Source organism: Camellia sinensis, chromosome 15, assembly GCF_055761805.1.
Source record: "Camellia sinensis isolate YWXY chromosome 15, ASM5576180v1, whole genome shotgun sequence".
Taxonomy (NCBI): domain Eukaryota; kingdom Viridiplantae; phylum Streptophyta; class Magnoliopsida; order Ericales; family Theaceae; genus Camellia; species Camellia sinensis.
This window is the reverse complement of record NC_138975.1, coordinates 100,110,841-100,182,929: the sequence shown is the minus strand read 5'-3', so window position 1 is coordinate 100,182,929 and position 72,089 is coordinate 100,110,841. Positions and strand designations below refer to the sequence as shown.

General features: G+C 32.6%; 5 protein-coding genes across 7 annotated transcripts in view; 4 read left to right on the top strand and 1 right to left on the bottom strand.

The window, feature by feature from the left end:
• LOC114315551 (succinate dehydrogenase subunit 7B, mitochondrial) overlaps window positions 1-2,460 on the top strand; it is a 16,813-nt gene extending 14,353 nt beyond the window's left edge. Inside the window, exons 3-4 of the mRNA XM_028262151.2 lie at window positions 678-780; window positions 2,055-2,460. Of these exons, the coding sequence (XP_028117952.2) occupies window positions 678-780; window positions 2,055-2,128 (177 nt within the window). The 3' untranslated portion in view covers window positions 2,129-2,460. The remainder of the gene's footprint in view (window positions 1-677; window positions 781-2,054) is intronic.
• Window positions 2,461-16,563: 14,103 nt separating this feature from the next.
• On the top strand, window positions 16,564-23,410 carry LOC114315550 (LIM domain-containing protein WLIM1). The gene is made up of 5 exons (XM_028262150.2): window positions 16,564-17,602; window positions 21,206-21,302; window positions 21,440-21,480; window positions 21,612-21,701; window positions 22,962-23,410. Exons 1-5 carry the CDS (start codon window positions 17,465-17,467, stop codon window positions 23,169-23,171), a joined length of 576 nt encoding a protein of 191 aa, XP_028117951.1. The 5' UTR covers window positions 16,564-17,464; the 3' UTR covers window positions 23,172-23,410.
• Window positions 23,411-38,469: 15,059 nt separating this feature from the next.
• LOC114315548 (pentatricopeptide repeat-containing protein At3g62890) lies at window positions 38,470-41,369 on the top strand. 3 transcript variants are annotated; one of them, XR_014357007.1, is made up of 2 exons: window positions 38,470-40,877; window positions 41,227-41,369. XR_014357007.1 is itself a non-coding variant. In XM_082909694.1 (1 exon), exon 1 carries the CDS (start codon window positions 38,536-38,538, stop codon window positions 40,495-40,497), a length of 1,962 nt encoding a protein of 653 aa, XP_082765820.1. In that variant the 5' UTR covers window positions 38,470-38,535; the 3' UTR covers window positions 40,498-41,052. The 3 variants fall into 3 exon arrangements, 1 of the variants encoding a protein (XP_082765820.1); XR_014357008.1 differs by having other exon boundaries at window positions 40,551-40,877; window positions 41,144-41,369; XM_082909694.1 differs by lacking the exon at window positions 41,227-41,369 and having other exon boundaries at window positions 38,470-41,052.
• Window positions 41,370-42,719: 1,350 nt separating this feature from the next.
• On the bottom strand, window positions 42,720-44,135 carry LOC114315549 (uncharacterized). The gene is made up of 3 exons (XM_028262148.2): window positions 43,579-44,135; window positions 43,354-43,481; window positions 42,720-43,061 (listed from the first exon to the last, which is right to left on the bottom strand). Exons 1-3 carry the CDS (start codon window positions 43,838-43,840, stop codon window positions 42,948-42,950), a joined length of 504 nt encoding a protein of 167 aa, XP_028117949.2. The 5' UTR covers window positions 43,841-44,135; the 3' UTR covers window positions 42,720-42,947.
• A 27,029-nt stretch (window positions 44,136-71,164) lies between these two features.
• The window catches only part of LOC145813156 (uncharacterized), a 1,287-nt gene continuing 362 nt past the window's right edge, over window positions 71,165-72,089 (top strand). Inside the window, exons 1-2 of the mRNA XM_082908429.1 lie at window positions 71,165-71,847; window positions 71,953-72,049. Of these exons, the coding sequence (XP_082764555.1) occupies window positions 71,165-71,847; window positions 71,953-72,049 (780 nt within the window). The remainder of the gene's footprint in view (window positions 71,848-71,952; window positions 72,050-72,089) is intronic.

The following is a 72,089-nucleotide window of genomic DNA, read 5'->3' as shown; positions in this document are numbered from 1 at the left end:
TGATTAGGTTATTCCATCCTCTTGTGAGCATTTACTTCGCATTGACCGTAGAGGCTTTGAATCAAATGGCAAGGCTCGGGCTCTTTTCAGATGTGTGATTAGTGCAGTTCTTTGGGTCTCACAGATTGAAAGGAACACTATAGTTTTTGAAGGGCAGAAAGATCTTGAAAGCATTTGGGAAATGATTTGTTTTTTGGCCTCTCCTTGGGTGTCCACGGCTCCTTTCAGAGGGCTTCCTCTTTTTTTTTTTAAAAAAAAATAAAAAAATTTTAGGGATTGGAGAGCCTTGTGTTGATTGTGAAATTGTTTTTTCATCTTTTTTTCTTTTCTTTCCCCTTTTTATTTTTTTTTTTATTTTTATAGTTCTCTATTCTTTTTTCCTTTTAATGTATATATATATATATATATTTGTGTGGATCAAAAAAGAAAAAATTTATAGCAGTTGCTTCCCAAGCTATATGTATTAGTATCTGTTTTCAAATATAGAATTTTAAATGATTCCTGATTTTGCATTTTGCTTTTGGTTTATATATCACAATATGATGGATTAATGTTTGACTTTTGGAGAAATCATTGTCATTTAAACCTTTGAATTTATGTGCGAATTTTGTTCTTATTACTCTGATTTCACAAAGTTTTCTAGTGGATCATCTCGAACTTATCTCATTACCTTGCAGCTATTGGCAGATGATCCATCATTAAAGCAGTTCAAATCACATAAGAAAAGTGTGTGGCGACTCAAAAGAGTTGGAGATGTTCTCACAATTGTTGTTGTAGCTGGTAAGCTAATGTAATTTCTGTAAGTTGGATTCACTGGTTTTATTAGTTTTTTCATGTACGACTGTTCTAAGAAAACTAAAAGAAATAATTGTATCCAGATGCCAGGATTCAGGAAATAAAACTTTTAAGCGTTTTTGCTTTGGTAAAGCTGAAGAATAACAAAAATTTCTTTTGACCAGTCGTAGCTTTGATAGTTTGATGATTTGTTACTTAAGACTTGGTTAAATTAGTTAATTTTACAAATTTTCCATATTGATTTGCTGATTACTCAGAAAGGAAATATTACAATTTTTTTTTTTCTAGTTAAATATTTAAAAATATGATTTAGAACTTTTTTGTTGTCGTCACTGGTCAGCCTTCTTGTCTTCATTTCCTTTCCTTTCTAATTCTTGATCAACTCCCTAGTCCTGAGATTTGATATATGTTCTTTGGGTGGGACTGAAATTGATATCAATTCAAAAAATCAGAACCTTGTTATCAAGAGCTGTATAACAAAATACGGTGCACTTATAGAGTGTAGGTGCACATTTAGGTGTTAAATTCATCTAATCTCTAATTCTGACGATGCTGGTGTATTATTGAATTGTTAGAAGTAGTTGACTTCTCTTATGTATGCCCTAGGGCAATAGAATATCTACATCATTGCAGAATATCTATATGACACAACAAATTTCTATACATACACTTATGGTTTCTAATGGTTTGAGGGATATTTCTTCTCTCTCAGGCACGTTTGGCAGTCGGCATGTTGTGTCTGATAGTAGAGGGTTTAGACACTTGTACCATAGGCCCATTTAATTTAAAGTTTTTTAGTTCTCGAATAGCTTGAAAACTTTGAGCTTTAACCAGCATGAGTAAGCATAATCAATAGCAAAACAAACTTGATACCATACAAGTAGAAATTTTCCAAAATTTACAGAATAACTCATTTTATCCACATCTTTCTTCGGTTTTGGAGAGGGACAATAAGAGTACAGTTCGTGCCCGTGAAACCTGTATTTCCAATCAATTCCATGTGATTAAATCATAATCATATCATTTTTTTCCTTACTGTCCCCTGCAACCGTGGCACTGCTAACTTTGTGATTGATTAAAATTGCTTGTTTCTCCTTTACTCTCTAAAGGATCTGGCTTGTATATTTAATTGCAAATTAATATGACTAGTTAAATTGACAAGAAGTATCCATGTTTCCTGCATCACAATGATAGGTTGCAGTCTTGCTTTGCTTTTCTTGAAAGTTCATTGAGCTTTTCTTATGCTTTTTTCGCTTCAGGATGTTGCTATGAGATTTATGTCAAAGCAGTAATGCGGGAAGAAGCTCAGAAACAAGCGAGTGGGAGTGCATGATGAAGTGTGTTTCTGTGGCATTTCTGTGATTATGTTGGCAATGACATTAGTCCTTTTTATGCTTTTGTTTCGGAATAACTCTAGAGGCACCGCATATTTCACATCCTATTCACAAACATTGCGGGTCCAACACACATGCATGAGTGGGACAGCCAATGTTTGTGACTGGGGTGTGAGAAATGGAGTGAAAAATGCAGTGTCCGTAGCGTCACTGTTTGTTTTGCCTTTGTAGTGTTAAACAAATAATCAGGGCAAAAGTCCCATTTTCAAGTTGTACCGAAAACTTAATGGATTTTCATTTCTATAATAGCTGTTATGTAGGTGTTGTATCATATGCTTTTGATGATTTTTTTTTTTTTTTTTTTTTTTTTTTTTTTTTAAATGGTGGACATTCAAAAGGAAACCCATCATATCATACCTACATTTTTTTATTTTTTATTTTTTTATGACTGGTGCTCCAAAGCAAAAAGGACAACAAATATTTATTTCCTACTATTGTTTTCAAGATGCTTCTGTTTTTCAAAAGTATAGATAATGTGGGTACCATTGGCATAGGTCTCTTTTCTCTAAGAAATCAGGCATTTTGATTGCTTGATTACATTATGAGAGACTTGTACTGATCCTAGGTGAAGTGAATGTAGTGGTTTTTTTACTAGTTTAAAGTTGATTAAAGTAGCCCAAATTGGTGATTGGATGAAACTCTCTAGCATGTGAACTAAAGGACAGGTCAGATCCACTTTAGACATTTTCAATTGATGTTGTTGACAATATCACCCATCTTTTTTGAAAAATGTTCTAATTAACAAATTTTATCGATAAAAATGTTAAGAGTGTACACAATTTAAGTAAAATGTGCATAGAAAATGCATTGTGTAGTTGAAATTTATCTCAAGTGTGATGAGACTTATTTAAAATAAATCTCACGTATACAATGTATTTTTTGTGCGTATTTTGTGTTCTAATTTTGTGCACATGATATTGTTATTTTATAATTTTTTTGGCTTATATAATAATAAAAGAACTTTAGAATATGAAATAAGTCTAATGGTATAGGTGCCATATCAATTATTATGAAAAGTTTGATGTATTAAGTAATAAACAAAGGGTTTTGCTAATGACAATTTTAAGGGTTATCAATAAAAAGTGTTAAATGCCAAAATATTTATAATTTCATTACATTCTTCACATATCTCAAAATGATTTTATATATTTCAATACTAACAATAATTTTAAGGGATGTTTTTAGCATTTTTCATAACGAAGGGTGAGAGTTTAGAATCTAAAACAAGATCACTTCAAGAATGTGATTAGTGTCATATCAATAAATAAGATATATATATAACCAAGTGAATGGGAACATGAATACAATGATAAAGAGAGTATTTGTGTGAGTCCACATAGAGCTTGGTGATTCCCGGCGAAGCTCCGACCAAGCTCCGGCGACTTTTCGGCGATCTTTTTTCTACTTCCAAAATGAAGATCTACACTCTTGGAGTATGGATCTACAGTTTTCAAGTGTAGATCTAGACTTTTTATGTTCGAAATAGGAGTTTTGAATGTTTTCTCCTATGATTTCGGCATAGATTTTTGGTTTTTCGACACACACAATGGTTACTTCCTCTCTAAACCCTTCTCCCATACCATTGTGGGTGTTCTTCCTTCTTCGGCGACAGTGGCGATGGTGTTGGGCAGCAGCGATGGGGATGTTGTCGACAGGGACGGTGGACTTTCAAGCAGATTTTGCTTCCTAAACCACATCTTTGAGCAGATTGAAAGTTTTCCCTGGCACGTAACTATTTTTTTGGCAGATTTGTTTTTTCTTGTTGTTTTTTTTCTTTTATTGTTTGGTTGGGATGACCCTTTGGGGTCTTATTTCTGTCCTATTTTTGTTTTATAAATATATTGTTTCCCATGTTTTAAAAAAAAAAAAAAAGACAAAGAGGTGTGCCCCCACATAAAACAAAAATTTTAAAAATGAAGTTGGATATGTTATTGGGGCCAACTGAATGTTTAATTTTTGGCATGGTGCCATTTTGTAATGTATAGAATATTAACAATCAAAGTCTACCCAAAATGGGACCATGACAATGGAAGGTGGAGAGATTTCAGTTCAACTTTCAGATGAAAAGTTGATGAATGAGTCGTGAAAGCTACAAATGGATTTACAAAAGATAAGACTATACTTTAATTTTGAATTTTGTAAAGATTTATGTTTGTTAAATTAGCACATGCAAAGTTGCTATATTATATTTCAAAATCGTACAAGCAATTGAAATTTCTAAAATTATTGTGATTATTGTCATCGTCAGAACAAATTATTTAGAAAATAATGTTCGTATTTAATTTGAAAAGACAATAATCAATGTAAAATCTTATAATTTAATGGCAACTAAATTCTTGTGTCTTTCTTGTTGTGTCATGATATTTGATTGGTACAAAATATTTCCACAATTAAGTGGTACAATCCATTAATTTTCCTGCAATCTTAGTACATTTGGTTGCAAAAATAATTTTTTTTTGGACCACCTTGCCTTCAACTTACCTCTAATCAAATTAGAAATTTGAACTCAATAAATGTGAGGAAATTAATGAATGCTTTTTAAAATCTTTTTATTTTAGCCAATATTATTAATTTAAGGAAGCTATTGTTTTAGCTTTTATGAGAAATAAATTTCAATTCAATATGAGCAATCAAAATTTTAATTGGTCTCACTGATCAAGAGACATTGGTACAGTGAAAAACCACCAAATCTTAAGATATTAGCCAAACTCAACACTTTAGAGTCATTGAAATCCCTTTTCTTGTCCCTTTTTCATGACTAAAAAAATACAAGCCTCATTAACAACCATGACAGACGATGATGAATTATGAAATATCTCGCAATTTAATTTGACATTCTAAAGTCTAAATAACTATTAGTCTTATAAATTAGGATTCAATTTGTCTCAAGTTCATAGTGAGCTGAATGTAGTATTTGGACTCGTGATATCGACCACGAGTCGCACCTCAATTATTTGAATCCTCATAACGTGTTGATCATTTATGAAAAAATTCAGATTGATATAAATGGATATTCAAGAGAAAAATGAAAGCAGATGGTTCAATTGACAAGTATAAAGCAAGACTTGTAGTTAAACGTTACAGATAAAAGGAAGGTCTGGATTATTTTGACACATATTCCCCTGTGACAAGAATAACATCCATTCGCATGCTTATTGCTATAGCAGCGTTGTTTAATTTAGAAATACATCAAATGGATGTTAAGACAGCTTTCTTAAACGGTAATCTAAATGAAGAGATCTATATGGAACAACCCGAAGGGTTTGTAGTATCAGGACAAGAAAAAAAAAGTATGTCGACTTGTAAAATCCCTTTATGGATTAAAACAAGCACCTAAGCAATGGCATGAAAAATTTGATCATGCAATGCTTACTAATGGGTTTAAGATAAACGAATGTGACAAATGTGTCTATGTTAAAAACACTGACCAAGGATATATCATAGTTTGTCTTTATGTGGATGACATGCTTATCATTGGAAGCAGTCAAAACATGATCAAATCAACTAAGCAAATGCTTAACAAAAGATTTGATATGAAAGATATGGGGGTCGCAGATGTTATATTAGGAATGAAAATTACTAAAACATCTGACGGATATGCATTATCTCAATCTCATTATATTGAGAAAATTCTTGATAAATTTATCAAGGATGATTTGAATTTAGCTAGAACACCTGTAGACATCAGTCTTTATTTATCGAAAAATAAAGGTGATGCAGTGTCTCAGTTAAAATACTCCCAAATCATTGGAAGCCTAATGTACCTAATGAATTGTACTCGTCCTGATATAGTTTATGCTATCAGTAAATTGAGTAGGTACACTAGTAACCCTGGAGAAGACCATTGGAAAGCGATCATTCGGGTTCTTAGATATCTAAGATTTACTCGTGATCATGATTTGAACTTTACTCGATATCCAGTAGTACTCGAAGGTTATTGTGATGCCAATTGGATATCGGATACTAAAGATTTAAAATCCACTAGTGGATATGTCTTTACTCTAGGAGGCGCTGCTGTTTCTTGGAAGTCCACGAAACAAACTTGCATCGCACGATTCACAATGGAATCCGATTTCATTGCTTTAGACAAAGCAGGTGAAGAAGCAGAATGGCTTCGTCACTTATTAGAAGACATTCCAATGTGGCCAAAACCTGTGCCAGCTATTTGCATTCATTGTGATAGTCAATCTGCAATAGGCAGGGCACAGAATCACATGTATAACGGTAAATCACGACATATTCGTCGTCGACATAATACCGTAAGGCAATTGTTGTCAAACGGAATAATCTCAATAGAGTATATAAAATCTAAAGAGAATATTGCGGATCCGTTAACAAAAGGTTTGACAAAAGAGCTAGTGTATAGTTCATCGAAGGGGATGGGATTAAAGCCTATTACATAAGAGTCGTCATAATGGTAACCCTACTTATATGACTGGAGATCCCAAGAACAAAGTTCAAAGGGACAACTAAGTTATGTATGGCTCGCCAGAAATCACCAAGGGATTAACATTTCTACCCATTCCTATGGTGAGAGTGATATCTGCAAACATATGTTGTCTGCAGGGGTATAAGGATAAGCTTTGCTTTTAATGATTACTTATATCTTGATTAAAGTATAAAATCAAGACAAGTATAAGGAGATACTCACAATAAGAATCACCTATATGAGTGTTGAACTGGGGCCGGTTCTATGAGAATGAAAAAGGCTACATTCTCTAGAAATACTTATAAAAACCAGGTGCGTTCAAGGCCAAAATGAACACAACAGTGAGAACCACGATGTGTTAGAAGATATTTTGTGTGAAATCTATTGTCTTGGCTTACACAAACGGCTGAACAATTCAAGGCATCGCGTCCATTGGTTAGCCAGTAAGTCCGATAGGTTATCACTAGGGAAGGTTCAAGGCCGAAAACTACCTATCCTGATGCAAGATATTTTCGACTTATACTCTTTCGTTAAGTCTGCATATTGTTGCATTTCCGTTGTCATCAAATTCCATTCATGTGGGGGATTGTTGGAAATGGTGGAAAAAATTCTGGGTAAAACCAGAATTTTTCCTCAAGTTTGGTCTATTTTTTAGGTGGGCCCCGAGTATCGATTTACTCGGGTCAAAGTGGTAACGCGTTCTATGCCGCGTTGTGATTCACGTGGTATATTTGGTTGCTCAAAACCATTACCGAGTGAATGGAAAATTGAAGCCAAAGTGTGCTCCATGGAAATGGAGTTTTGGTAGAAATTCCTTAAGGTTGTAAATTGGCTTGTCCCACATTGATTTGGTGGGAAGTTTTGAAAGGGTTTATAAGGCTTGGGTTTGATACTTGGGGTGTGCCCCAAAGGGTACCCAAGTGTTTTAGAGGGAGAGGTTATGGACAAAATGGGCTAGACCCATTGGACCCAAAAATCACCACACACGCGCGCCGCCGTCTGTCCGGTTGGTTTAATTTTATTTTTTATTAAAATAAAATCCAGAATTCAAATTAAACTGGTTTGGATTTGTTGTTCATCCAAACAGGGCCCTTCCTGTTTTCAAACATAATTAAACTGTTTTGGATTTATTGCTCATCCAAACAGAGCCCTTCCCGTTTTCAAACAGAATTAAACTGTTTTGGATTTATTGCTCATCCAAACAGAGCCCTTCCCGTTTCTATCTGTTTGAATAAACAGATTCAAATCTGTTTAAATTTGAATCTAACAGGTTTCATACCTGTTCAATTCAAATCCAAAAGCCACCTTTACATCTATAAATAGACTAGCCTCCCATTTGGATTTTACTAAAATTTTTCATACTCCATCCTCTGCAAATTATATTCTTCATCTTACTGCATTTATTTCCGAAAGAAAGAGTATAAACACTTAGTGTGTTCGTAAGGCAAACAATTTGTAGTGCTGCTATTGTTTGTGGTAAGATCATTTCATCCTGGGAGATAGACGTCCAAATTCTGAAAGCACCGTGGAGAGGACGAATCTGTCTTAAGGACACAGTGTTAAACACTGGACTTGATCAGAAAAGTTATTCAAATAAATTAACCAAGTAAGTTGTTTAATTTTATTCTGTTTTTTATTATGTTTATTTATTCAGATTTTATTTTTGTTTTTGTAACAAAATAAAATCTGTGGTTTTATTTATTTATTATTATTTCGAGTTTGATTTTTGTAATCAAACAAATTCTCTCCTTTTATCTATTTCTTTTATTCTTGTTGTTGTTTTGTACACAACAGAATTTAATCTTTTTAAATACAGTGAAGATTGTCCTACAATATTTGGACTCGTGATATCGACCACGAGTCCCACCTCAATTATTTGAATCCTCATAACGTGTTGATCATTTATGAAAAAATTCAGATTGATTCGAAAACTCTGCCCATATTAGTTTATGACATTTATTTATAATAAAATGAACGACAAATATTATTTGAAAACTAAATTATTTATTTTTTGTGATCTAAATATTATTTGTATTTTTTTTTTTACAAATAAATGTCATAAACTACCGTGACTATAATTAGCAGGTCAGCTTAAGTTTTTTCATGAATAATTTATACATTATGATTTAAAAAGTAAACGATTCAAATTATTAAAATAAGATAAATTCCAATAATTTGAATTTCCTTAATTATAAATAAGAAAACGGTGTATAAATTGATTTATAATATGTTATGTATAATGACAAAACAAAACAAAGAAAAACTTGTTTAAGACGTGACCAAGGAAAAAGTAATGGACGTTGTTTTTTTCAAATAAAAGAAAAAAATTTGAAAAAGTCATGATTCAGATATGTATTGAGGATGAACCTGTCCCAATCTCGAAATAATAATGAGAAATTCAAAATCATTACTTAAACCTAATTAATTACAAGGAGAGAATATTTTACCCAAAGAACAACATAAACACAAATGTCATTCACTCTCTCTACCTCGCGTTTGGTTCACGACCCCATGCCACAAAACCAGACTGTTTTAAAGCATTTTTTTAATGGTTCAACAATTAAATAAGTAGTTATTGGGACACTCAGACCATAAATAGGTCGAATTTGGATCCTCGGCCGCCCTTTTGGGCGGCAGTTCCCAGCAACCCCCCCAAAATGACGTCGTTTTGGGGGGTTTTTTCGTTTTTTTTTTTTTTTCGCAGAACCAGAGCAGAGCAGAGGGGAGGGGAGGGGAGCTCACCGGAGGGGAGGGGTCCGGATTCGCCGTCGCAGGTCGTCGAGCTCGCCGTCGCAGGTCGTCGAGCTCGCCAGGCGTCCGATCGTCGCCCGATCTGCCGTCGCCTCCGCGTCCGGCCCGCCTCCGCCTCCTCCTCCTCCTCCCCCGGTGATTTAGGCCCCCTCCAGTCCGGTGCTCCCTCTTCTTCTCCCTTCCTCTCTCTCCTTCCCCTCCCCTCCCCTCCCCTCCCTCTGGTTCTGTCAAAAAAACGAAGAAGAAGAAAGAAAAAAAAAAATCAAAAAAACCTCCAAAACGACGTCGTTTTGGGGGGCTGATGGAACGGCCGCCGGAAAGGGCGGCCGAGAATCCGGACTCAAATAGGTCAACATGCTACATCATGACAACGGAAGTCGACAAGTTCTAACTAAGATGATAGTTGCGGTCGTCCGGACGGACGATTAGGTGCACAATTTCTGTATTCGGCCTTCTATGCACTTAGACTTTTTGTAGGTAGATAGGGGTGATAAATTGCCTAAATAATCAATAGTTTAAGTTAGGTTAAAAACTTTAATGAGTTTTAAATTCTGTTTAAGCTTTGATTTATTAAATTTTCGGATCGGTCTCTAACAAACTTCTGTTGAATTGAGTTCAAATATTTTGGTATTTTATAGTTTTAGACTTATTAAATTGAATTGAATGAGAAATTGATTGTTTAAACTTTGTTTAAAAACTTTAATGAATTCGAAATTATATTCAAGATTGACTTGTTCATCTAACCAAACCAAACTCGAACAAAATTTTAATGAGGTGAACAACAGTCAAACTTGAACTGTTTGGTTCCTTTAGCATTCCTAGTCTTACAATACTATTTTCAAAGTATAAATTTTAGTCTTATGATGACACTTACTCTCAGCCACTTTCCATGCATATGAAGTGTTGAGTATAAAATCATGAAGAACCCTAAAAGACAAGAAGTATACACTCCATGCATGTAAAAATTTTGTGGAAAATCAAGCTTAAAAATGATGAAATATACATACATGTTCATATTTAATCTATTCTTACCATATTCAAGTTGATTCTTATGCCTCTTAACAATTACATGAAATTTACTCTAATTACTTCATGAATTTAACATCTAGATAAGTTATTTACAAAAATTATGATTGTAATTCTTACATAGAGCTTGAATTTGAGGATTTGCCAGCTTAATTATTTCAATTCACCTCCTAATCTTCACAATTCTTTCACACACACACTCTCTCTCTCTATCTCTCTCTCTCTCTAGTTTTTCAAGCCAAAGTTATTAAAATGAACTCATATCCGTGTTTATAACACACACGCACATATATAGATTAGATTAATTAAGTATGCCTGCTTAGGACTAATTAAACAAGCTTAAGGTTAATCAATCCTATTTTATTTTAATTGATTAATCCTAATTAATTTAATCTGAATCAAATTCTAATTAAACTTACTATATAGTTGTAAATATTCCAATTAACCTATTGAACTTGTCTATTTTGATTTCTAAACCCGTTTAGACGTTCAATTTCTATTCAAGGTAAATATTATAACAGATATTCCATGAGCAAACAGATATGCACAAAATTAAACACATAATCATGTAATTTTTCTCAATAACATAATATATAAAAAAATATGCATGTTGAGATCGTTACAATTTTAATGCACTCATTTATGTATTTAAAAAGGTTGTAAAGTCTCACTTTTATCTTAATGTTGTGTTTGGTTGGGGGATTTGGGGAGGGATTTGGAAAGGAAAAGGGAAAAGGTGTGTGAAACTAGGTGAAATATAGGCATGTTTTATTCACATTTCACCTACATTTTCCATTTCTCTTTTCAAATCTCTCCCCAAACCCTTCAACCAAACACACTATTAAGGAACCATTGATTCATCGATAAATCAAGACGACATAAATTATAATAATTTATATCTAATAAGAGTATTTTCATCATTTTTGTAATAAGTTATTTCTCTTGAAATAATTTTTTCAACCTCTCTAGATAAAAATAATTTCATATATGTGAAATAAAAATACAACAGAATAAATTATTGCTAATCACGAGATTGAACTGAACACAAAATAATTTCGCTCTAATTTTTTCAATTTTAAGTTGTTAAAATCAAATGTCTGAGTTTTTGAATTTTTTGTTCATATTTTTCTGTCTTTTAGTAATTTTTTTACTTTTCAGATTCATTTAATCTAGATATACAAAAAAAAAAAAAATTATATTTGTGAGCCAATATAAAATAAATAAATAAATACAAAAAAATGTAAAAAAAATAGTAATTTTTTTATATATTTTTTTGCATTCAGTGATTTTCTTAATTTTTTTATAAATAATATTGTAATTTTTAAGCGTATTTAGATTAAGTGAATCTAAAAATTAAAATAATTTACTTGAAATATTAAAAAAAATTAAAGAAAAATAAAAATAAAATAACTTAAAAACTATTTTTGAAAAAAGAAAATTATATTGACCTCTCTTTTAAGGTTTAGAAAAAAATAGTAAGTTCACGAGTTTGGAACAATAATAATGAATTTTTTTAAGATATTAATTCATGTAACACTTGGTCTATTTTCATAGGAAACTCGCTAATTGTATAAATTAAACATTGATATTATAATTTTTTTATATTGAAATATATATTTTATCTTATATATTTCTTCATACCATTTATATCAATTTTGATTTCTTTAATATTATTATTAAAAAATTTGATATATTTATGTCAAAATTATAAAATTTATACCTCCCTCCATCACAAAATGTTAGTCTCTTATTTCATTTTTCATTGTCCCAAAATATTAGTCTATTTTCAAAAATTAAGAAATAAAACAATATAAATTTATTATTTTGTCATTCTTTTAAATTCATTAACAATACAAAAAGTATAATTATGACAATTGATATTATCAAAAAACTACTATCGAAGAGTAATTTTAAAAAATTAATATTTTTAAGGGCAAATTACATATACCTCCCTTGAGGTTTGGCTAAATTACAAATACCCCCTGAGGTTTTGAAAATTACATCCCGCCCCCTGAGGTTTGTATTTTTATAACAATTTGCCCCCTGAGGTTTAAATTTCATAACAAATTACCCCCTAATTTGTTATGCAAATATAGCATTCAGGGAGGAATTTGTAATTTCTCAAACCTCAGGGGGTATTTGTAATTTAGCCAAACCTCGAGGGGGTATATGTAATTTGCCCTATTTTTGAAATGTAATAATTATACTATAAAAAAAATTAAAATTTTCAGAAAAAACTAGGATAAATTATAAATACCCATCTTGAGGTTTGTTTAAAATACAAATTATCTCCTATGATTTGAAAAATTACAAATACCCCCTTATTATAATTTTTTATTTAACAGAATTAATTAAAAAAATGAAATTCATAATTGCTCTCCTAAATAATAATAAAAGGGAAAATTGGTCTAGGTTCCCTCTCCCACTTTTCGTAATGGAAGAGATCCACAAAATTATTTTTTGATGTCTAAGGTCCCTAAACATACATCAGAGAAATTTCAGTCCTTTATACTATCTTCATCATCTGACCCACCGCCACCCCCAACAACCCGACTCTCAATCCTCCTCATCTTCCAACACTTCCCAAAGCTTTACCCAGTGGAGATTCCCGGCCTCATTCTCCTCCTCTCCTTCCCTCTCATCGCAATCACATACATTTTCGTCTCCGAAGCCCTCGCGATCCAGGCGCTCATCTTCATCTCCTACGTCGGACTGAAGATCCGCGACATCGAGCTCGTCTCTCGCGCGGTGCTGCCGAGGTTCTTCGCGGCGGACGTGAGGGCCGAAAGCTCATGTGCAAAACCAACTTGAGCAGTCCGATGCTGAGAGGAAACGGGCATCTGTTCATGAAAGAATGAGGGTACCTGTTACTTACGACGATCTGATTGGAGAGGATGATCCAAAAGACAAATCAACCTGATCTGGGAAGAACTGCATGTTTCTGTGGTTCGAACAGTTTTGTGAAATTTTGGTTCTTCAATTTAAATTCCTTTCTGGCATTCTCTTTCTTAGCTACCAAGGTAATAGAAGACATATTTTGCCTATTCTCCAAGAAAGGAGGTGTTTGTGTTTGGAACTTTGGATTAGTGAAAGGATTTGAGGAAAGAGAAGAAAAATGAATGGAAAAGTGAATGAAGTAGAATTTTTTTTTTCTTCACTTTTTCTATCAACAAATCCCTACATAAATCTATTCTCCAAACAAAGCATGAAGGGTAGGGGGAAGAAAATAAATGAAATGAAAAATCAGAAAGAAAAGGAGAAACTGCTTTTTGTTAGTTAGTACATATATGGTTGGTTCTTATTTAAGAATCCCATTGAATTGAATTGAGGTTTTTTGTTAGTTATTTATCTTCTTGATGTATACAAAGTTGCCCATGATGTTAAAGTAGAGAAATTTGCCTCCATCTCTGGTATCCCAATCACAGAAATTGGAATTTCTCTGGTTTGGGTTGGAGAGGGAGAATTTATCTGGGTTAAGTGAATTTCTCTGGATTGGAGATGAGAATTTCTCTGGTTTGTGAAGTCAAAGAAATTTCCTAGATAATTGTACAATCACCAAGTTCTGTTCATAAAAATACAACTTTACTGTAAATAGAGAGAATTTCTCTGGTTTCAATCTAGAGAATTTCTCTGGTTTGTCTGGCTTGAAGAAAATTTCTCTGGTTTTGGACCAGAGAAATTTGTGGGTTTGTGGGTTTGTTAGACATGGGTTTAATTGTAGTTAATAGAGCCAGAGAAATTTGCGATGTGAAAGAAATTTCCTGGATAGCCATGCAAATTTCCTTTCCACAATTTTCTCTAGATTTATTTGGTACTCAGAGAAATTTCAATTTTCTCTGGAGAGAATTTATCTGGAATTGAAATTTCTCTGGATTTCAATTTTCTCTGGAGAGAATTTCTCTGGGACTGAAATTTCTCTGGATCTTGTTAAGGGACCTTAGACATCATAAAAATATTTGATTCCCTTTATACTATAAAATCATAATATCGGGGACCTTAAAAAAAATACCCCATAATAAAATTACTTAAATTATTAATTGAAACATATTTTTAACATTATTAAAAACTGTTAATTGACTTGATGATTTATTAATAAAAGAGACGATTTATTATGAAATTAGAAATCTCAAGAAGTGAAATGTAATTTTTAAAACTATATGGAGCGATTTATATTTTAATCAAACTTTAATAAATATATTTATAATTTACTCAAAAAACTATTATTTTGGAAGGAAAGAAATATATGTGTATTCGAATCTCATATATAAAAAAAGCAAAATGAGTTGGAGAGTGAAATGACGCGTTGCAAGAGAGTGTGGGGGGTATAACGCCCGCAGTTTGTAAAAACAGTCATATGTCCAAATCGAAGCACGAAAATAACATGCCACTCATGGTGTTGTTAGTACTACTTTCTGCTCCAAAAACACTTTTAAATTCTCTTAGCGCGAAACGCGTCCATTTAGAGCAAGATTCCCTCCTTGACTTTTTTTACTGGACTCCTACTTGATAGGTTATTGGGTTTATTTTTTAGTTTAATTTTGATAATTTGAACAGTTTACATTTTAAAATTTGTCATGTATATCATACTTGTAGAAAATTAAATTGATTGAATATCAGAAAAATTAAAAATCGTTTATTAAAAAAATTTAATAAACAGTTTTATTGTTTAATAAAATTTTTAATTCACGTAGTTTTTGATATCCGATCGACTTAATTTTCTACATGTATGATATACATGACAAATTTTAAAATATGAACGGTTTAAATTATTAAAATTTGACTCAAAAATTGACCCAATAATCCATCAAGTAAGAAATTAGGTAAGAGTGTCAAGAAAGAGATCCTTGCTCCTCCTTTAAGGGTATTCTAGTACTTTAACGAATTCCAATACAAATCTACTTGTACATTATTAAAAATTTTAGTATACAACACCATTATGATTTAGATATCTACGTTTGAATAAAGCATAGTAAATGTTTTAAATATAAATTTATAAACGAAAAGCAGATGTTGATAGGAGTATTTTCAGAAATAAATTAAAAATTAATTTTAATTTTTTAATTTTTTTTAAAAAAAATATGTAAAAAAATAAATAAGTAACATGACTTACAAAGATTAAAAAGTTAAAAAATTAACTTTTAATGGAGGTTTCAAAATAGGCCATACATAGTTAAATGGAATGTACATCTTAACAATAATATATTTTTGTTCATAAATTTATGTTTGAATATTTGATTATTATTTAAAAATTTATATTCAAGCGATACAAATAATATATATTGAGATTTTTTATGGTGGGTAAATGTAAATTTTTATTCGCTGTAAATGCATCCAATTTTTTTTTTCTTTTTCTTTTAAAAAAAAAAAAACACATTCGACTCCATAGATTAAAAAAATATTTTTTATTCCTAAGACAACCTTAAGTGGCGTCCCAACTTACTATTCATTGGATAAAACAATGGGACTTACCTTAGGTTAGGTTTGGAGAACAACTTGACAAATGTCAAGTGATGAACAGTATGAGATAATGATCCAACATCACCATGTAATCACTCTCATAATTTTGACATATTTATATTAGATTTTTTTAAAGTTTTAATTTACATTACACTTAATTCTTTTTTTATCAATAATTTGTTGATCTTATGCATGAAAAAATAATTTTATCATCTCTTTTATACAAAAAATTATATTTTTCTTTATTTATCTTTATATTTTCACATTATCTGTATTAGTTTTAATCCCTGTAGCATTATTAAAAAGAAGAGGCCAGTATAATTAAATAAAAATTGTGAGATTTGTTGCATTTCCTTCAAATCTCAAGAGAAGTCAGTATAATTTACTTATTTTTTTAATACCATTTTACCCATTATGTAAACAACCAAAATGGCCAAAACCCTAACTTTGGCCAACCAGTAAGCTTGAAGCTTCGCCTATCCTTCCAACTTTGACCTTCCCTTACCTAGCTCCAGACATCTTTTTTCAATCCCTTTCGACCCTTCTCGACATGCCTAGCCTTTTCCTACTACTCAACCCCTTCCCAACATCACCACTGCCATCACCGATAATCTTTTTTATCCCCCTTCCACAACTTAAGAAAATATTTCCATTATGTTCTTTTTCATTTTCTTTTATAAGATCTAGGGTTTATTGAAGAAGAAGAAGAAGAAGAAGAATGATGGGGGTTTGCAATGGGAAAGGGGATTGGGTTGGGGTCGTAACAATGAAATAGAGAAGAAGAAGAAAGAGGAAGAACAAACAGAGAAGAACAAAAAGAAAAGAGGACGACGAACGGTGGCATACGAGTCAAAAGGTGGCAATAAAGGTGATTGAGAGGCATGAAAGTTTAATATTTATTTATTTATTTGGGCAAGAGTGGGGAGGGAAAATAAAATTTAGGCTCGAGGTGCCCTACGAAATGGGTTGTCTAACAAAAAAATATTTTTTCAAGAATAGAAATTCTATCTACACATTACAATGGTAGAGAACAAGTAATAAATGAGAGACAATAGTGGTTCGCGGCAATGATGGTGGTGAGTGTATCTGGTGTATATTGGGAGATTAAGTTTTAGAATTTAGTCTAAAATGGTAATTTACTTAAATGGCAAAAATATAATAAAAAATTAGAGAGATTGTATATGCATTGAGAAAAATGATTGTGTGCAAATGCAATCATCCCTTTTCAAGGATGTGAAATTATCTTAATTGGAGAGTCAAATGATATGCGTGATATTTTATAATATTATAATTAGTAGGCAAAATAGATAGGTAAAATATCATATTAAGCAATTAAAAAATATGAAAATGTATAATAAATAATAATTAATTAAGAATACAAATTCTGCATATTCTATAATTTTTCCCAACATTTATTATTATTTTTTTCAAAAAGACATACCTAATATCAGCAGATGGTAACGCTCGTGCTGCCTCTCTGACCATCTGAGCTGTGAAACTCAATACTCAAAAGAGAGAGAAAGAGAGAGAGTCCTCTCATTTACAAGAAATTTTCTTTGTTTGTTGATCGATTGTTTGAAACTGTGGGTGTTGGGAAGATCAGAGGAAGGACATGGCAACCTATGGAGGGACAACCCAGAAGTGCAAAGCATGTGAGAAGACTGTGTACTTGGTAGATGAGCTCACAGCAGACAGTAAGGTCTACCACAAGGCTTGCTTTAGGTGCCACCACTGCAAAGGCACCCTCAAGGTCAATCAGTCTCTCATCTTCATACTTCTCTGCTTTGCTTTATATTTGATCACTACATCACTTCATAAATATGTAACTGTAGACATCTATATAGTATATATTTATATTTATATGATTTTTTTTTTCTTATTAATGATTGTTTTTCTTATATGGGTTTGATTTGAAGACGATGATGATTAGCTTCTTTTTGAAATATTTGCTTCTCTGTTAAAAGGAATTGTATAATTGAGTTGTTTGATGATGGGTAGGCTTGCATGTTTGGTTTTGATGAATATGATGATGGCCTCTAAGTTGAGTTTTTGGATCATGATCTTCCCTAGCCTAAGTGTTCAAACATGGGTTTGCAATCTGAGGCTTACAAATTTAAAGTTTATTGGATGAATATGTTCAATTGGGTGATAGGCTGATATGGGTTTTTGGATCCATAGCGTTTTCAATGAAAATGGTGATCCACTATGAGATGTTTTCAGGGAAATTTTTGTCATCTGAATTTCACCTGTTTGGACATTTGTGTTGATACAAGCTTTTCATTGGGGATACATCGAAGCAATTGATAAAAGATTGGACAGACTAGTGAATTTTCTTGAGTTAATACTAAACTATAGGGTATAGCCGAGAAATTTGTGAATTTTCTAGATTGTAAGTGATACAGTGGGGTTAGAGATGCATAGTGTAAAGTTTGAGTAATTTAACTTTTTCCCAAAAATCATAGAAATGACAAGAAGATGTCTCCACTTCTGTTTTGTGTCATCAGGAATTTAGAGAAATTGTGGGATTCTTTTTATTATTGTACAATGACTCAGAGAACATGATAGATGTCTCATCTGGATTTAATCGAATGAAGTGAAAATTCCTGCGAAATTTGTGCCTGCGAATTACGATCTTTAAAGTGTAAATTATTCACCTGCAGTTTGCTCGTAGGACGTAGAGTTTAACTTTAAAATGTCTGAATACAAGTTTGAAGCAGCAAAAATTGTCTGCTACTTTACTCAACAGTTGGTTCTATCATTGTTGTTTGTTCTACGGAAAAGAGTTGTCATTGTTACAACAAGTCATGTATTTGTAATTCTCTTCTTATCAGCTTTGTAACCACCTATTAGTTGCCTACATGAATTGTGGCTCAATTGAATTAGAATGTAACTTATTTCAAAACTTGCAGCAGTTGCAAGAGAACCTCAATAAAATTATGCGAAAATTGGTTGTTAGAAAGTATCTTTGTTTGTCAAGACATATTGGGCTTGCTTTTGGAGGCCTGTAGAATTCAAAAACACTCGTATAATTCAGTAATCTGGTGTCATCCTATCTCTTGCTGTAATAAAAAAAAATGTTACAAATTGACCTATGGAATTGGTAAGTGGAGATAAATTGGAAAAATTCCCTGTTATTTTAGTGTAAGGAAGTCTTTTTAATTTTCATCCATTTGGGTTCCAGGATGTCTAGGTTGCGAGCAAGGTTGTAAAAAGCAGCCGCAACTGACATAACGCCCCATTACGGCCGCTATAGTAGTGTGATAGAAATTCACAACCATAACGGCTGCCACCGTTATGTAAAGGTTGTAACGGCCGTTACATTGCCACTACATCACCGTTATGACTGTTATGTTTCTTTTTTTTAGTTTTATAAATTTTGTATATAATGCAGTTTTCTTTTTTTATTTTCTAGTTATATAGAACTTAAGAAAAAATCTTATCTATACATATTTTGAACGTCCAATCTTCAAGTTTTACAAGATTTCATTATTTTTTTACTTAATTATATTTGAATATTAACTTATACGTACCTATTTCTATTATGTTAAATTTATTGAACAAAATTTAGATTTCATGTTATGTACTTTTACATTATTATGTTGACATTTTGTATTTTGAACTTATGTTTATGAGATTATTATTTTTAATATTAAACATACTTCATTTATTTTATTTTATTTTTTATTTTAACAAATTGGAAATTATCCGTAAGTATAATTAGTAAAGCAAAGAGAATTAAACAAATCTAACGATAGGAAAATTCTCCAGTGACTTAAAACTAATATATAAGTTAGTATATATATTGGATCAAGTTTTAAAACTAAACAAAATACTAAATATCATTTTCAACTTTACTAAATGTGATTCTGAAATAAAAACATGCGTATCGGTATGTTTTCTTAAAGTTGTGCGAAGAATTAAAAAATTCACGGTTCTGGTTGCTGCTACCGTAACGCTACGGCCGTTACACTCCACAACCGCATCAACACTATTGTTATCATTGCAGTAACCGCCACCGTTATTTAAAATCTTGGTTGTCCTATACCTAACCTTTCTCCAATTGATTCCAGGGATGTCTAGCCTCTACATTACCTCACCTCTCCCCTTTTTTTTCATTTTATAGATTTTTGGTTATTTCTAGTCTCCATATGTTGTCTTCAATTTTGGAAGCTATTAGTCCTTCCTTGTGCATCTTTGTTATACATCATCAATTGAAGGATTTAGTTTTTTAGTTTCCTCTTACTAATTCTATTCTGGTCCAGTTCAGCCTTCTTCAATGTCTCGATTAGAGCATCTCCATTATTTTTTTCTCGCATGAGCAAACCGTTTCACATATTTGATTACATTTTCCTTATCAACTATGGGCTCTTCTTCTTCTTCTTTTTCTTCTTTTTCCAACCTTTTCTATGGGTGTGTTCATTCTAATTAAATCTTTCTACTTCGTTCACTTATTAGACTCAACATTTTCATCTCACTGGTACTTGTCACATACTTTTGCAGATTAATTGAAGTAAGCTTGGTGTAATCATAAAGCCCTTTTATCCCAATTTTTGATTATTTTCAAACTATGGAAACAACATTTAGCTCTGTAGTGGCCACATACCAAAGAGATGAATGCAGTTCCCTGCATCAGAATCAGATTCAGAATGGATTTTCTACCGTTTTCATTCTGATACTGTCAATTCTGAGGAATCATGCATTTGTTTTTTCTTTGTTGCATGGATTGACTGCATAAATTTTGCAATCATTTCCTTAGCTTAATTTAATCCTTCCTCTGATTCAACAGAAACATCACTTATAATTTTTTCTTTAAAAAAACTGTGTCAATAAAAATTAATTGAGTAAATTGGATATTTTCATTCCTGAAGCTGTATTATTTTTCACACATTGTGGATTCTAGTAATATGGATTATGTAACTTGCAAAAAGAAAAAATCTCGCAAAGATCCTGTCCCAGCATAGTGTAGGCTAGTTGCGATTTAAAAATATTTAGCCACTAGAACATTTAGTTACTTTAAAAGAAGTCATTACTTTAGTCGACTAAAATAAGCTGTTGATGAATGTGGTAATTGATTGGTCATGAGTTAGCCACAGATTGGAGGACCTGAAATTTTTGCATGCCTATTATATTAATGCTTTGATTTGCTATTTGGTTTTCGTATGTAGTGACTGAAAGATCTGTTTTGTATTGTCTGAGTTGTGCATGAAATCTTATATTGAGGTGCAGATTCTTTATCTATTCCGTGTTCAGTAGGACATAGAACATATTGCCTCTCTTTGTTTTCTCGTACATTTTCGTTCATATATTATCTGTTGTTTCCTTACATCCTTGTGTTTCACGTTCTTCTGTGCAGCTGAGTAACTATTCCTCCTTTGAGGGTGTGCTATATTGTAAGCCTCACTTTGACCAACTGTTTAAGATGACAGGCAGCTTGGACAAAAGTTTTGAAGGTAATTAAATTTTTTTTTTCCTGATTTTTTTATAAGCTAGTTTGTTATGAATATTATTGGGCACTTTTATTCTTCTATCTGCTTGTTTAAGCTCATTAATAGGTCCATATGTATGTTCATTTTTATCTGCCTTATAGGTGCTCCAAAAACTGTTAGAGTTGACAGATCTGCAGATCAGGTACTCACTGCTGCCAAGTTCAGCAATCCCTTTCTCTTGGACATTGAAATTATGTCTAGGGTTCGAAAGAATTAATCGAAGCTTTTTATTAGTCATAACTTGTTATTCTTTTTGTGAGTGAAATTGTACAGGGCCGTACCAACAGCAAAGTTTCGAGCTTATTTGCTGGAACTCAAGACAAATGTGTTGCTTGCAAGAAAACTGTTTACCCAATAGAAAAGGTACAGATTAGCACTTTATCTTCACTAAAGGTTGTGTTTGGATCACTGATTTAGGTAGGGATTTGAAAAGAGTAAGGGAAAGGTAGGTGAAATGCAATTATATTTCATTCATATTTTACCCATCTTTTCCTTTTCCCTTTTCAAATTCCTACCGGAATCCATGATCCAAACATAGTGTAAAGAAATAATTGTGGAAAAAAAAAGAAGAAGAGATAAGCAATTCTGGAATAAAAGATGACTTTGAATTTCCACCATGCATACTTCTTTGTCTTTGATATTTTTCTATACTTGCAAAAATAAATATATACAAAAACTTGTGAGGAGAGAGACTAAAAAAATCTCTTTTCCTGACAGAAAAGTTGATCTAGGCTTATTTCCAATTTTGATGACCTATTTTGCTTTTACAAGAATGTTAAATTCTATATCTAGAATCCAAATTAATGGAGGTTCTTAGTACTATAAGTAATTTAGAATCTTATCAGCCTTTGGTTTTACATGCTTGATGCTTCTGTTATGCATTCTACCTTCCTTTCCGTGGTCATTACACTGTCTTTTCCCCAATAATCTTGATTGATGTAATGACCTGAACTTGGTTGCAAGTATGAAGGATTTTGTCAGTTTGTACTAACAAAAAACCTCAAAATGCCTACGTAGGACCCCTCCCCTTAGTAGCAAGAAACTCCTGTTTGGGTGACGTTTCTTACTTAGAAACTTGATTGCACTCCAAAGCAAAAAACTTGTAAGAAACTTGTTCCCAACAACCTCTTAAACATACAAATCTATAATTTAAAAAGAATAATAATAAAGCAAATACAAAAGAAAAATAATTCAAGCTTATTCTACTACTTTGTATTTACATAATATTTATTTATACTAAACAAAGGCAATTTGTAGTTGACATCAATCTCTAATATTTTATTGATATATTGTAACACATAGATTACAACCAAGCAGAAAAAAATATTTGCTGGAATATATTTATGTATTTAATATGTCAAGCATATACATGATTTTATAGGCGCTCCCAACTTTAGAAACTTCTATATGCACTTGCTCGCCCACCCCTGCTTCATGCAACTAATCCCCTCCCTCCCTTCCCTTTTTCCCATATTCTTAGGTTGCCATGGATATTTAAGTTGTGATATTCAGTGTTTGTCTTTTGATCTTCTAATGCTTAGCACAGTTTATTCATGTTATCAGACTCAGCATAGTTCCTCTAGAAAAGGCTTATGTTATGTACGATAATTTATGTTCTTTCAGGTGGCAGTTGATGGCATGTCATACCATAGGCCTTGTTTCAAGTGCGCTCGTGGAGGTTGTGTGATCAGCCCATCAAATTACGTGGCTCATGAACATCAACTCTATTGTAAGCACCACCACTCCCAACTCTTCAAGGAGAAGGGAAACTTCAGCCAACTTGGCAAGAATGGACAAGCTAAAGAGGTGATTGAGAACGGAGCATCTGCTTGATGAAGTGGAAGTATATATATATCATCAATGGTTGCATCTTGGTATCAAATCTTTGGCAGATTTTCAAACAAAAATAGTAAAAATTCAACTGTTCCAAGTATAAAAGTCAAGATAATGGGCTGTCTTTTGCGTATGTTATTTAGTGAAGAGTCGCTAAATTTTGAAGCTTGAGCTTTGAATGAATAATAGTTTGGGAATTGAGGTTTGGTTTTTTTAAATATACCTTGTGTGAGCTCAAAGGTTGTGTTGTTGTGGTTTGAATCTTTTGTAGACATTTCTTTCTTTTATTTTGTTTTTATTTATTTATTTATTTTTAATATAATTGTGCTTCATTTTATCATTCTTTTAACTGCTTAGTTGGACATATACACCTTTAAATGGCTGCCTCCTTGTAATCCAGAAATAGCAAAAATAGCAAAAGATGGAAAATGTCTGAAGCCTTCATCTTGATACCTTTTCAGTTTGTGCCCTATCAGTTGTGCTCTTCGTGCGGCTTTTGTTTAAGAGAAATTGATTCATGAGGTCTGGAAAGGACTGTATATATGCAGATCAAACTAGGGTATATTTGCAAGTTTTGTTTACTTGTTTGATATGAGTGAGGAGAGAGAGCAAGCAGTGACTTGGCATGGTGAAAAATTAGTTGTTTAGAACCAAGAGAGTACTTCCATTGAAATTGTGAAGAATCTGTCTTTTTAAGACCGAAGAATCTGTCTTTTTAAGTCTTCGATTGTCTTAAGTTTTGAGTCATTAAAAACAAACTGAAGGATATATAGAGAGTAGAGTGTACAATGACAAAGATTGAGATAGCGGAACCAGAAATAGAAAGTGTAGATGTGCTGATTATTGGTAGAGCGTCATTAAAATGTATGTAAAGTTGGCAATTTTAGTAAACTTGCACAAATCATTTTGGTAAGTGCTGTTGGAATGTGTCCCACATCGCTTAGAGTTGCTTCATTTGTGTTAGTTATAAGGTTCTAGTTTCCCTCTTCTTAATACTTGGGTTTTAAGGAAAAGTTGTTAGGGAAAATCGATGTGATTCCCCACAAGTAAATCAATCAATGGGAATAAAAATTAATGCGGAAAAATTAAATCAAAGGCAACACAAGAATTTTTACGTGGTTCCCTCAATGTGAGGTACGTCCACGGGATCGAAATCCAATTCCACATCAATCAATGGGAATAAAAATTAATGCGGAAAAATTAAATCAAAGGCAACACAAGAATTTTTACGTGGTTCCCTCAATGTGAGGTACGTCCACGGGATCGAAATCCAATTCCACTATCAACCAAATAATTCCAAAGAGGTACGTCCACGGGATCGAAATCCAATTCCACTATCAACCATCGAAATCCAATTCCACTATCAACCAAATAATTCCAAAGAGGTACGTCCACGGGATCGAAATCCAATTCCACTATCAACCAAATAATTCCAAACGATTACAAACGAGACACTAATGGTCTCACAAAACACCCTTAGGTGAATTCCAAATAATCACAAATAAACAAAGAGGAAAGACCTCACCAAATAGAAGAACCAAAATCTTCAGAATCAGAGCTGAAGAAGACCCAAAATAATTAACCCAAACAACAGAATTCAAAATAGCCAACCGAACCAATAGCCACACAATGACTGCCCCGAATAATGGAAAAACTTCTGCACCACCCAATTGATTTTATCAACCCAAGCACTATCTCTCCAAGAAGAAAGTGTATGCTGCTGCCGCTATTTTCCTTAGGGTTTAATCAAACCTTAGTTGTTTCCAAATTAGATTAGGTCTCCACAAAATTAAATATAATATATAAAAATATATTATACCTAAACCAAGCCAAATTAAAATTCTTTTAATAAACCAATTGGGTCCCACACTCCAATAAGGAGGTATATCCCAACAAAAGTGTGGGTTGAACTTTTCAATTTGGTATCAGAGCTTGATTGTGCATCAACTGAAATGTTATTTCCTTTTCTACCCTCATTTCAACCAATTTGATGAAAGCATTTTATTCATAAATGAATGGTGTGCTCGGCCGCATATTTTAATAAATTATAAATTAGTAATTACTTACAATAAATGAATGAGTTTACATCTATATTGATACGAGATCCAAACTTCATTGTGAGCCAATTTAGTATATAATTTATTAGGAATCTAGCATTTTTTGTTTCTCATTCAACAATTATTTCATCTTTCAAAAGTTTTAATTGTAAGGTTAAAGAAGAGACAACATCAAATATTAGTGTTGATAATTACAGGATGAAAAAGTGTACCTTGACTCAAAGCTCGTCAAACTTCACTCCTATAATAATTTCCAACCAATTTAGTATGGCTTACACTATTCATTTTAATTAATTAATTTATTTTTTAAATAAAAAACAATAAATTTTTTGATTATGTAGTGCAATGGTGGCGCCAGATGAGTAAATTGCAAAAGTGGGGAGACTTGATACTCTTTGATACTTAAGTTTGAATAATAATAATAAAAAAAATATTAACGATCACTCAATAAGTAATTATTTGTTTTATGTAAAAGCATTTAAAGATATTTGAAAAATATATAATTATTTTGACTTTATTTGTAGGTTAAAACAACTTACAAGAGTGTCATTAGCACAACCTTAATAATAATGTAAGAGAAATAGAATGTGTATAACTAACAATAAAATTTAAATTAATTCCAACCCTACACGTAGGTCAACTCTGTACTCTAATTGATATTTCATGTATTAAACCTATGATTAACTTGGCTTCATCAAACTAACCAAGAATTTTGTCGAGTTAAGCAAATAGGTCAACTCAGGGCCATCAGTTTTCATATTATTTTTATTTTTGTACTTCCTAAAAGTTGATTAGTTTTTCTAAGAAAAAAAATTTCGTAAAACAATTTTCAAAATTAATTTGTCAATTTTTTTAATAATAGAAAAAAAAAAGGAAAGCAATACCAAATATCAATAGGGTAAATTACAAATACACCCTTGAGATTTAATTAAAAAACAAATTGCCTCCGTGGTTTAGAAAATTATAAATATTCTCTTGTGAGAATTTTTTTATGACAAAACTGTTGGAACAATTCGTCTTGAATTCTTTAATTGGTGATCTTTGGGTCTTCAAAACTTGGAGATGAACTTGTCTATATAAAACAGAAATTTGATACTTCAAGTTGCGTTACAAAGTCGTTTTCCTAAAGACAATATTTGCACCCACCAAAAGGTGCGTAGGGGTAACAGCGAATTCGCCTCCAGGATACAATGAAGCCGGATCTAAAGATCACGTCTATCGGCGTCTACACTGATGACAATAGATCAAAATACTCTTGATATAATCAAGAAAACCAAGACACTGATAATCAAATTTGTAGAACTTGATTACTAGTAAGAAAAGCAGAAATTGCTTAAAGAAACTCTTAATTAAAAACTCAAAATCAAGAGGGAGAGAGAGAGAGAGATAATTGCAGGAATGCTTCTGAATTTTGTGGATGGAATGAAATGGCTGATTTTGCATCCTATTTATAGGCCTTCATGTACCTGATCAAATGGTCATGTCCTTTGATCGCATCCGATCAGATCTGACCGTTGGATCGACGATCTACGGTGCGGATCATTCTTACACCGAATAGATGCCTTGACTAATCACACCTGATCACGATCGGTCTATGATCAAATTGCTCCAAATCGGACATACAACCATTCAATCGATTGGTTGACTCACTGTCAATTGACGCCACATCACTGCTATGTGGAGCTGCTGTATTCCACGTTAGATCCACGTCATCACTCCAACATGTCCGATGCAAATAGGAAAGCACCCTTTTGGTGCCTTGCGACGATGTGTCCGTGCTAAGTGTAAAGTGCGCCATGAAACGCCATACAGCCCACTGCCAAAGCTGCGCGCGTATGTGTGTGCGTGTGCGTGTGCGAATGGTGCAAAGCACCATTCTTGTGGTGTGGGTGCATGCACACTAGCTTTCACCTCACAATTCCATATTCAAAGGAATATTTCATGTAGCACTTTATTAAGTGCTCTATGTTTTCCTCTCTTTCCAATGTGGGACAAAGTCCCTAAGCTTATTTCAAGCTTTCCAAAGAAAAACAAGAAAGGTTTTGAAAACACCCAAAAATTAAACTACACATTTTAAAAACCATTTTGAAAATTCCCTAACATTCCCCCACCATTTTCAAAATAGCAGATGATGACTCTTGGTTCACTTGGCAGCCTTATGCATATGTGAAGATATCTTACAATTTGAATCATTCACTTAGTGAAGACATCTCAAAGGTAGTCGAGATGGCATAGTAGACTTGTCTTTGAACTAGTGATCTTATACGACTAACCGGACATGTCTCACGCACAGTACAGGTTACTTCAAGTATTCAAACAAACCGACACGCGAATTAACCTTATGTCTATATCCTGTTTCATGAGCACTCTAGAGTTAATCCCTTGGACTCATAGGAAGCGGCACCACCTCCTACACTCACATAGGTAAGCTTACTAAGAGTATCCCTGTAATTTACAGTACCCTAACAACTCAGTTGTAAACTTATTAAGAGTTTGCTAACTCATCCTCTTCTTTTCACATTACAGGTACCAAACACTTCAACCTTGGGATGAAAATGAGATAAAACTAAGTGCTTGCAATCACGACAGATGGTGTGCTTGGGCTTATTGAACTCAAGACTTAATGCTTCTTCAAGCGTTGAGTCGAGTTTCCACTAAGAGTGATTATGTTAAGTGGGTTTAAGACACATCCACTTTGATGTTTTCCATACCAAATCCCTTGTAAGTCCCTTTGTTAAGGGATCAGCCAAGTTTTCACTTGACTTTACATAACTAATGATAGTCACCCCTTCTATGATTAACTGCCTAACACAGCTATGTCTCAGTCCTATATGCCTGGACTTTCCATTATAGACATGGCTATAGGCTCGTGATTGACTTGCTTCACTATCACAATGCAAAGATATTGGTGGCATAGGTTTTGGCCATATCTTAATCTCTAACAAGAGATTCCTTAGCCACTCTGCCTTTTTTTTCTACAAGATGCTAATGCTACAAACTCGGACGCCATGGTTGAGTCTGCTATGCATATTTGCTTCTTAGAACCCTAGGAGATAGCTCCTCCTCCAAGAGTAAAAATCCAACCACTTATGGACGAGTGATCATCACAGTCAGTTATCTAACTAGCATCCATGAATCCTTCCAGCACTGCTGGATAGCCATTATAGACTATTCCGTAGTCTATGGTTTTCCTCAAGTACTTAAGTACTCGATTAACAGCATGCCAATACACACTACTGGGATTACTAGTGTATCTAATAAGTTTTCCCACTACAAATGCAATATCAGGTCTAGTGCAAGTTATGGCATACATCAGGCTACCTATCACTCTTGAATATGCTAGCTAATCAACAACTCTTCCTATATTAGGATACAATTTCAAATTTGAATCAAAAGGTATAGACATGGGTGTACAATTATATTGATTAAATTTCTTAAGAATTTTCTCAATATAGTGCGACTGGGTAAGAATCAAATTATTGTCCTCTCGTTTGATTTTGATACCCAGAATTACATCATCCAAGCCCATGTCTTTCATACTAAAGCTAGACGATAAGAAACTTTTAGTACTTTCAATGACATCATTGTCAGTGCCAAAAATAAGCATGTCATCTACATATAAGCATATGATTACACCTCTATTGCCAGTAAACTTATTGTATACACACTCATCAGATTCATGTATCCTAAAATCATTTGACACTATTACTTTGTCAAATTTCTCATGTCACTGTTTTGAAGCTTGTTTCAGTCCATATAGTGACTTTACAAGTTTACACACTTTGTGTTCTTAACCCTGTACAACAAATCCTTCTGGTTGTTGCATGTAAATTTCCTCATCTAACTCTCCATTTAGGAAAGCGGTCTTAACATCCATTTGATGGATTTCAAGCTTGTAGATTGAGGCTAAGGCAATCAACACTCGAATGGTGGCAATTCTGGCCACTGGAGCATATGTATCAAAATAATCGATACCCTCATTTTGAGTAAAACCCTTAGCAACTAATCTTGTTTTGAACTTGTCAATTGTGCCATCAACTTTCATTTTCCTTTTGAAAATCCATTTACAACTAATTGGTTTGGATCCAGGTGGTAAATCAATAAGTATCCAAGTATTGTTACCCATGATAGAATCCATCTCATCGTTTATTGCTTCTTTCCAGAAAGTAACATCTTGAGACTTCATAGCTTCCTCAAAGGTTAATGGATCTAAATTCATATTCAAAGAAATCATTGTTTGCTTACAATAAGCTTTCCTAGTTCCTTCTACAAGGTAAACAATGAAATCAGGGCCAGATGACTTTTTAATCCTAGCCCTCTTACTCCTCTTTAGCTCAATAGGCTCATTAGGCTCAATGGGTTCATGTCGTTCACTTTCTTCTATAGACATCAAAGGAGTTAATTCATTTTCTTGATTAAAATCCAACCTTGGAATGGTTGTGAAATGATTCTCTTAAAATACCGCATCACGTGATTCAATGATGGTATTTGTTTCCACTGAACCATTGGGCTCTACTACCAGAAACCTATATGCTTTGCTATGTATAGCATAGCCAAGGAATATGCATTCAATTCTTTTTTTACGTAATTTATTCCTTTCAGGTTTAGGCAATCTGACCATTGCTCTACAGCCCCATGTTTTCAAGTAACCAATATTAGGTTTCTTGTTTTTCCAAAATTCATAAGGAGTAACATTTCTTCTCTTGAGAGGAATTCTATTGAGTATGTGACAGGCAGTGAGCAAGGCTTCACTCCAAAAACTAGAACTTAAATTGGAGTAAGAAAGCATAGCATTAATCATTTCTGTTAATGTCCTATTCTTTCTTTTAACTACTCCATTTTGTTGTGGAATGTAGGGTGTAGACTTGTCATGAATAATACCAACATTTTCATAATATTCTGGAAAATGGTATTCATCGCCTCTATCAAACCTAAGTCTCTTTATTTTGACATTACACTGATTTTCTACTTCTATTTTAAATATCTTGAATTTATCAAGCACATCATCTTTTGTATGCAAAAGATAGATATAACAGTACTTAGAAAAATCATCAATGAATGTTATAAAATATTTCTTTCCACCTCTAGTGGGGGTACTCTGCATGTCACATACATCACTATGCACAAGTTCAAGCAGAGATGTGATTTTATCTACTTTAGGAAAAGGAATGCAAGTAATTTTAGATTGCACACAAATTTTTCATTTTTCAAACATATCAATCTCGTACTTAGGAATTAAATCTAAAGGGACCCAGCTTTAGGGAAACTTGGTGATGGAGGGAAGAGGTTCAAGCAGTAGTTAAGGCAAAAAAAGAGTGTTTTAAAAAGTGGCAAAATGATAGAACTGAGGAAAACCTTAAGAGCTATAGATTAGCTAATAAGGAGGTCAAGAAAGTAGTGAGAGAGGCTAAGTTGAAAGCTTATGATAATCTATACACTAGACTAGATAGTAAGGAGGGAGGGAAGAGGGCATACAAACTTACTAAGATCTGGGAGAGAAAAACAAGAGATTTTAATCAAGTTAAGTGCATCAAGAGTGAGAATTCTAAGGTATTGGTGAGGGATGAAGAGATTAAGGAAAGATGGAAGAACTAATTTGAGAAACTATTAAATGAGGAACATGGAGATACGATAATAGGGGAAGAAATAGCCAGTAATACGATAAACCAAGACTATAAGTTCTATCGCAGGATTAGGAACTTTGAAGTGGAGATTGCACTTAAGAAGATGAAATCAAATAAGCCTTTAGAATCAGATGATATCCCTATTGAAGCTTGGAAGTATTTGGGTAAAAAGAGGGTTGCTTGGTTGACTAGGTTGTTTAGCAAAATTTTGTTAACTAGGAACATGCCAGATGAGTGGAGGAAGAGTATTTAAGTGCCAATATATAAGAATAAAGGTGATGTCCAGAATTGTAACAACTATAGAGGAATCAAGCTAATGTGTTATATAATGAAAGTGTGGGAGAGGGTCATAGAACGCAGATTGCGAGATATAACGGAGGTATCAGAGAATCAATTTGGGTTTATGCCTGACAAGTCAACAATGAAAACGATCTATCTTGTGAGGAGAGTAATAGAAAAGTATAGAGAAAAGAAAAGAGACATTTATATGGTGTTTATCGACCTCAAGAAAGCATATGATAGAGTGTCCCAGAATATAATATGGTGGGTGTTAGCAAAGAAAGGAGTGACAAAAGGTTACATTGATGTGATTAGGGACATGTATGAAGGGGTGATGACCACTATTAGACCGCTTGCTGGAGAGACAAATGAATTTCCTATTACTATAGGGTTACACCAAGGATCTACCTTAAGTCCTTATCTTTTTGCTTTAGTTATGGATGAGTTGACAAAAAATATCCAGGATGACATGCCATTGTGTATGCTTTTGGCAATTGATATAATGCTAGTGGATAAAACTAGAGAATGAATTAATACAAAGTTGGAGATTTGGAGAAAAGCTCTTAAATCTGAAGGATTCTGGATAAGTAGAACTAGACAGAGTACATGGAGTGTAAATTTAGTAACAGTAACAATGAAAGTAGAGGAGAAGTGAAGATTGAGAATCAAGAACTGCCTAAGAGTGAACATTTTTGTTATTTAGGATTGATTATCACAACAGCGGGGGAGATTGATGCGGATGTGGCCCATACAATTAAGGCGGGATGGTGTAAGTGGAGAAGTGCGTCTGGGATACTGTACGATAAATGAATACCTACTAGACTTAAAGGTGAGTTCTATAGAATGGTTATTAGACCAACGATGTTGTATGGGACGGAGTGTTGGGCAACAAAAAAATAACATGTAGATAAGATGAGTGTAGTTGAGATGAGAATGCTAAGGTGGATGTGTGACAAGACTAGACAAGACAAAATTAGGAATGAGTGTATTCGAAAATGGGTAGGAGTAGCACCGATAGAAGATAAGTTGAGAGAAAATCGATTAAGATAGTTTGGTCATATTCAACGAAGACTAACAGATGTAGTAGTGAAGAGATGTGATGCTGTAACGGTAGATGGAAGTGTTAGAGGATGGGGTAGGCCTAGATTAACGTTGGTGAGCATTGTAAATAGAGATATGGATCTACTTAATTTGACTAATGAAATGGCCTTTGATAGGGCCGCATGGAGAAGAAGGATTCATTTAGCTGACCCCATTTAATGGGACTTAAGGCTTGGTTTGGTTTGGTTTATTAAGTTTGAACATTCCTTGATACATTTAGCCCTTCCCAACAAAAATCCCACCCTTAGACATGAAAAATTTGTCCGACTCAAATACTAACTTGAAACCATGCTTATTAAGCAGGCTTCTAGATACAAGATTTTTTCCCACAGCAGGTACATGATAAACATCAGTAAAACTTAAGACTTTTCTAGATGTGAACTCTAAATCCACCAACCCTTTGCCTTTGATAGTAGCAGTTGAAGAGTTGCACATGTAGAGAACTGTTCTATCACTCACTTGTTCATAAGTAGTGAAACGGTTCTTGTCGTTGTAGACATGCCTTGTTGCTCCTGAGTCAATCCACCAGTCACCAGCATCTTCGAGCATGTTCAACTCGGATATATTAGCCATGAACTTGTTCTTGGTATTTGATACTTTTGGCTTCTTCTTGTATGACCGACATTCATTTCTGAAATGCCCTGGCTTGCCACAGTACCAGCAAGCGCATTTCGACTTCTTAATTTAATTTGAGTGAGTTTGATTTAAATTAATTTATTAGCCTATTAAATTTAAGCCTAATATATGTGTAAGGCTAGGAATATGAGAACTCAAAGTAAAAACAAAACAAAATCCTACTCATCAATTGCATATAAGAGAGGTAGTGGACCTTGATGGCCTTGAGATATACACGTAGAGAGAGGGGGAGAGACTTTAAGAGTGAGATTTCAACAAGAAGAGGAAGAAAGAAAGAACTATGAGGAAGATAGGAATTTAGCTTGAATTCTCTTTAATCATCAAAATAAGGTAAACTTTTCTTTCCAATTTTTTGAACTTAAAGCTCCTCTACTCACTATCTTCCAAGAGACAAGTTTAATTGAGATGAATTTACAAGTAATTAGAGGTCTTGTTCATGAAATTAAGAGCTTAGAACATACATGTTTTCATATGAAGGAAGTGTGAGAATTAACTATCATATTTAACATGCATGGCATAGTTTTAGTTCAAACACCTATTAAGTTGCATGATCCTTACATGCATGTGATGTTTTCACGAATCCATGAACAAAACAATTGTTTTCTTGCATGATTTATGAACTTCAAGAAGGAAATCTCAAAAGTTATGGAAAATAACATAATTTGTATATATAATGGTGATTTTACACTTGAAAATGTTTGAGTCCAAGAAATATGATCATCTCATGGACAAATTTTTTTTATATACATGAATTCTTGCTTGGTCTCTCATAATTTCTAAGAAATTCTATTTAAAAATTTGAGTTGTAGCTTGAATACACATTTTAAGATTTTACAATTTGCTTTAAAGATTTTTGGTTATAAATTGAACAATTAAGTATTGTTATAAATTTATGGTTTGAAATTGATGGTTTCAAATTAAAGTTCATAACTATTTTTGAGGAGTTGGGAATTGAATTATACAAATTATGAAGTTAGATTTTGAAAGAAAGGATTCCAAAAACAAAGCAGATTTTCGGGCTACATTTTTAGCAGTTTCGTACGTGTGGAATGGGGCTGCTGCACGTGCGGTTTCAGGAAAAATTTTGGTTTCATTTTTGCTTCTTTTCTCCATCCTCCAAGCCTCCTTTGCATGGTTTTAAAGTGCTTAAACATGCATTTGCATTACATAAGTGTATTGAATCGAACGAATGAGCGATTAGAACCGAACGAGTGAAATCGAATTGAATAGAATTATATGAGTGTGATTGTAATTGTGTTGTGCTCGACTTTATTTGTTTAGGTCGGACGCCGCATGAATAACACGTGTTTTCAGGAGCCCATTGTGAGTAACACTATTGTAAAACTATGTTCTATTGTAATTATTTTCTGATTGATAAAAATGTATTGTTTTACTAAAATGATAATGTTTATTGATGAATGATTGTCTTATTTTCTGAACTGTACTCGTGACATCCATAGCATATTGTTATCGCTATTGTTATCGTTATTATTACAGAGATTTCTATTAGTTCCAATTTTTGGAACTATTGTCTATTGTTTGATGGCCATCAATTGATTGTTCGGTCTTTAAGACCAATTGTATTGTTGCTATTGGATGTACCGCATATGACTTATATGAATCTGAATGATTGTTAAATTGAACGATTGAATGATTGATTGACACAGGATATTAATTAAGAAAATGTTTTATTGATAATCGATTATTTCAAATATTGTGAGGACATCATTTATAACCCCTTTATGCAGATGTTATTAACTGGGCTCTAGCTCATTGTTTATTATATATGTAGGTGATCGGGCACCATATCAGAGTTAGCGGCGTCGATCTGAATCCTGTTTTTGTCAAGCCAACTACTGTGTCTCACTGCGAGATTCTGAACCATTACATGTCAGGGCTTATTAGGTGATTCAAATTCACCATTTTGACATTGTGTTTATGAGATAAGAATGTTTATTGAGTTTTGTTAACTATTTTTGGAAATTAAATTTAATTCCCTAGCTTATGTTCTGTTATGTACAAATGTGTGTTATGGACTTAAGTATTTGTGTATATAACTATGTATATGAAAGTTTATTTCTATTCAGGTCCTCATAGCTCATTGGACGATGTATGTTATTATTGATTGGCTTCTACCAGCCCCTTTATATTGTATTATTGTCATTATTGTTAAATAGGCCTTCAGTAATCGCGGATTCCTGGCCAGTTACGACGCTAAACCTATAGGGGCGAGTTTGGGTCGTGGTAGCTTCTTTTTGTTAAACCTCTTGCCATCATCCATCATGTGGATCTTGGAAGTCTGAGCCAATTGGTTATCTTTACCTTCAAGAAGCTTTGACTATTCCTCAACTCGGAGGTGTTGAGCCAATTCCTCTAAAGTAAGATCTTCTTTTTTATGTTTCAGAGTTTTCTTAAAATCCTTCCAAGAAGATGACAGTTTCTCTATTATAGATGAAACTACAATAGATTCATCCATGTTCATATTCTTTTGTCGAAACTGACTCAGAATATGTTGGATCTCATGGAATTGTTCCATGATAGGCTTTGTATCAATCATAGTAAAACGCATAAAATTACTAACAAGAAATTTCTTACTAGTGGTATCCTCGGTGAGGTACTTTGACTGTAATATGTCCTAGAGTTGCTTTGCCATTTCCAGATGTTGATACACATCGAACAGAGACTTTGACAACGCATTCAGAATGTGTCCTCGGCAAATGTAGTCGTCATTCTCCCATTTGGTCCTGGTACAGGTTTGCTCCATAGTCTCGTCTTTTTGCTCCACCAGATATGGGGTAGTTAGCACACAGACCACTTTGAGAGTGGTGAGCAAAAAGTGCATCTTCTTTTGCCAGCATCAGAAATTTTCTCTATTAAAATAGTCAATCTTCATGAAATCTTGAGTCATTTTTTGATTAGACATTGCCATATCTATATATTGTCTTTAGATTGTTGGAACAATTTGTCTTGAATTCTTCAATTGGTGGTCTTCGGGTCTTCAAAACTTGGCGATGAACTTGTCTATATAAAACAGAAATTTGATACTTCAAGTAGCGTTAGAAAGCCGCTTTCCTAAAGACAATATTTGCACCCACCAAAAAGTGTGCAGAGGGTTACAGCAAATTTGCCTCCAGGATACAATAAAGCCTGATCTAAAGATCAAGTCTATCGACGTCTACACTGACAACAATAAATCAGGATACTCTTGATACAATCAAGAAAACCAAGACATTGATAATCAAATCTATAGAACTTGATTACCAGTAAGAAAAAAAGAAATTGCTTAAAGAAACTCTTGATCGAAAACTCAAAATCAAGAGGGAGAGAGAGAGATAATTGTAGGAATGCTTTTGAATTTTGTGGATGGAATGAAATAGCTGATTTTGCAGCCTATTTATAGGCCTTGATGCACCTGATCAAATGGTCATGTCCCTTGATCGTATCCGATCAGATCTGACCGTTAGATCAATGATCTACGGTGTAGATCCTTCTCACACAAAATAGATGCCTTGACTAATCACACCTGATCACGATCGAGCGCATCTCCAATCAACGGTTATGATCAAATCGCTCCAGATTAGACATATAACCGTTCGATCGGTTGGTTGACTCACCGCCAACGGATGCCACGTCATTGCCACTTGGAGCTGACTGTATTCCACGTCACCCATGCCACGTTGGATCCACATCATCGCTCCAACATATCCAATGCAAATAGGAAAGCGCCCTTATGGCACCTTGCGCTGATACGTCCGTGCCAAGTGCAAAGTGCGTCATCAAACGCCACATAGCCCACAAGCACCATCCTTGTGGTGTGGGTGCATGCCACTAGCTTTCACCTCACAATTCCATATTCAAAGGAATATTCCATGTAGCAATTTATTAAGTGCTCCATGTTTTTCTTTCTTTTCGATGTGGGACAAAGTCCCCAAACTTATTTCAAGCTTTCCAAAGAAAAACAAGGAAGGTTTTGAAAACACCCCAAAACTAAACTACACATTTTAAAAACCATTTTGAAAATTCCCCAAGAAAAACTAACCAAAAGAATAAAATTCCTAAGTGCTCTCCGATACAATAATAAAATTATCTGAATTATTAATTTTTTTTTGATATCATTAAAAACTATTAATTGATTTAAATTTTTTTAATACAAAAGATTATTTATTAAAAAATTTCAAATTTCAAATAATGAAATGTAATTTCTAAAACTATAAAAATAAGGAAAAATTAGTCTAAGGTCCCTCTCCCATTTTTAGTAATGGAAGAAATCCACAATATTATTTTGTAATGTCTAAAGTCCCTTAACCCCCGACACCTATATATTATAGAGAAATTTAATCACCTCAAATCAAACTGCCTCTCTCTCTGCTCTTCTCTCTCCGACGAACTCCACCTCCATCATCGGAGTTCATCGTCATCGTTGTCTTCTCCAACTCTCTCTCTTTCGTCAAGCGAAGCTCAAAGCATCATTATCATGGACAATTTCACCGATATCGAAATCGAAGCATACTGCGACGAGAAGACAACTCAACGGTGGGAGTGAACAATGAAATCATCACCATCAAGGCCGATAATGGAAGTGATACTGTCACTTTCATGTTTGAAAGCCCTAGTAAGCTTCTCTTAGTTCTTTTTTCTCTGGCTTCGTCCTCTACTGGTCTTGGAACAAGGTCTTTCTCTCTCTCTCTCACTCACATACACACACAATTCATACACATACAAACATCTATATATATAGTATGAAGTTAAATTGTTTGACAAATGCTTTTTAGAACTCCAAAACACATAACTGTGAGATTTGATTTGACAAAACTCTTCTTAGAACTGTAAAACATATAATTGTGAGCTCTGAAGCTAACTTGTTTGATAAAATGCTTCTTAGAAAAACAATCATAAAGAAAAATAATCACAATTTTCTCTGGTTTGTTCAAAACATAGAAAAAAATTGTGATTGTTTTTGGTTTCTAGGTAGCCTAATTTTCTCTAGTTTGTTCAAAATATAGAGAAAATTGTGATTTTTTTTTTTTTTTTTTGGAGTTTCTAAGTAGCCCAATTTTCTCTAGTTTGTTCAAAACACAGAGAAAATTGTGATTATTTTTTGGTTTCTTAGTAGCCAAATTTTCTCTAATTTGTTCAAAACACAGAGAAATTTGTGATTGTTTTTGGTTTCTAAGTAGGCTAATTTTCTCTGGTTTATTCAAAACAATCACATGTGATTGTTTTTGGTTTCTAAGTAGTTCAATTTTCTCGGGTTTGTTCAAAATACAGAGAAAATTATGATTGTTTTTGATTTTTAAGTAGTCTAATTTTCTTTGATTTGTTCAAAACACAGAGAAAATTTCTCTGATTTGGAAAGAATTTCTCTGAAAAGTCTAAAGAAATTCTCTAGATTGAAATTTCTCTAGATCGATGTATGAGGAACCTTAAACATTATGAAAATATTGAATGCCCTTTATGTTATAAAATCTTAATACGAGGGAATCTAAAAAAAAAATTCCCTAAAAATAGTTCTTATTTTAAGCTGGTGTATTTATAATTTTCCATACCAAATACTAGTCACTATTACCATTTTGCACATGACATATAAGGCACCTTTATTAAGCAAAAAAGCATCATATCATACACTCAAACACCATATTCTGTCCTCATTGCAAAACTTCAAATCAAATGCATATAATTCCAAGGTCCAAAGCTAAAAACCTCACTGTTCTTATCAAACACTCTCAACTTCCAACTTGTCTTTCATTTTGTTCATCAACCACCTCTCCCTCCATTTCCAAACCAACCAACACAAACCCATTTCTCCACCCAAATACACAAACACTTTCCCAACTTCTCAAGCAACGTCCATCGCTCTCTCACCTCAAACAAATCCATGCCCAAGTCCTTATCCAATCATACCCTTCCCTAACTAATTCTCTCATCCATTGTTACCTCTCTTCCAAGGACTTAACCACTTCAAGAACTTTATTCAATAGCTATCCATTTCCTTCACCACCTACTCTCTTATGGAATATCATGATCAGAGCTTACTCTAAGCTTCACAATTGTCAAGAACCCATCATACTATTCGGTCGAATGCTCGCTTTAGGCCTTGACCCTGACAAATACACTTTCACTTTTGTCATCACTTCGTGTTCGCATCAATTGTCTTTGGTATATGGTGAAATGGTTCATTCGATGGCGGTGAAAAATGGGTTTGAATCGGATTTATATGTAGGCAATGTTTTGATCAGTATGTACTCTGTTTTTGTGAAACTGGAGGATGCCCACAAAGTGTTTGATCAAATGTCTGACCGGGACGTGTCCTCGTGGACTAGTCTGCTATGTGGGTATGCGAAACATGGGGAGATGGGTAGAGCCTGTGAAATTTTCGATAAGATGCCATTGCGTAATAATGTATCCTGGACCGTTATGATTTCGGGTTTTGTTGGTGTTGGAAGGTATATTGAAGCCCTAAGCTATTTCAGTGACATGCTATGTGATGATGAGGTCCAAGCCAGTGAGGCCGTTCTTGTTTGTGCACTCTCTGCTTGTGCTCATCTAGGAGCCTTGGATCAAGGAAATTGGATCCATGGTTATATAGGCAAGAGTAGAATTTCAGTGAGCTCAAACATTTCTACTGCTCTTATTGATATGTACGCAAAATGTGGAAAGATCAATTGTGCTGCTCAAGTTTTCAATGGAATCTCTAGAAAGGATATTCACAATTTTACAAGCATGATTTCAGGATTATCGATTCATGGACGTGGTAATGATGCTTTATGTGTTTTCTATCAAATGTTAGTTGAGAATGTTAAGCCCAATGAGATCACCTTTTTGGGGGTTTTAAATGGATGTAGCCATTCTGGTCTTGTGGATGAAGGTTCTTCAATCTTCTACAAAATGGAGAGCTTGTGGGGTGTTGTGCCCAAGATTGAGCACTACGGGTGTTATATTGATTTACTTGGCCGTGCAGGTTACTTAGAAAGGGCATTCAAAATTGTGAAGAGCATGCCCATGGACCCTGACATTATTATATGGAGGTCTTTGCTTAATGGCTGTAGAATCCACCGTGATGCTAATCTTGCAGAGTGCATCGTAAATCACATTGGGGAACTAAATTCTCGAAGTTGTGATGGAGGTGAGGTGCTACTTTCGAACTTGTATGCATCTCTAGGTAGATGGGAGGGAGTGGTTGAAGTGAGGAAGCTAATGGGTGAGAGAAGGAATGAATCAAACCCTGGGTGTAGTTGGATTGAGGTGGGTGGTGTTGTTCATGAGTTTCGAGTTGCTGATACATTGCATCCACAAATTGCAGAAATACGAGACAATTTGAATGAAATTTTGAAAAAGGCAAGCCTGAGAGGCTACGTCGCCAAAACAATGCAAGTTTCATTTGATCTGAGTGAGGAAGAGAAAGAGCAAGCAGTGGCTTGGCACAGTGAAAAGTTAGCTGTTGCTTTTGCCATGATGAGTACTCTACCAGGGACTGCAATTCGGATAGTGAAAAATCTAAGGACTTGTGAAGATTGTCATTTAGCACTAAAGGCCATTTCCAAAGTCTTTGGTAGAGAAATTATTGTTAGAGACCGTTCTCGTTTCCACACTTTCAAAGAAGGAGATTGCTCCTGCAATGATTACTGGTAGTTATATGTCCTTTTGTGTTTTTAATGGGGAGAAATGCAAGTTGAATGAAGATAGAATCAATCAAAGATTGTTGCCCCCCAAAGTCTTTTGATGGACCATCTGCATTTGCCGAAGACGAATGTGGTTGGAAAAATCATTGGATTTGGTTTTCTTCTACGAACCTCAAGCAGCTGTTGGACGAATGAGAAACTTTCTCACTGAAAACCAATAAATAAATAAATAAATGAATAAAGTAAAAAATAAAAAAATAAAAAAGAGAAGGAAAAGGAATTTTCAATCGGCTAGATGTATACGGTTTCAACAAGCTCGAAGTTTTCACCCTTTCATGTTATGGAAGACTCAACCTGCAGGAAGATACATGACACATCTACCTCGATTAGGTACTTTAATGCCTTTAATTCAAAATTTCATAAGCTGCTGATAACTCCATTAGTTGACTGTACTAATGATTGTGTTTCATGTTGGGTGGATCCTCACTGTTATATTAGTCTAATGATTTAGAGAACCAAAGCAATATTATACATGATATATGTGTGGCATGCATACGTTTATATACTTTAATGTCTCACTAGCAAGGAATTATAATTATTTTCTTGAACTTTGAGAATCTAATGTCATTGCAAACTTGCAATTGTCCTATTTAAAGGTTTCTTTCCGCTTAAAGATATTCGATATTAAAACTTAAGGCCTAAAAAGAAAGAAAAAGCTATCTTATGCTTTTCTTCCTAGCCTGATTGCTGTGGAATGCTGAAAGAAAGAGAAGGATCTAATGGTCTCATGCGTGGTAACAATGATTCCACATCTTCCAAAACACTAAAGAATGATCGATATGATTACTTTCAGTCAAAATTGCACAGGCATGATGATTACAGGTATTTTGTAACCCCTGCCTCCCACCATTTATTATTTGCGCATGAAAATAATCATTTTCTATTTTAATTCCTTTTCTTTTCTTGTTTCTTGCTTATTGTAAAGCTGTGTAGTGTTAAGTATGTTTCCTTTGCAGTCATATGCAGAGTATCCCCCTTTACAGTTAGTGTAACTAAACTTGAATTGACTGTTTGGCTCTTCAGGTTCCCCCACTTTATTCATCTTTTACAAATGAACAACTCAACATGCATGATGTACTTATTGAGTAGAAACTGGCGATTTATGTGCAAGGTAAAAAGGACTCAAAAAGCATGCTACCTTTTTTTTTTTCTCCTTTTACAAGGGAAAAATGCAAAGGAAAGTGAATCTAATGAATGAAAAGTTGGTAACGGGCTTGATTAAAAGTGGGAAATGTATATACCACTGTTCGGCTAGAACTGTACTCGTATAAACCCTACCAATCAATCTCATATTTAAATAGATATGTTGAGTGACAGCATTTGTTTTATATTGACCGATACATTTTCGCAATTGTCTGCGTTTTAGATTCATCAAATCCCGTCTACATCTACTTGAACAATCAAATAGTTATGAAAGTCTTTCACAGGAGAAATTTTTGTATGTCAATAGTTACTATCTTCTACTAATCACAAATGTATATGCCCACTATTGTTCCCCCAACACTTAACATAAATGTAGTAGACCCTACTGTCAAAGCCAATCACAATAATAAAAAGGTACCACAGTAGCAATTAGAACAGTTTTCTATTTATATTAATGGGACCCCATTTTGTTCTTGGACTAAAAATCCTGGCTGGCCATATTAATGATGCAGCTTAGACTTTGGGGGAAATTTTCTTGACTTTTGGGTGCATAGCAAGCCAAATAATAGAACTGCCTTGTTTACACTATCAATATGTTTGGATCTTGGAATGCGAAACAAAATTACTTAAACATATTCATTTGTTTATGGATAACCAAACAATTTTAACAAATATGAAATACCTATTCATTTTCATCTCACTTTCTAACCCAACCAAACAAAATAAAGGAATTTTAGCTTCTTTCTATTCATTTTCTTTTTTGTATATGTTTTTCATTCCCTGAGAAAATACAAGATGCAATCACAACGTAAATGAAATGTACCTAGAAAATACATACAAATGCATGTTTCTACTTGAGATTCTTTTATTTCCCTTGCAGGGTTGTCTAGTGATCTTGTTTACTCCAGTCATATTAGTTTTTTTTTTGGCAATTTTCTTTTTGTTAAGATTGCATAACTCGGTTTATCTTCTATGTCTAAAAGGAAAGAATTGCAGCAACTATCCACTCACAACACTGCAAATGAACAATGATTTTGAATTTTTTGAACCAGTTTAATTCCATTAAAACAGTAGCTAAATACAACCATGTTGAATGCAACCATTCTCTCTTTCACTGTACAGGCTCTACACAGCTGGACTTGCCACTGAAGAAACTTTTTTTTTTTTTTTTTTTTCTTCCTTGGGTCAGCAGATTGCCCACCTCAAGTCATCTCTGTTTCATGCAATTGGTTTGGTATGGAAATAAGAGAAACATAATCAGATTGTGGCCTCAGAGATGCTGTGCAGTGAAGGTTGCCATGCTCTTGATTTGGCAGCCGCAGAGTTCCCTGTTGTGGTCGTCCTCGGTCGATGCCTTTCATGTTTTTGCACCTGAAATGTTGTATATATAATTATAGAACCATTTTTCATGACTTAGAATGAATAATATAGAGAGAGAAAAAGAAAATCTTTACTATGCACAATGTTCACCATTCACTTTATTGAACTAACCTTCTTTATGGTTGTAGTTCTGTCTGAATTATGAATTATAAGCAAAAGATGTGGGCTTCAAGCAGAACTAAAGGTACTTCCTCTCAAATCTCTCATGAAATTGTCTTAAATTGCAACATTTAAACTTCTAATATATGGAGAGAGAGAGAGAGAGAGAGAGAGAGAGATTCACCTGGTTGGTGTTCTTCATCTCAGAATCAGAACCCATCTTCTCTTTCATCCTTTCTTGCTTATCAGGTGATTCTGATTGCCTCTTCTTCATCTTGGCATACTTCTTTGCCCACAATCCTTTCATGACCTCTGTAACACAGAAACCATACAAATCTTAGCTACAGAAGATAACTGTTTTAAACTAATAAACTCCACACAAAAACACAAAAAGCCCAAAAAGACAAACCTTCAGTGGTGATAAGCCTGTAAACTTGGCCAAGAATTAGAGTATCCGTTGGCCGGAGAAGCTTAATACGCGTAATGCGTACCGAATTACTGCTGTTGTGGCTGCCTGTGGTGGTGGTGGTGGTGAGGAGAAGAGCAACATAATGGCCAGGGTTCATTTTCATAACCTCACTGGCATTGACAGGCCAATACAGCTTGTCCACTCTACCACATGGGTGTTGTATTGCCAGAGTTGCATTATCAATGGCTTGGCAATTCCCCATCTCTCTCTCTGAGTTTCTCTCTCTTCAATGAGCTTGTAGGAGATGGATGGTGCAAGGAAGGAAGAGGTATAGTGTGGTAGCAGTGACTTTAAAGGCAACCACATCACCCACCAGGGCCAGGCCACCAGACCCTTCCTCACCTGGTGGGTAGTGAATTGGAAGATATTTTTTTTACTTGTAACTGTCCTGTGATGGGCGCTATATAGCTAAAATGGATTGGGATTGGGATTGGGATTGGGATTGGGATTAGGGTTTTTTTTTTTTTTTTTTTTTTTTTTTTTGAACTGGAAGGATTAGGGGAGTTTTGGCCCTGTTTGGCAAGTGGGTTTTGATTTTTTTTTTTTGATTAAAATTTATAACAAAATAAAATACGTTAAAACAGTTAATAAGATAAAATATCACATAAAATTTATAATAATTTTATTTTTTCTTTTATAAATATCAGATCTAATTATAAAAAATTTTAGCCACTTTCCAAATATAAATATTTTAACTTAGGGGCAGTTTGGAATGATGTAAATAAGTATATTTTTTTACTTTTTATGAAATATGAGTTATGTATGGGTTGAGTTTGAAGTGATGTGATAGAGAGATGATGTGATTTAAATAAGATGACGTGATTTAAATAGAATAGTGACTTTTTAATTTTTTAACTTTTTAACTTTTTTAGATTATAATAAATAAGGCCTTACTAAAATAGTCAAAAACTTACATAATCTAGTAAAATAGTTAACTTTTCAAATAATGGGAAGTTTGTGGGTTGGGTTTTTTTTTGATTTTTCACTGCAAGACAAACTTTTTGCAAAATCAAAAAAAAATAAATCCAAACAAAATATTATATTCAACCCATAATCATTTCATTTTTTCTCTCATAAACATCACATCTAACCATAAAAAATTCAACTATTTTTCCAAACACCAAAAATTTTTTCTCCAATAATATTCTGCAACTAAAAAAACCTACATAAAAATTCACTTCTCAAACACTCACATAGATTGAGATTGAAGGGAGTATATATTCGGTGACGTGGAACTCTGTGAATGGTTGTCTTGAGTGAGGAAAAAAGTGCCTTACATATAGCTGATGTTTACTTCCCCCACTATGTATAGATATATAAACGTTACATGACTTTATTTTATTCCTTAGCTGGAGTGCAATACCGTTCAGTGGTGCGGCTGAATGATTTTCCTCGTGTCCATATCAGACAAAACTGACGGTTACAGTTCAAAAGCTTAACACTGAGAGCAATGGTAGACATTTTAAAAATTTTATCAAATTTTTATATGGATATAATACTTACATAATATAAATTTTATGTAAATTTTACATTCGAATAAGATATTTAATAAAAAATTTTTAAAGTTTTTAATAATTTTGTAACAGTAAAGTCAAGTTTGACATGTGTTCAAAAAGTGAAAAAGTCAAAAAGTTACTCAAAAATGTAAAAAGTTATCACTATTCATCAAAAGTCAAAAAGTACGACTGCACAATTCTGAATCCTAATTTTTCCCTACACACTAATTTATACAATTTTTTAATACACATTTTTTTATAAAAAGTCAAAAAGTTAACCTAAACAATCATATTTTTTTCCTCAACTTTTTAGTCTAAAAATTTAAAAAATACACTTATTTAGAACATCCCAAACAACCCTTAAATATTACAAATCCAAAAAATTTATCTCAAATTTTATCAAAATTTATTAATTTATTACTTAAATTCATTGACACGTGAACCTCACCCCACATCAATTCCATCTCTATTAAACGAGCAATAGCATTTCCAAAGGTTAATGGGTTAGTATGAGTTATAACGTGACATTATTTATATGTTTGAATATTTTTATTTTTAAAAAATAACGGTAATTATAATTTTAAAAATAGTAATTTATTTTTTATAGTACAAATATAATTTAAATATGTAGTTATTAATATTTGATAATTTTAATTTTTTATATGAATATTTTACTCAACAAATATTAAAAAGTGAACAATTTAGATCACTGAAATTAATCCTAAAATTAGCCTATCAAGTCTAAATATGCTCTCAAGTTAAGAAAATTAATTTGAGAGAATTTAAACCCTATATGAGATTGCAATCTAGGTGTGTAACTCAAAAATAATAATAAAAAAAAGGGTAAATTACATTTACCTCTCCTGAGGTTTCTGACAAATACAGGGACCTCCCCTGTGGTTTGAATAATTACAGTAACCTCCCCTGCTTTACCTGACAATATCAAGATTCCCCCTGCTATCAAAAATCACTAAACGGTGTTACTTTTTCCTTAGAAAATTACCTTATTACCCTTCCTTTGAAAATATTAAAAAATGTTTTGGATTGGAGGATAGGTTTGGAGTGTTTGGAACAGTATTTTTAGATTTATTTTTTTAAAATATTAAAAAACATTTTAAAAAAAAATTATTTTAAATATATAATTTTTATTTAAATATTTTATTTTATTTTGTAAATATTTTAATATTTTAATTTTAATATTTTAAACTCAAAACACAATTTCACACTCAAATCGTAACCAAACACATAACTCAAAACTCAATTCAAAAATTATTTTCAAACCTCATAACCAAACACATAACTCGACACTCCATACTATTTTTAAAACTCTACATTCAAATCGTAATCAAACGCATAACAAAAAAATAAAATATTTAAAAATATATTTATAAAATAAAATAAAATATTTAAAATAAAACTATATATTTAAAATAAAAATAAAAATTTTAAAATTTTTTAATATTTAAAAAATATATTTAAAATATCAAAAAAAATGCAACACATAGATGTATGAAATATAATGCATATTAAAATAAATAAATAAATATTTAAAATATAAAATATTTACCCTAAAAAAATAAATTCAAGAAATTATTTCTAATTGAATTGTGATTCTATGAGTTTTGAAAAGATTTTTGAAAATTTCTAATTAGAATTGTGTATTTGGTTAACACTATGAGTTTTGAATTTTTTTTTGAAAATTTGTAATTGGAATTGTGATTCTAAAAGAGAACCAAACATGTTTCTAAAAAAAAAAAAAATTCGGAACATGTTTTTATTACTCAAAACTCAATTCAGAAATTATTTTCAAAACTCATAACCAAACACAAACTTAAAACTCAATTCAAAACTTTTTTCAAAACTCAAAAATTTTTCCAAAACTCAAAACCAGACTTTTTCAAAAACTCTATTTTAAAGGAAAAAAATTTTAAAAAAAAGTTTATTTTACTTTTTAAAATTATTTTTAGAATCATGATTTGAGTGTGGAGTCGTATTTTGAGTTATGAGTTTTGAAAAAAAAAATTTGTTTGGTTATAAATTTTGAAATTTTTTGAATTTATTTTTTTAGGATACATATTTATATTTTAAATATTTATTTATTTATTTTAATGTGCATTATATTTCATACATCTATGTGTTGTATTTTTTTAATATTTTAAATATATTTTTTAAATATTAAAAAATTTTAAAAATTTTATTTTTATTTTAAATATATAGTTTTTATTTTAAATATTTTATTTTATTTTATAAATATATTTTTAAGTATTTTATTTTTTTGTTATGCGTTTGGTTACGATTTGAGTGTGAAATTGTGTTTTGAGTTTAAAATATTAAAATTAAAAAATTAAAATATTTACAAAATAAAATAAAATATTTAAATAAAAATTATATATTTAAAATAAAAAATAATTTTTTTTAAAACATTTTTTAATATTTTTAAAAAATAAATCTAAAAATACTGTTCCAAGCACTCTAAACTTATCCTCCAATCCAAAAACATTTTTTAATATTTTTAAAGGGGAGGGCAATAAAGTAATTTCTGAAGGAAAAAGTGACACCGTTTAGTGATTTTTGACAGCAGGGGGGAATCTTGATATTGTCGGGTAAAATAGGAGAGGTTACTGTAATTATTCAAACTACAGGGGAGGTCCCTGTATTTGTCAAAAACCTTAGAGGAGGTAAATGTAATTTACCCTAAAAAAAATAATGACAGAGAAATGCACGCATAGTATGCATTACTCAAGTGATAAAAGGCCTTTCTTACCAGTTTCAAATCTCATCCTTATCTTAACATAATTTTTACATAAACACCAAGTATAGGGATATTTTGAGAACTCAAAATATGAAACATATTTATATCAATACTATGAGAAGACTTCACATATATTATAGTTAAAATAGATGGATAATAGTATAGAAGATATATACATATCTTTTGAGCGATACTGAAAATTTTGGATTAATTATTCAGCTATACTTTATTTTTCTTGGCTCATTAGCACTCTTATATTTTAATCAAAATTTCATTTGAGTTTTTGTACTTTTACAAAAATCTTACTTTAATACTGTAGCTTGACTTTTTCGGGCTCCCTTTCGAAGGTTTGAAATAAGTCCAATAATTCGAACTCTCGCGGTTCTGAATATAATCTCATAAGTACAATGTGAAATTGATAAACACCAAAGAGTCCAAATTCGGCAAATCTTTTGAAAAATTGATTTTAGAATAAAAAATGTCAAAATTGAACTGCTTTGCTAGATACAGAGTCCCCACCTAAATATTTTTGTTTTGGAAAAATTTAGAAAACCCATGACTTGTGTCAAAAGCCACGTGTCCGTCATTACCAAAGTTGCCTCAGCTCGGGAATTTGAGTACGAGAGGGGAAGGTCATGAATTGACCACCCCCACTTGCCCGATCAAAGATCGGCCTCTACTAATTATGATATAATTTTTATCAACATTATATGTTCTTATTCCGATTTATTAGGTTAGCATTACTATATGATGTGTGCACACAAGGTATAAATTAGTTTGCCCAAATTGGAACAATTCAATTTCATGTTTGTTTTGCAAAGGGTTTGATTTTGCTACTTAACAAAGTGAGCTTAAAGTTTGTGAATTTGTCACTTGACAAAGGCCAAGTTTGGCAAGTTGAAAAAAAGTCAAAAAGTTAGTCAAAAAGTTAAAAAGTTATCACTATTCACCAAAAGTAAAAAATTACGGCTACACAACTCTCAATCCTAATTTTTCCCTACACACTAATTTGTACAATTTTTTAATACACATTTTTCCATAAAAAGTCAAAAAGTTAACTTAAACAATCATATTTTTTTCCTTAATTTTTTAGTCTAAAAAGTCAAAGAAATGCACTTATTTAGGACATCCCAAACAACCCCAAAGTGAGCTTAAAAGTGCATTTATTGAATCATTCCAATTCAAGTAATAAGCATTCATCCACAGGCATTCAAATAGTTTAGCATGTAAGCACTTAGTCTCATGGCAAGCATGTTAGTCATGGCAATCACTCACACTTGTGCAAGTATGCTAAAGTACTAAAAACTCACCTAGTACTCCAACTCAAAAAGATATGAGTTAGAAAAATGTATGATTCCTACCTTTATGCAATACGACTAATGCAACGCATGCAATAATGCAATTAATAGACTCGACTACTAATATGGTATATGAGGCAATTTGATAACATGCGGTTAAACACATATTCAAAGAATGTATTTAAATGATAATGTAGTTAGAATGATGTGCCGAGCCTCAGTGCATGCAATATAAGATGAATGGGTGCAACCATAAGGTATGCTAATTGAAACGTGATATTCCTAATCTAACCATCAAAAGCGGAAAAATAAAAAGGAGAAAGACGTGGGGTTGGAAGACATACACATTACTACATTATGCTCTCGCGAAGAAGAATCCGAATGAATTAATCTAACTAGCTAACTAAGCTAAACTAATTAAGCTAATTATTACAAACCGAATTAATAGCTAAAGCTACTTAACTAATTTAAAGAATTACAACACTTGAATTAATTAATTATTCTAGCTAACTAATTAAATAATTACAACACAACTAGTTAACTACTTGACTAATTAACGAATTACAACACAATTGCATTTAAACTAAGCAATCAACTACTCTGCCCCTGGAAATGAGAGATGTGCATGCGCATGCTCGGATTCCCTCTTGAAAAGACCATCGTCTTGCTCCCGGATGCCTCTGTATGCACAGTTGAACATTTTTCAGAACAACTTTGCTCCACCTTACCAACATTCTACTGAATTTTACATCAGTGGCCAGCCGGCCAAAGATGGAGGTTGCCGGCCATCTGCCGGCCATGAAAGTGGTTTGCCGGCCACTGATGCACATGTTCATCTTGCTGCAACAGAGGACAAACAAAGCATATTCAGGGCATTTTTAAGGATTGTTTGTACTGTGTATCCCTCCTTATTATCAAAACATCTCAAATGAGTGATACATTTGGTTCCAAAACCATCAATCAAGCAATTTCATTGCATGATGGCCAAAGAACCAATGTGTACAAGTTCAATAAATACACAAACAAGATCAAAAACCATCACCCTATCATGCATGATCAAGGGCAATGGAGACTTTGGAAAATTGGCACATTTCATCACTTTAAGTATGAAATGTCCAAATTTTCCTTGTGTTCAAATTAACGTCTGATTTGAAACACAATAAGACACAACCAATTCTTTACACAATTTTAATTTCCATTTTTGTTTACCCATTTTAATTTACCATTCCATCCTTTAACCAATTAAGTCCATTGGTGAGTATGTCCTCTAAAAGAGAAGGAAGTGTCAAACAAGGGGTAGTTTAAGGCAAGAGAGAAGTGTCATGTTGTTGGTAATGAACCCTCAAAATAGGATTAAACCATTAAGCATGGATCTCAGTCTCAAGCTTAAAACAATCCCAAGGTTGAAACAACCCTCAAAGTAAAACAAAAAGTCAAGAAATGAAGGAGGTTGCAGAAATTGTGCTTGTTGAAATTAAGCATGAAAAGCACTAAAAATATGCAATCAACTCAAATAAGTGATGTCTAAACGCCTAAAACACCAAGCTTGTAAGGACACTTACACTACAACCATGCAATACAAGACTCAAATGCAATAACCAACCCAAAACAGAGTTAAAACAGTCCAAAATAGAGCCTAAAGCATGCTGAAATAAAGCTACAAAAGGCTAGAAAAATAAGCTAACATATAGAGCTATCTAGGCAAGCAAACAAGACACAAGAAGGGGAGGCTAACCCCTCCAAATTTGGACTTCAAAACATGATTTTCACCATTGAAAATACTCTGAAATTAAGTGTTTAAAGGCCCAAAAAAGAATGATTTGAAGGTGGGAAACAAAGGTGAAATGGCCTTACAAACAAGAAGTAAAGAGGGGATGAACCACCCCCTAACCTTAAATGGCCAAAAGCACTAATTTCAGCCCACAAAAACAAAGTTTTTATAGCTCAAAAATAGCCCCAAAATAGTGGGAAAAAGATAGAAAAACATGTATGTAAAACAAGTTTAACAGGGGAGTATTATACCTCTTGAAGTAAAGATCAATTTTGGGCAACAATTCAAGCCAAAACCATCTTCTAGAGCTCCAAGAAGGCCTCAAGGAATCTCAGCTCAAAGACGATCAACTTTGGTTAAGGAGGTGTAGGCAAAAGTGTGGTGTAAGTAGGCTAAAGTATAGAGAATTTATAGAGAGAGAGAGAGAGAGAGAGAGAGAGAGAGAGAGAGAGAATTGTAGAGAGAGAAAAAATTTTGAGTTTAAAATTTTCTAACCTTGCTACAAGAGAGAGAGAGGATCCCTATATATAGAAAGCATGAAATTCCTACAAAGAGATCCAGTCCTCCACATGTGGACAGATGCATGCATCTATGCAAACAGCTGGCATAAAATATTTACAGAAAACACTAGTGGTCGGCTGGCCATCACTAGTGGTCTGCAACCAAAAAGTGATGGTCGGCAGCCTCTAGGAGTGGCCGGCAGGCTACCATAAGTTGCAAGCTTGAAATACCAAGGTATGGTTCAAAAATGAGACAAAAAGGATGCAGAGTTTGAAAAGCTCAAAGTTGTGGTGTTCCGTTGAGAACTTCAAGCACTTGGTGAGCAAACAGACTCATCATCGGGTGTACCTGCAAGGACGTTCAAGTCGTAAGGGCCGTAAAAAATGGGGTGTCTACAAATACTTTCACTTTTGATTTCCGTCAATCTTATTAATAATAAATAGATATAATGGTGATATTATAACTTGACTGAAAATATAAATGGTTGATTGTCACAATTAAAAATACTTAACTAAAAAATGTGCAACAAAATGCAACAGATGGAGAAGATTATTGAATATATTTAAGATATTGTTGCCACATTAATCATCGAAAAATACTACATAAATAAAATTTTCTTACAAAACTCTTTTAACAAAATGACATGACATGCAATAGTAAAACTTGTATTTGAAATGGATTCAAGTGGATTTAAACGATTGAAACAATTCACTACCACATTAATTTATAATGTAATTGTAAAAATAAAAAAAAATTATAGGAAGAGCATTACTTTTAATCATCATTTGTTACTTTTAAATTATCTCTCAAAACATTGACATAAAAATGATGAGTCCTATTATATAAATCAATTATACTAATTTTTTCATTTCTTTTTATGGTGATAATCAACATCTTTGACGTTTTTACGCATGATACTCGAAGAGATAATAAAAGTAATATCACATTGTTGGTATTTGTAAAAATTAATGGTAAGTTTTATAAATATTAATAATTAAAATTAGAGTAAATTATAAATACTTTTATTGAGGTTTGTTTGAAACACGGATTGTCTTATGTGGTTTAAAAAACTACAAATGTCCCCTTATAAATTTTTTTTATTTAACATAATTAATTGAAAAAATAAAATTCCTAACCGTTCTCCTATATAATGATGAAATTACCTGAATTATTAATTAAAATAAATTTCTGACATAATTAAAAACTGTTAATTGACTTAATGATTTATTACTTAAATGGGTCATTTATTATGAAATTAAAAATTTCAAGAGGTGTGATGTAATTTCTAAAACTACATGGGCAAATTGTAATTTAAACAAACTTCAAATGGTGTATTTATAATTTATCCTTAAAATTATTATTTTCTTCATGAATCTGTAATTATTTGCTCAAATTACTACTGAATTATAATTTTTCAAAAAATAATTAGAGTGCTGCTATTAATACCCCATCAATTATTTTGGACCCCTCATTTTTAGTGTCTTTTTTGTTAAAATTTTTTATTTTTATTGTTACAATAATAACATCAAACGAAATTACTAAAAAAAAACATCAATAATTTTGGAACACTCCATCTCATAATTAAACTCACACGCCCACTACATCACAAGTTAGGGTTTATGAAAGTACCTACCTCCATCACCACACATCCATCTTTTCCAAATTCTACCTTCAAAACCTACCTACCCTCAAAACCTTGAAAACCCTTTGACAGAAATATTCCGACAGTAATGGTAGCAACCATTTGATTACCTACACTTCTCTGGCAATGACAATGTGAAGAAGTTTTTCTTGCAACCACAACTCCGTGAGACGAGGAGGTTCATAACTTTGATGGTGTTCTTAGCTTAGAGGAGATTGACCTTATAAGGGTAAGTTTCTTGAAAAAAAAATAGCAAAAATAATAAAAACTGTTCGTCATTTTTTCGGGACTAAATTCTCGAACATTTGATAGAAATTCAAGAACACAGGCCCGAACATTGTTTATTTGTTCAGGAACAGGTAACCGAACATTTATTTTCTTAGATCATGAACAAGTACGTGGAGATGAAATAGTAATCACCTTGGTGGGTTTTGTTAGGTTATTGACAGAGATGCTTTTTAGGATGTGCGAGTATGCATTCAATTGAATGGATAAAATGTTTTCACAAGGATAATTTTAGTATTATTTGGGGGAGAAAAGAAATTTTAACGGCTTTAGAATTTATAAGTAAGGGTCCAAAGAAATAGAGGATCTAAAATAATTGATGGAATTTTAATAGCACCACTCATAAATTAAACTACCATGCAAAGCGATGGATGCATATATTTAAATTATGTTTGGGCAAAAGTCAAAAAATAATACCAAAAAGTCAATTCTTCTCTTTATTTTTATGGTAAATTACACTTTGCCCCCTTAAAGTTTTATCCATTTCTCATTGTGGCCCTTTATATTTGCAATCTATTCCACTTTGACCTTTCATATTTGCAATCCTTCTCCACTTTATTCCTAAACTAACTTCCATTTAAAAAACTAATAGAATCTGCCACATCACTAACACATTAGCTCCATGTGTGATGTAAAAAATTCACTAAAGATGTATCAAATAAAAAATAGAAAATAAAAAAATTTCAATTTTTTTTAAAGCCTTTAGAGAACCTTTTTTTTTTTTTCAAATTTATTCATAAATATTATTACATTGTAGATACATCTAGATTAGATGAAACTAAAAAAATAAAAACAAATTTAACTAAAAAAATAAAACAGTTTACAAAAGACGAAAAAAATAAAAATATACTGACTCAAACACCTGTATTGTCAATTTTGAAATGAAAAATTTACCATTGTTTTTTTCGTCTTTACTGAATTTTTTTCTTTTTTTAGTTAAATTTGTTTTTATTTTTTTAGCTGCATCTAATCTAGATGCATCTATAATGTAATAATATTTATGAATAAATTTGAAAAAAAAAAGTTTATTAAAGACAAAAAAAAAAATTCCAATATTTTGGTTTTTTTTCTCTTCATATTTAATGAATTTTTTACATCACATATGAAGCTGATGTGTTAGTGATATGACAAATTTTGTTACTTTTTTGGATGGAAATTAGTCTAGGAGTAAAGTGGAAATGATTGCAAACATGAAGGGCCAAAGTGAGAAGGATTACAAATATGAAAGGCCAAAGTGAGAAAAATCAAACTTAAAGGGCCAAAATGGGAAGGATTGCAAACATGAAGGACCAAAGTGGGAATGATTGTAAACATAAATGGCTAAAGTGGGAAAAATCAGTCTTAAAGGGCTAAAGTAAGAAATGAGTGAAACTTTAAGGTAACAAAGTGTAATTTACCCTTATTTTTAAGCACGATTTCTGATAAAATGTTAAAATGTTAATTAAAATAACTAACTCCCAAAATAACCAGACTTAACTCTAAAAAAATCAAGGGTAAATTACTCTAACAACCCTCCTGAGATTTCTATTTAATACATATCTCCTTTTACGTTTGAAAAATTACACATACCCTTTTGTTAGATTAAAATGACATATTTACTCCTTAGTCATTATACATATAAAATAACAAAATAATACTGATATTTTGTTCATTCCATTTCAAGAGAAATAACAATCATTTTCTTTAGTTTAACTCAAAAAAAATTATTATTTTTTATTTTTTACTGAATTTTTTTAATATTTTAATATATTTTTAATTTTTTAGATACACATAATTTAGATATACTTAAGAAGTATAATATTTTGTTATTTTTTTTAAAATTCACCTAATAAAAAATATATATATAAAAATACAAAAATTCAGTAATACTGTAATAAATGTGAATGATGGTGTTTGGTAATACCGTAATAAATGTGGGTGAATAGACGAGAAAGAAAAATGATGGTGGAAATAAAATTAAAAAATTATATTCATATATAAAAATTTATACAAAAAATATTATAAAAATATTGTGATAACGATATTGTAAATATAAATCATGTTTATGGATGTTTTGTTTTAAAGTAAAAAGTCACCATTAAACTATATCATTTTGTTTGAAAATTTTCTATAAAATTTATGTTTGTATATCATCACTTAATAAAAATATGATCAGGTAAAATTTAATGATGAAAGTTGTGTAATGTATTTATGATGATAGGAAGAATAAATGATAGGAGCAAGGGTAAAATAGACATTTAAAAAATTTTAGGGCATAACATCAGTAATATAAAAACAATTATAATAAGATTACAAATCTCAGAGAAGATAATGTAATTTTTTAAATATAAAGAAAAAATCTATATTAAATAAAAATTTTATGTCAGTATAATTTACCTAAAAATCAATACCAATGGAGATAGTTATGGCGATAATGTTAGAGAAAATTAACAGTAATAATTGGACGAAAAATGTAGTAGTTGGCATGTCCACCACGTGGTAAGCCACTTTCATAAATGAATGTCGTAAGATTACGGTACACAAGGATACATATCATACACACTTTATATTTATAGAAAAAAAATAACATTTTATGTTTTTGAATTATAATTAATAAAATAAAAAAAATTATAATTAAACACAAAAAAGTCATAATCAAAAACTCAAAATAATGTCATAACAAAAATGAAAAAATAATCATCGTTAAAAAATAAAATAACATAATTAAAGATATATATGATATGTACGGTTGATAATAAAATTGTCCAAATGAATAATTTGTGGCATTTTCATATAAATCCACTTCCACCTCGTCAAATTTTCAAAAAGCAAATAATAGCCTACAACACAATTCCTCTACAAAAAAAAATAAAATAAAATTGATGCTTTCTATTTGAATTTTAATCAATTGAAACAAAAAAAAAAAAAAAAAAAAAATTACGTGTGAAATGAAAGCAAACCTTGAAAGCGAAAATTTAAATTTTGACATTATTATTTGGAAACTTGGGCCATAAATTATTCATTTTTAATTTTCTGGGACAATAATTCAAGAGTAATGTTACAGCAACAGTGCTTCCGACCCCAGCTGGGGCACCCCCAGTAACCCCCAGTGCCACATGGCAGCCTGCCACTGGCTGAAACCCAAAAAAAAAAAAAAAAAAAACAATTTTTTTGGCCAATCAGGGAAGACCCCCAGCACCCCCACTAGGGGTCTAAGTCATTTTTCAATGTTAGAGACTTCAAAAGTTCTACTAAAAGTTCTACTAAATGTCTCACATGGGTGTGCGACCCACACAATATGAGTCCCATGTGAGTCTCACACCCATGTGAGACATTGGGTAGAGCTTTTGATAGAATTTTTGACATTTCTAATATTTTTGATAATTCAAAGCTCTATTCTTTTGGAATTTAAAGGACAAAACAATTTGAAAAACTATATTATCCCTACATATCTATCTATTTATTTACTATTTATCTATATGTCTACATCACTTATTTGTTCATCTCACTTATCTATTCACATCTAGTATCTATCTAATCTGTCTATTTATCCAAATCATCACTACCACTAGTCGTTGCGGATCACTTCCAGCGACTTTTTTAGTGCCTGTGGTGGTTCAGCAGCAATCCAACAATGGTCTAACGAGCATCTATTGCCAATGGAATAAAAATAAAAAATAAAAATTCTTCAAAATAATAACTTGCCATTAATAATGTCATTAATCATGTAATAAATCATTAGATCTAATATCATATTCCCGTAAAAATGAACTTACCGCTGAAACATTACATTATTTACCTATGAAAAGGGAAGAAAAATGGAATGGAGTTTGATATTGGAAGAGCCCATCAGGGTCTAGTGTGGATTAGTTTTGGATCAATGACAGACGTTTATCATTGCTCACCCAACCAGGGGGGCCTGAAATCTAGATGAGGTTTTCCAGCAATTTTATAAGGTTAATTTTATTCCTATTCCTCAAATTATGTCATTTAAAAAAAAAAAAAAACTCTATCTAAATTATTAATTTCATCTTTTTAGTGTTTAAAATTTCTGATTTAAATTCATAGACAGTTGTCTAAATTAGTAATGATATAAATCTACCCTAATTGTTAAAAAGTTATTTTAAAATTTGAATAATTTAAATCATACAATTACTCATCTTCATATTCACACTATATTAGATAATCAAAATTTATCTTTTTCTTCACCCCTCATTTCTCCCTTATAGTTTGATCTAAATTTTACTTTAGTCCTTATAGATTTAATTTGAACAATTTGATCCCTATACTTTAAGTTTAGTTTCAATTTGATACTTCTGTCAAAATTAGATATTAAAATTAATAATTTTGAAACACTTATCAATTTTCTAAGATTTTAATTGGGTTTGTCCACCTAAATTGGAAGTTAAAATTAACAAATTTGGAACATTTGTTAATTTTCTAAGGTATACAAGTAGACAAAATTAAAAAAAAAATTTAAACGAAAAAACTAAATTGAAACTAGACTTAAAGTGTAGGGATCAAATTATTTAAATTAAAATTATAGGGACTAAAATATAATTTGAATCAAACTATAAAGGTGAAAAATGTAATTAACCCTATCTATTATACTGAAATGTATATATATATTTTTTATTTATCATTGTATTTCACATCATTTATATTAGTTTTGATTGGCAAAATTGCAGAGCTCTTATATTTACAACGTATCTCAGAGGAGGTAGTGTAATTTAGGGCTGGTTTATTTAGTGTAAAAAAAGTCAAAAAGTTATAAAAAAAAGTTAAAAAATTATTACTATTCACTAAAAAAAAATAATATATAAATATTAAATACAAATCAACTTTTTGGCCCATTAATGTACTGACGTCAGGCCAGCTTCAGTGAAAGGAAAAAAAAAAAAATTTGCATGTGTACATTCACTAAGTTGGATGGTAAAGTTGGGGCCGTGGGGGCCAACCACGGGTCCCGTTTTGATAATCCGAAACAAGATGTAGAACTTGTCTAGTACTTTATGTTTGTAAAAAATCACGTCTATCGGATATCGCTAACTACATGATCAAATTAGTTTTGTATAAAAATTGGATGGTGTTATAGTTAATAGTTGACAAAAAAAAACTAACACGATCAGATAGCTATCGATATCCAATCAACATGATCTTTTATAAGCATATGGTACTCGACGAGTTCTATATATTGAACGGTTCCGATTAAAAAAAAGGGACCCGTGGTGGGCCCTCACGGGCAGAACAACACCGTCTAATCAAAGCCTAAAAATGAGACAATTTTTTCCCATGTATTCACCAAGCCACTGCACTGCCAATTCATACGGCGTACTACACTATCTTCTCCTACACACTTCTTTATATAATTTTTTAATACATATTTTTCATAAAAAAGTCAAAAAGTTAACTTAAATATCTATATTTTTTTCCTCAACTTTTTAGTAAAAAAAGACAGAAGGTACACTTATTTAGGACACCTCAAATAATCCCCATCCACTTTAGATATTGTGGTGTTATAAAAACAAAGGGTCATTCTAACATGTGCCCGGGGCACCTGATAAAGAGTAATTAATGAGTTTACTTTCATTAACTACATCTTAAAATTTGTTAAATCTTAATTAATAATTAGTTTTATGCATAGAAAATGTAAAATATTAATTATAAAATATTGTATGTAAATTCAAAAGTTACTAAATTAGCCAAACAATAAATGCATTTAATCAAATACACAAGTTAAAAATAGAAAGTTACTATAATTAACACCAATTAATATAATTGCATATACACTTTAACAAGTGTTTCAAGACATTTGTTAGTATTATCCAAAAATAAATAATCTTACATAAGTCGTACATTAATCTATCCTAATTTACTTGATAGGTAACTATTTTTACCAATATTTTTCTTGATATTTAGGGGGACTTAGTTTCGAGTTGGTTCGGTTTAAGAGTAAATAAATGATAGAATCATTACTTACAGTCTACAAAATTTGGAATTAAACCAAATCATGAAAATCTTAGAACTAAATTAGTCCGAATCATTAAAACAAGGCTTGACTCGATTTGAAACCACGATTTTTAGAAATATTGTCATCATCACAACATAATCACAAAATATTATTCATAACTTAAGAATTGTTTAAATTATTGTTAAGAACTAATTTTACCAACATGCTTACAAAAGTCAAATGTTACAACATTTGTATATATATATATATTTAATAGTAATAAAATATTTAAGTGTTTAATATAGGTAACAAATTACATATAGATATATGTTAGTTCGCTTTTAAATAGATTCACAATTATAAAATTATGGATCAAATCGTAAAAAAGGACTCACTTATTTTAAGAATTAGGATTGAATTGTATATTGAGAAAATCAAATTAAATCATATAATTTAGTCCAAATTGGATCAATTTGTAAGTTTTTTTGAGTCCTCATATTTAGATGGTGGAGGGTACATGACACAACCATGAATATATCCACCTGATCAGTGATAGATAATCATACAATTGGGGACAATCATGTAGTTTTCATGATTGGTTGTTTGGTAACGGAAACAAACAAATTGTACAGATCATTGGTTTTGCTGTTAGGGTTTTTCTTGTCTTCAGATCAGACGACTGACAAGTCATGGTTTGTGGGCCGCTTCCCTTTGGTATGATCTGATCTCCACCGTCCTTTTTGATTTACAATTTAATAGTTAATATACATTACAAGATCTTGTTTTAGAAACAGAAAAATCTCCTTTTTTGTACTACAAAAATATTATATTGCATTTCACTTTTAGAGCTTCTTACATCAATGTTATTGGGAAAAAAAAAAAAAAGAAGATTGGAAAATTTCCATTTTCTCCAAAGAAAAAAAAAAAGGAAATATTATTAAAATATGTATAAATAATTATCGTAAGATCAAAATTCATTTTCAATTGTGTCAGAAGCATGAAATTAAATTTATATTTGTTTCGATATAAAATATTTTACACATAAAATACATTAATTTTGTACTATCTTTTTATTTTTCGATATTTGGTTGATTCTTGAAATTTTTTTTTATCTATTGCCTGTGGGGGTGTTTGTTTCAGCTTTTCAGAATCAACTTATGGTAGCTTTTGATTCTAACAGCTTATTTTAACTCAAAAAAGTTGATTCTGAGAAGCTGCTCACTCCTTGCTTCTGATTATCAGCTTCTGCTATGGACATGTTAATTTATGGTTATACTCTTAAATTTTTTTATTTTTTATTTTTTTAAAAATAGAAAAAGACTCAAATGGACTATAGATTATTATTATAATTTTTTATGAGAAATGTAGACAAATAAAAAATAAAAATTAATTGAAAAAACTATTTCACAGCTTATTTAACAAACACTACTCAGCAACTTAAATCTATAATCCAACAGTTACGCCAAACAGATTAACAACTTTTAATTAAAGTCATAATCTATAATCTATAAACTGTTTTAACAGTTACACCAAACGGAGCCTGTGTTTGATAGAAGGCAATGAAAAACCACCCAAATAACAAAATATTTTTAACGATAAGTCATTTTGGAGATATACTAAAAACAATTATTTTAATTACTTTTTATTCAATCAAATAATATAAAATACCTATCGAAGCAAACAGAACCTAGAATACAAAATTAATTACAGAATAGAAAAGGAGTGGATCACGACCCACATGTGGCCTACACCCCAATTCTCTATTATGTGATCTATCAAACTTTCTCATTCATTTTAGGTTTGATGGAACCAATTCAAAAACAAACATATTCACACATTTAACCTTTTTTTATTTATTTATTTATTATAGATAAATTATAAATATATCCTCTGAAATTCACTTAAAATATGAATTACTTTTTGTATTTTTAAAAATTACATCACATCCCTTTTGAAAATTATCCCCTGTAATTTTGGAAGTTATATTTCATCCTTTTTAAGTTTTTAATTGCACAACAAATGACTATCTTTATTAATAAATTATCAATTCAATTAATAATTTTTTAATGATGTCAGAAATATGTTTTAATTAATAATTTAAGTAGTTTTATTGTTATATAAGAGAGTAGTTAGGAATTTCATTTTTTTGTTAATTTTGTTAAATAAAATTTTTAACGATGGGGTATTTGTAATTTCTAAAACTATAAAGGATAATTCGTAGTTTAATCAAACCGCAAGGGATATGGTTGTAATTTACTCAAAAATTGAAAACACAAAAAAAATAAAAATAAATAAATAAATAAAAACTATCATGAGGTCCTCACGTAATTGTTATTTATGAGGCTGTATTCCTTACCTTCTAATTCAAAGATGTATTATGATCCATCCTACAGTCAAATTTTCACATCACAAATAATTAGGTTAGATCAAATTTATCTGTCAAGCTTTAGTGGACCCAATTTGATCCTATTCAATTTGGACTGTTCGAATTGTTGAGTAACATTTTGATGGAAAAAATATAATTTTTTTTATTTATAAAAATGCATAACTGTATCATTACAAATTGTTATAACATATATATTATTTTTATTTCAGAAGTCATTAATTGTTATAAAACTCTCTGAAATTGCATAAAATTTATCACAAAATTTATAAAAAAAATTATGTCACAAAATACATATGGTATACAGCTTTAAAAAGTTGCATAGTCTAGCATTTCCATCTTGGAAAAGGACTTCGCATTAATTTGGCTTGATTATGAGGGCTCAACCATGTTTCAATATCTTGCAAATTTGACTCTTGCAAATATTTCATTCTCACAAAATTTGTCTCTTCTATATATTTCGTTCTCATAATAAATGTCTTGCATATCATATTTTATTACTTGATGAATAAGTCATTCTTGGGATTTTGGTTAAATTAAAACGACATTTATCACGGATGGGGGTTCCCTTGGTCCATGATCTAGACTGAAGGACATTATTTGGATTTGTGGAACTCATTAGGGGTCCTATTTTGATGATCTGAATAATTCATTTTCTCGGACACTTCATGTATTTTATCCACAATAAAAATTTGATTGATTTGATAATTGTAACTGTGGGAACATATTTTTTGGTCGTCCATGTGGCCTAAGTAGTTAGCCGAGGTGCCACGTAGTCTTGGATACCGAGATATGATGTGATCATATCTGAGTTCGAGATATTCAGATAAAGGCTGAGAGTCTTAATTGATATCAGACTACCCGTTTGAATAAGGATGGACTCTTCAGAGGGTTTATTCTAATCTAAATAAGAGGAGTTTTGAATAAGTGATATCCTTATAAGGGGTAGAGTCCTACGAAGTAAGATTTCTAGGGGACGAGGGCACTGTTCATTGTAAAAGGAAGTCACCTCGTAGGTCTAAGGTACACTTTACTTGGTGACCTTAGTGATTGAGTTGTTATCTTTGATAGATAAATTAATTGACTTGATCATCGGAGTGTCCCAGGGTGGACGAGTCATCAGTGTTTGTTGTCTTCTTGTGTGCAGGTGTTTGGCTTCTCTATCCTGCCACGTGCTCTTCAACTTTGTTTCTAGGATCTCGGAGAAGAGATTTGATTTGGTTGTGAGATCGGATTTTAACACCTACAATTTGGCGCCATCTACGGGAACTTAGTCGGAATAGATGGTCAACGTTGCACATAATAGGCAAAATCTGCAAGTTAGGGATGATCTGTTTAGTGAGAATGAAGAGCACATCAATCTTGGCATAGGATCTGGCCAAAATGGTAGAGAAATTCAAGAAGAAGATTTGCAATCAAATGATGCTACCGACGACCAAAATCTAAGGGTAGAAGACGACCTGAGGAGGGGCAATGGAAGGACACAACATCAGGGCCAAGATGAGTATTACAACGAGACCGATATCCAAGTTTGGAAGGATCGATGTTTACACCGCGATGCGGAGGTAAAGGAATTGTTCAACAAAGTAGCAGAGTTACAAATCATGATGAAGTTTGTGCTACAGACTCAGGTTTTACAATCGACACCACCATTCCTGCCCATGGTCATCAATGTTGGTGTCCACAATGGGGGGCTGGTGTTGGCATGACACAATGAGAGATAGCCAAGGGGTTCACCACAGCGATCAATACGCACAGCGAAGGTGAATCTCGAAGAGAAGTACAGTCGTAGATCAAATGTAACGCCCAACTTTTATTTACTCGGATAACATTACCGAATCATTATTATGTTACAATTTTAGAGCTAGCAGACAGAAGTTCCAATATCTTAATAAAGATAAGTAAAAGAAGATTCTCTCAGTCGTATACAAAATTAATGCAACATGTGACATAATTGAATAAATTGCCCGCAGGCTTATATCATTACCTAAAAGAGCAAGGGTTCAACCCTTTTTCAACAATGGTATTCAACCTACAAATAAAAGACCCTGTGGCCAACATATAATGAAGATCTTCGATCTTGAATCACTTCTCGATATATACTTGAAAAAGAATTAATAACGTGGGATGAACATGAAGTTCAGTAGGGATCCTAATATGATCCTAAACAATAACAACATACATACAGCTATGATCATGAATGCTTTAAGTCATATCATATACATATGTGCCAGTTTATACATGAAGATATACTTTCTTAGGTACTTTTCTCAAAATCATTCAATTTATCCAACAACAAAAAACCATTTGCCATTCTTTCTTCTTATTACCCTTGTGTTTTAAACTTGCCAGGCAATAACAGGTATTTGAAAACAAATCCACAAAATCCAATTACTTGTCCCCCAATTATCGAACTTACACCCAATTTCAAATTACAATTTCCAAATAACAATATCCCAAACGAACATGATGACAATACATATAAAATGATCCTTACATAACCATGTAAGACAACTAACATCCTCCACAAAATAATCATTACTATGCATGATACACATAAATAGAACCGATACGATAACGAGAAACCCAACAACGCTCTACCTACCTCAAGCACGGTAAGCCAAGGATACACCTTTCCAATACTCATGTCAATTTACCAGACACCAGCTGGAAGGTAATGATATCTCTGCCAATTTACTAGACACCCACTGGAAGGTAATGATACCTCTACCAAGTTCTCTAAGCACTAGTTGGAAGGTAATGGTACCCCACATTCTCAGCGCAGCCAATTCTCCATGCGCTAGCTGGAAGGTAATGGTACCCCTTATTCTCAGCGCATACATATTTCCAACCATCATATAATTTAACAAACACAAATAGTCCGAGTGTACTACATACACATAATCTATTCAACATCACAATATCATCCTCCACCGATGATCAAGGACAAAACCTTTAAGCAAAAATATTTAAACACACGTAATACTATAATCCGATGCTCATTGACCTTAAGTCCTGCAACAATGATAATAACAACAATGTTTAATGGTTTCAAAATCCAACCTCAAGTTCATTTCTAAATTTACAATACATCATGGTTTTTTTCTCTTTCAAAATCAACTCTTTTACTTTCCAAGTTAACATGCCCAAATCCTTTTCTTTCCAAAAACCAATTTTCACATTTCAATAAAACCACATCTATAGATTCCAAGCTATAACCCAACTCAACTTAACATGATTATCCAAATAAATTCTACTACCAAAATTAATTCTCCCTTTATGCTAAAAACATAATAACATAACTCAAATTATCAAAACACAAACATTAGTCAACTTTATCCCTTTTTAATTCATTAGGTCAAATTATTAAATTAAGGCTTTCTCTTCCTCTTAACATAAACATGTTAAACTACTCCCTAATTAACCCAACCAACCATCAATTTTACAATTTTAACACAAATATTCAAAACCTAGATCCCCTTTACATGCTTTTTGAAAATTCATAATGAACATGCTTTTTATGCAATAAAATCTACCACATGTCTATCTATAGATGAGGTATTGAAGAGGAACAAAGAAATCCCTCCATCTTAGAGCAACTCCAAGGGAAGAGGCATATTAATCCTGTTAGCTATTTTAGCTAATATTACCCTAAATTCTCACTCCAATCGGCTGGCTAAACGGCTTCCTATTTTCCCTCATCCCTTCCCCGCTGGCTTCAATTGGAGAGTGATTGAAGGCTCTCCAAACTCGTCTCTCCCTCGAAAGTATTCTGCTCCTTCTTCAAACACGTCTCTCCCACGAAATCGATCTACTCCTTCAGCGTGAAGTCAATCTGCTCCTTCAGCGCGAAATCGACCTTCCCCTTCACCGTTGTCTGCAACTCCCTCTATCTGACCTCTTCCTCAAGGTATGGATCCTTCTGTCTCTCTGTCTTCCCCTTCTATGCAACTGATAAACCTTCTCTTTTTGAGAAAAGCAATCTGCAACCCTAGAGGCATCCAATCTGATTTAAAATTCCATATTTAATCTCATATTTATGTCGTATGGAGTATAGACAACTTGAATGCAATGCACATCTTCCTGTATATAATGTAAAACATCAAAGTCTAGACCAAAATTATGCATCCGAATTTAAAATTGTGTCAATATACTGTTTACACCTGTCTGAAAGACCAACTTATCAAAGGCATCTGATTTAATGAAAGTAAAAAAACTCCTCACAATGGGGACTGAATGCCTTTCCTTGAATATAGATGATGTTTAGTTTATGAATTTTAGTTTATCAATTTTAATTTCAATGATCAGCAATCAGGACATAGGGATAAAATTAGTTTATGAATTAGGACCTGCAAATCATTGGTTGGTTTGGACCTTTGGAAAGTCTTGATGAAAGAAGATATCTTTACAGCTATTGATTTGAAAGCAAAATGGAATGCCTCAACAAATACAAATTGATTGATTGATTAATTGATATAAGGAAGGAAGGAGGGGAAGGGAGGGAAGGGGAGGGAGAGTGAGTGAGAAAACGAAAACAGTTATTATTGTTATAAGGGAAGGGTGTTTGGTGATAAACAAACATGGAAAGGTATGAGATTCTGAGAGACATAGGATCAGGTAACTTTCTTCACACAGGGCACCCTGTCAAGACCACTACACAACCATATTCATTAGTTTATTTAAAGAAGGGAGAAACTACTGACAGTAAGACTCGATCCGAGTATCACACTTGATAAGACATCACAAACTCATTGGTCTTTATTCGATAGTCAAATTAACTAGCACAGATTAAGCAAATTGCTTTGACTAATTTTTTAGTTAATTTGTTTGACTTTTAGGAATGTTGAGGGTATATGTACATAATACTAGTTGCAGAAAAATAAATATAAAAAGTTCTACATGACATGAGAGACATAGAGAGTGGTGTTGGGTCCACACCCTTATCTGTGTTCAGTGCAACTAGCAAAGTTGTGAGGGTAATTAGAGAGCAACCCTTACCTTTGAAAAGAGACTGGAACAATTCCAGCTCTGTATTGAGCAATTTGCAAGAAAGCAGGCTCTGCCAGATCAAAGTGTTGGAGGGGAGGGTTGCACCACCCACCATTGTCATTAGATTGGGAAGGGTTAGGTGGACAGAAGTTTGTAGCAGTCACAATGATGGTCCCAGGGAGGCACAATTGTGGGTCACTATTGCATTTGATCTGATAGCATGCCCCACAGCTCAAGCCATTGTTGAACAGAGCAGTGCTTAGTGCTACGGTGTTAGTGCCATAGCCTTGGCCATACAAATTGCCATACCCACATGCACCTCTTGCCACACCAAATCAAGTATTAGAATCCCAAAACATTAAATTTATCAAATTTTACTAGAAAAATCTCATTCTTTTAACAGTCAAGTTTATAAAACTCAAACAGAAGTCACTTTAGTAGACTAAAACTCAAGATAAGTAAGATGTGAAGTTATGGGTCAAAGCAATGCAATTTTGTTCTGCAAAATCAGTAATTCTAAAATCACATATTTTTTTATTTACAGATAAGTGCTCAAAATAGCAACACTGGAATTTCATCTTAAATGGGGCCGCTAGAAAGAGTAGTGTTGTCAATACGAACTTATAGTGGGGTTAGATGTTAGGATGCAGTCACTATTGAACTTAGATAAAGACCCGCATAGCTACAATTCACTGAAATTTCATGGCAAATGAACATGTTGGTTAGGTAGGTTGCTCTCTCGTATGAGAGAGAGACAGAGAGAGTGTGTAATTGTATAGCGCAATGAGTTAGGAAAATGATTTTCTGCGAGGAATATTGATTTGGCTGTGATATTGCCTTGAAAATTAGACTGTAGTAATAATTGCAGGGAAACAATATGGACAATGCTTCACTCTCCCTCCCTCTATATCTACATAATAGGTTTCTCTCTATGATACAAAAATTTCTTAGTAGCTGATATGAACTAAGAAATATCATTGTCTCTTCCATATAATTGTCTCTTCCATATCATTTGTAGGTGGTAAATTTCTTAGTTCCTTTATTTTTTCTTTGGTATTTTTTGTCTCGTCCATCTCAGTAGTTTTGAAAATTTTGTTTCAAGGCTTCATCTTCTTCTAGAAAGAAAACCAAGCAATCAGCTAAAAAAGGCTCTTTTGATTCATATTCCTTTCGCTCTAAAGACCATCAAAATCTGTGTAATGCACAGTTAACTGATCGCAGTGTTACTAGAACGAAATGTTGAACCCAACACATTTGATGAGCTTTCTATTAGGAATTGGTTTGATTGTTTGGGTGGTAATGTTGTGTTGAATTTTGATGACATAGTGCATAGGTCTTGGGTTCGAGAATTTTATTGCAACATTCATCCTCTAATTCATCATCTTTTTGGATGTATGTGAGGGGTAAAAGTTTTGAGTTTAATGCGGATATTGTTGCTAATATTCTTGGTCGCGAACGGCCTTTTGTGTGTGACTATCCCCAAGATAAGTGTTGTGCTTCTATCCCAATTGATTTCAATCTCATTGCCTATACCCTATTAGGTGCTCCTTATAATTGGATTCTTGGTGTTTCACTTTCTCACCGTTCTCTCATTGCACCTTATAGGATCTTGAATCTCATTGTCTCACACAATGTCACTCTTACATTGCATTTTTCTGATGTGTCATATGATCAAGGGTACTTCCTCTATGCCATTAGCCAAAACTTGTCAATAGATTTTTCTAATACACCTTATATATAGTCAAACATTAAAATGCACTAACAATTACATTTGTGGATCATTTTTATTTTGCTTTCTATAAAAAGCAAAGGGACATTTTTTTTTTGTTGCCATTCATACAAATCATTAATAACAATTGAATATGAGACCTCACATAACAAAGTATGCTATATAACCACTAGAAAACATTACTTTAGAAAGTGTTGTTGGGTCCACAATGAAGTTCAAGTTTTCATTGCAGTTTGGTGGTTGATAAATAGGAAGCTGTAGAGTGTGTATTAGCATCAGGTTGCTGAGGTTTATAAGGAGGTCTGGGTCTTAGTCTTTCCTCAGATTGGTGGTTCTTTGTTTCCCTATCTATCTGTGCTGATTCTGATAATTCTGTGCTAACTCTGCTTTTGAGGTTGGGATCTGTTAGTCTGCTAAGCTCTGCTACTGTGACAAGCTTGGCCTTAGTCTCAAGTTGGATTCATGTGTGGCTGGAGTTATGATATTAACCACTGATTTTGCACAGCATACTTAAGACTAGGTCTAGTTTTGCTTTACAAATGGTGGCTGAGCTAGTGTGTAGCCGTCTGTTGTGATGATCTCTAGTGTAGTGTCGTCTGCTGGGATGGTCTCTGGCTACTGATCTGGGGAGTTTGCTGCTGTTTGCTGTGATGGTCTCTATTGTGGAGCTTGCTGCTGTCTGCTGGTCTATCCTAGTTGAATGTCTGTGTTGGTCTGCTGATTTGTGCTTTTTTTTTTTTTTTTTTTTTTTTTTTTTTTTTTTTGTCTTTTGGTTTTGGATCTTGCTTCCTAGATATATAGGATTTCAAATAGGTAGCAGTAATTGTGCATGAGTTTCACCTACTTCCAATGAAATGAAAAAATGAGTAACATTAAAAAGAAGGTATGTTGATAAACATGTCAGTTTTGACATTCACAAGAACTAGAATTGGAAATGTAGTTAAATATAGAGAGACAGACACAAACGTCCAAACACATGCAAGCACAGCTGTATGAATGACATATATTAGCTTCATATGAAGTATAAATGGCCTGTACTTGCATGTCAACACAGACACAAGCATGCATGATCTCCAATTATTAATTAATTTGCTCCCAATTGAGAATCTTAGTTATTTGTCCAACCCAATATATGTTGCCATAATTTTCTTTACCTTGTGTATAGATGAGTCAGCAACAAAATGATGCATATTTTACCAACTTGATGAATGATAGGACTGATTATGAATTTATGGATGAACCTCTTGACCAAGTGGATCATTCTTCCCCAATCTCTCCTCAAATAGAAACCACCAAGAAACCACAACGAGGTGGCAACTTCACTACAGAAGAAGACAGTATGCTCATATCGGCGTGGCTTAACATTAGCTTAGATCCAGTGCAAGGGAATGAACAAAAATCAAAGGCTTATTGGCTAAGAGTGTGGGATTATTTCCACCAGTACAAAACTTTTTCGTCTAATCGTAGTCAAACTTCTTTAATGAACCGTTGGTCAGCAATTCAACTTGCCACGAATAAGTTCAGTGGGTGCTTCGCCCAAATCCAAAGGTTGAATCAAAGTGGAAAGACTGACAAAGATAAGGTATTAATGCCATTGAGTTTTTTATACTTATTATCATTGGAATTGTCTAGTCTCATGATAATTAGTGTTCTTTTATCTATTATTCAGATTCTTGATGCGAAGAAATTATACAAAGAGTTGTACAAATCGTCATTTCCATTTGAACATTGTTGGCATGAGTTAAGAGATCAACCAAAATGGCGAGAAGAATATAGCATGAAGAAACAAAAACCAAAAAAAGTGGCAACTCCAGGCATTTGTTCTCCTAGTGCACCGAATTCAATCAATTTAGAGGACAATGATGTTTCACATAATGACAATGTAGACTTGGAAAGACCACCGGGTAGGAAAGCTGAAAAGGAACGTTTGAATAAAAGAAAGAATAAAGACCGTGGAAATGAAGGAGGGTCACATATTTTAATATTATTAGAGGATTTAAAGGAAGATAGAAAGAAAATGAATGACAAGAAAATAGAGATGTATGAAAGGTCGTATCTTCAAGAGCAAGAAAAGATTGATAATGAGAAAAAGAGGACGCAAACGGAACAAGAAAAGGTTGATAATGAGAAAGAGAAGATACGAATGGAACAATTGAAGGAGGAAGAGCGAATAATGTCAATAGATACAAGTGGTCTGCCTTCATTGCAAGCAGAATATCTTCATCGCCGTCAAATGGAAATTCTCCAAAAAAAGATTTAGTTGTTGGAACTACCCAAAAAAAATTTAGTTGTTGGAACTATGTTTTTCACTTTATTTATTGTTGGATTTGATTCTCCATTGTAGGCAGAACTATGTTTTTTATGCAGTTTATGTTGGAATTATTTATTATATGTTAAAAGTTTTTTGGAACTACCTACTGTTGAATGGTTGAACTATTAGTAATTTAATTACTGAGTGGAATTCTCGTTGAATGCTTGCTGAAGTACTCCATGGCTAAATATAATTCTTATTGTATGTTGGATTAGAGTGATTTTTATTTACAGGACATTTATATTTGTTGATCAATTAAATACAGATTATGTAAGTTGCTGGTGTTTTGATTTTGGAAGTTGTTTGATATGTTTTATAAATTTGACTTTGCAGAAAATTGAAGTTGTTAGGCAGAAACTTGCAAAGCTTAAGAAGCAAAACACAACCTAATATTTATTTTCAGTTGCTTATTACTCAGCTTCATTCTTCTTTTAATTTCCATGGCTCGCAATAGTGTAATGAAGATGATTATTGATGACTCTGATTCTGATAATGAATTGGAGATATTTGCAATAGCTGCTTTAGAAGAAGAGCGGCTAAATAATGAGAGGCAATTGGGATTATGTCGTGGTTCTATTCAAGGTCATACAGTTATTTATCGTAATCGAATTCAAGGCCACAAGAGACTTTATCAAGATTACTTCTCTGAAACGCCTATATATCCGCCCAATTTATTTAGGAGGAGGTTTCGGATGAGTCGATATCTCTTTCTTCGTATTTTATCTATGGTGGAAGCATATGATCCTTATTTTGTCCAGAAGAAAGATGCTATTGGAGTTCTTGGTCTGTCTTCCCTTCAAAAGATGACAGCGGCTATGAGGATGCTCGCTTATGGAGTAGCGGCCGATTCTGTAGATGATTATGTGAGGATTGGAGAAAGCACTGCAATAGAAAGTCTACAAAGGTTTGTTCAGGTAGTGGTTGCAATTTTTTCAGATGTGTACTTGAGGGCACCAAACAAAGATGACATTGCTAAATTACTAGAGGTGGGAAAAAATCGTGGGTTTCCTGGAATGTTGGGGAGCATTGATTGTATGCATTGGAAGTGGAAGAATTGCCCTACTGCATGGAAAGGTATGTATTGTGGTCATATCCATGAACCAACTATTATTTTAGAAGCGGTGGCTTCCTATGATCTATGGATATGGCATGCATTTTTTGGATTACCGGGATCTCATAACGACATCAATGTGTTAGAACGTTCTTCTGTATTTTCTCTCCTTACTGAAGGGCGTGCTCCCCAAGTTGATTACTCAATCAATGGAAATGACTATACAATGGGATATTATCTCGCTGATGGTATATATCCTCAATGGTCAACATTCGTTAAAACAATTCCATCTCCACGAGGCAATAAGCAAATAC

Bases quoted from the DNA above. Each gene is read 5' to 3' on its own strand.
- LOC114315550 (XM_028262150.2), top strand. From the start codon at position 17,465: ATGGCAACCTATGGAGGGACAACCCAGAAGTGCAAAGCATGTGAGAAG. The intron at 17,603-21,205 runs GTCAATCAGTCT...TCTTCTGTGCAG, and splicing joins ACTGCAAAGGCACCCTCAAG to CTGAGTAACTATTCCTCCTT. The intron at 21,481-21,611 runs GTACTCACTGCT...GAAATTGTACAG, and splicing joins TTGACAGATCTGCAGATCAG to GGCCGTACCAACAGCAAAGT.
- LOC114315548 (XM_082909694.1), top strand. From the start codon at position 38,536: ATGCATATAATTCCAAGGTCCAAAGCTAAAAACCTCACTGTTCTTATC.
- LOC114315549 (XM_028262148.2), bottom strand. From the start codon at position 43,840: ATGGGGAATTGCCAAGCCATTGATAATGCAACTCTGGCAATACAACAC. The intron at 43,482-43,578 runs GTTTGTCTTTTT...TCTGTGTTACAG, and splicing joins CAGGCTTATCACCACTGAAG to AGGTCATGAAAGGATTGTGG. The intron at 43,062-43,353 runs GTGAATCTCTCT...ACAACATTTCAG, and splicing joins AGATGAAGAACACCAACCAG to GTGCAAAAACATGAAAGGCA.